Source organism: Coenobita brevimanus, chromosome 60 (assembly GCF_032717465.1).
Source record: "Coenobita brevimanus isolate Jiangsu-jjx chromosome 60, ASM3271746v2, whole genome shotgun sequence".
In the NCBI taxonomy this organism is placed as follows: Eukaryota; Metazoa; Arthropoda; class Malacostraca; order Decapoda; family Coenobitidae; genus Coenobita; species Coenobita brevimanus.
In genome coordinates, this window is record NC_137013.1 from 4226117 (window position 1) to 4298205 (window position 72089).

Below are 72089 nucleotides of genomic sequence, written 5' to 3' on the forward strand. Positions count from 1 at the left end.
AACCAAACGAAAAAGTCTTTAGAACCAAACAGACACATCCCAACACGGCAGTCTGTCATGCTGACTTAGCTGCCCGCAAGGACTACATAATTATTTATTATCTTATTCTGGCACTATTTATTAAATTATATAATTTATTTAATTTACGTGTTTCTTATCTCCTTTCCTGTTTTTTTACGAATTGTGCTTATCTTATTAATTGTAGGTTACATTATTATTACACTATTAGAACCTACGACTTATGCAGTCACATCCTGTCTTTAATGATCTATGCTTCTCTTTAAAAACTCAAGTGCATTTGTACGCCACAACAGCAAAATATTTCTTTAAGAAGTTTTGGGATACCCACTTAAAACAATGGTAGAAACAAAATGCAGAAGACCGAGCTCAAGTACTGATTCGTAATTTTCTTTCATGAAGTATATTGTCCACCGTCATGTGAGAAACTTTGCTTCGGTATTTGTTTTTTCGTCTTTTGGTTGTTAGTTGGCTTGTCATTTCTTTATCATGCATTAGATGTGAAAAAAAGAAAGAAGATCGGATACAGTCTGAAAGCTTGAAAAGATGTAGGTGCACAATGAACATGAAATTACCTGGTTTCTGGATTCTTTTTGTCTTTCTCTCTCTCTCTCTCTCTCTCTCTCTCTCTCTCTCTCTCTCTCTCTCTCTCTCTCTCTCTCTCTCTCTCTCTCTCTCTCTCTCTCTCTCTCTCTCTGTATAAACTGAACTGTATCATATAACAGAACTCACCTTTTCATGTGGTTCATTTGTAAAGTAACACATGCAAAATCTAAGTGAAATATATTGTTTTTCAGGGGTTGCTCAGAGACCCCAATGTTTTACACAATGTGTATATTAAACTGTAAAATACACTGCTTGCCTCAAATCCATTTCATCATTTTCTAATGTCTGCAGAGCCGTCCTTAGACATGTGGAAATGGAAAAGTGAAAGTTCTGCTGGGTTGTATGTGAATGTGTGTGTGTGTGTGTGTGTGTGTGTGTGTGTGTGTGTGTGTGTGTGTGTGTGTGTGTGTGTGTGTGTGTGTGTGTGTGTGTGTGTGTGTGTGTGTGTTTTACATGATTTCATCGGACCATAGTTGGAGACCTTCTGTTTCAGGGTCTGCAACGCATGTTGTATAACCCTGTAAGTCCAAAGTTGGCGTAAATTGCAAAAAATCTCAAAGATTTAAACACTGGGGCACTTGGATTGATCTTGATCTACCAGTGCAGCGAATGCAGCTTCAAGCGGATGTTCCAGAATGTGATGGAGGGATGCAAAGTAAATGAAATCTCGCCCAGTGTCCTGTACAGTGTGAATATACGCACCACCACGAATTCCTGTGTTGACATCTGTTGTATCAAAACGCAAAGCATTGACTCAGTCTCGCGTACCCCAGTCATTCAACGTTTCATTAATGATCTTTGATGCTCTAGGCGCTTTAGAATTTGTCAGATTTGATATGCAAGAAGTTTTCACTCTCTGTCCCCAGAATCAGGAACCGACTAGAGGTCAACTTTTTCCCTGTCAGTCAAAATCCATCAATAGTATTTCATACTGGTGCAGGACTACGTGGGATCTGTATGGTAAATAAAGCCTTGATCTCTTCAGCACGTGCTTCCCTGCACTGAAGTCGACCTTTACGAATCTTGCTTGGATTAAGACACAGCTCATCCACTTCCTGCCTCATCTGAGGAGTAAAAGGAATAAAAATATGACATGTTAACCTGTAACTTGTTTGTGTACGATCTAGAAGTACTGAAACATCAGAACTTATTTCAGTTTTACCCCAGTGCTTTTCTTTCGTTGATGCTTTTGCTGGCTTGTGCTCAAGACATGGCTTTGGCTTTTCACTTTCACTAGAAAAAAGATAATGGGGATTGTAAAGTTGCAGTACCAGATCTGAGCGTTATTTCTTATTCTTCTCTTTCACGCATTTCTGCCTCAGTGTCTGTTTGCTTCTGCTTCCAGGCTGCATTTTGACAGCCTTTTTACCCAAGGCTCCTGTCATCCCATTACGACCTGTCTCTCTTTGAACAAGCAAGAACTCTTTGTCTTCAGGAATATTGATAAGTGAAAGTGCATCCCTATGAGCATTGTCAAATAGTTCATGGAAGCTCGCCTTGATGTAAGTTTGGTTTTCGCAACTTTATCTCACTCATCCTTGAGATGTTTTTTCGAAGACCTTGTCATTATGCAGAGACGAAGGAATTTCCAGACATCTGGTTCGTGCTGAGTCGGGAAATTTTCATCGTATATGTCCTTCGCTGTCATGAATGTGATGAAGACGCACTCAGTCAGGGTCTTTTTATTTATTTTTAATTTTTTTCCAATGAAGATTATAGATGTGGTTGAGCACCTCTCCTCTAGATTGTGCCTGGGAAGGGAGGGGCTGGGTAATCCAACGAGCCAAATCTACCTCTTAGAAGGAGATCTAGTGGTTACTGATGTACACTCTGAGCCTCAAATCCTGAAAGGAAACTCAAAGACAATTATAAACTGTTCTCCTTCAATACTGAAAAAGTCAAAACAAACAGGAAAGACTGAGATATGAAAAAGCATAGATACAGTTGGTCAGTGCATCATTATAAGAAGGGCGCTACACGTTCAGGGCTAAATTTGCACGATATTAAAGCAACCTCCAAAAATTATTTAATTATCATGAAAATTTGTATGCAGTAGTTTTTCCTTAAGTATTACAAAACTGTAGGTTCTGCAATTATCATAGTAAATGATCTTGAAACCAGTGCCTCTGACAGAAGACAAAGGCGAGCCATCTACAGCAAGGGAACCATTCATCTCGAAGAAGCTGGGATCCTGGCCATAGAAGAGAGCAGACAACGGAGGCACAACCAAAAAAGTGTTATTCCAACAAACCAGGACTTGACATGCTGACTGTATTGAAAAATTTGAGGATCCAGAATTGGTATGCACAGTCACACATGTCGGCACAAAAGACAATGAAAAACACACCGTACTTGTGGGCATAGTAGGCGTCGTTCTCCGTTGCATAAGGACAGCATCAACTATGTGTGTGTGTGTGTGTGTGTGTGTGTGTGTGTGAGTGTGACTTTCCTGAGCCTTCATGCTACTGCTGAGACATACTACACTGAGTAGGTGGGTAGGCATGTCCGCTGGCAGGTGAGTGGATAGGTGAAAATATGTGCGTTGAGGAACTGATCTGTGGAGTAAATAGGTCCATGTTTGGGAATGGGCGATGTGGGAAAATTGGTCCAAGCTGCAACAATGGTCCAGTGTGGGAAAAAAGTGTGTGTAGGGGGAGTATGGAAGAAGAATAGGTCCATGAGGAAATAGTTTAGTTGTAGAAGATATGCAGGTTAAATACATGGGGGGAAGAAGGTCCATGGGGGAAATTAGGACCATAGGAAAGATTGGTCCATGAAGGAAACAGGTCCACTGGGGATTTGGTCAGTGATGAGGAAACTGGTTCATGGTGGAAAAAATAATATGTGGGTCGGGGATTGCGGGTATAATCGGGGACAGGACTAAGTGAAAGTTCAGTTCAGATCAGTTCCTTTCAGATTTTTTCATGTAATTCCAGGCTCATGGCGTTCGTTCACGTAATATTTAGATGATTTTATGTCATGACTGTCATTATTGATGGTGATAGGTATGAGAAGAGACAATTTTAATTCCTGAGGTTATGGGTAATTGTAGTTCCCTAGCGGCTGAGAACTGGACCTATTTTGAAGCTCAGAATTGGTCAGTGGTGTAAAAACGAAAGCAGTCGAGAAGACTATGGGCCATGATATCTAATTGCCTCTGTCCTAGCCAAATTATTCAGACTATGCATACGTACTTCTTTATTCCCAAATTCATGGAAAGAAGCCAATATCCACCCAGTTCCGAAGAAAGGAAGTTCGTCTGACCCCTCCAATTACAGACCAATAGCTGTCACATCTTCTCTTGGTAAGGTATTTGAAACTTTAATTAATAAGCACATTGTTAAACATCTTGAATCCAACAACTTAATTAGTGATAGAAAATACGGTTTTCGCCACGAAAGATCCATCATTGACATACTCAATCTCTTAACTCATACCATCCATCAATCAATTGACCTACATGGAGAAACTCATGCAGTAGCTCTTGATATCTCTAAAGCTTTTGACAGAGTATGGCACCGTTCCCTGCTGTCCAAACTCCCTTGCTATGGACTAACGTCTTTTGTTCCTTTGATTCCTTCTTATCTTAATGACAGGAAAATAAGAGTAAAAGTAGATGATGTATATTCGAATTTCCACTCAATTAACGCCGGCGTGCCGCAGGGATTAGTTCTGGCGCCAACCCTATTTCTGGTTCATATTAATGATCTCTTATCTGTCACTCACAATCCCGTTCACTCATATGCAGATGACTCAACACTACATAGTTCATTCACACTCAGACATCCATTTACAAAGTCTAATATCTCTACCTCTCAACTCAGTACAGCCATCTCCATAAATCAAGATCTAGCTACAGTCAGTGAATGGGGACAAAACAACCTTGTCTCTTTTAATGCTAGTAAAACTAAATATATACAGTTTACTAATAGACAGAAATTGCCAGATTCGTACATTACCTTCAGTGCTACTAATATTCCCATCTCCAAAAGTATTGAAATTCTTGGTGTCTCACTTAACAGTGCCCTCAGCTGGACCTCTCATGTCAGATCACTTGCTAAAACCGCCTCAAAGAAACTTGGATTATTGTACAGAGTCCGTAACTTCTTCGCCGATGAGCAGTTAGATATAATTTATAAGAATCATGTGTGCTCTCAGCTTGAATATTGCTCACCCTTGTGGAATGGTTGTGGAGAGGTTGCATTAAGACAATTAGACAAAATTCAGAATAAAGCTGTTAGAATCATTAACAACCCTGCCATTACATATAAACTACCTCCCCTGCAAGTAAGAAGGAATGTTGCCTCCCTTGCATTATTTTACAGATATTTTTTTGGCAAATGCTCAGACGAAGTTGCGTCCATGGTGCCACCTCTCCATGCCTTCCCTCGTGCTACACGGGCATCTGGTAGCGCTCATGACTGGAATGTCACTCAACCATATTGCAGAACTTCTGCCTATCAGAATTCTTTCATTCCCCGAACTGCATCTCTCTGGAACTCGCTTCCCCTGAGTTGTTTTCCTCCAAATTTCAACCCACAACTGTTCAAGTCTGTTACAGATATTTTATGAATAGAGGACACCAGTAATCTGGTGTATGGATTATTTTTCTTTCCCCATTTGTTTTTCCTTCCTCCGTTCTGTTATTTAAAAAAAAAAAAAATTGTATGGGGTGGATTTAAAGAAAGCAAAGCAGGAAGGCTCCCCCTTCCCCCCGACAAACCCTCCAGCTGAAGCTGGCAGGAAAAATTGAAGACTACCATGCAACATAAAAAAAAAGAAAAAAAAAATAGCTGACATGGATGTTTCACAGGAATGATTGAAAGTATAGATAGATAGGCAGACAGACAGATAGACAGATAGATATGGATAAGAGAATAGATACATAGATATACACATATTCTACACTATCTTATCTGCCAGGGAAAGTCATGTTTTCCGGCAACAATACCGCGATGCTGTTGAAGTCTTCATTGTAAGATAGTGAGAAATGAGTTAGCTAAATTTAAATATTTATATTATTCGGCTATGAATGCACCTAACCGGGCATTCGAAGCCAGAAATTATCCCAGCGACATTTAAATATTTTTAATGTATTGTAGTCAACCATGTTTCTAGGCAATTTGTTCCATATGTTGGCTTCTTTGCTGAAGGAATAATGTTTTGCTTCATTTGACTGGAAATGTTGCCCATAATTTTATAACCATTACATCTACAGGGTGTCCCATAGGTCTGACATCATTGGGATTAATGCAGTACTAGATCTGTGTGTTGTAAACAGTGGGGGTCATCATCAACAGATTCTATAAAATTTCCTATGATGCTGGACTTATGGGACACCCTGTAGCGTAAAACGACCGGCCTAATAAGAAACATTAATCAGTTACTGTACTGGCATTTCCTTTCACAATTTATATTCTTAAATCTGATCTGGAAATCTGATTTTTGACAAGTTAATCAGCGTAAATTCTTCTAAACATTCCTCATGCCGTTTGTTTCGTAATCTGGGAATCAATTTTTATACTCTTCGTTGTACTTTCTCTGATTTCTCAATGTCTTTTTTTGTAATATGACCAAAGCTGTATACAGTACTCTACTGTGGATGCGGACGTACTAGGGAACTACAAGGTAATGACAATATTCTTCGATTTGAATTCGAATGCTCTGCTTATAAGTCCAAATATTTTGTTGGCTTTCTGTAATGCTTCCATGCACTGTCGACTTGGTTTTAAGTAATTTTTTTAAATATTAATTCCCAAATCTTTTTCATTATTTACGTTCAAGAGCTGGGTATTATTCGTAGTAAAGTTTTTTTTTTTTTTCATGTTTACTCCCAATATTTGGGACTCAGTGTTTGACAGTGTTAATATTCGTTTGCCAAGTTTGAGCCAAAATGAACAGTTTATCAGGGTCCCTTTGAATCATAAGCCTTTGTTCAGGGGAATGATCTGTTATTGATCGTATCATCAATGAATTGGGGTATTTTACAAAACAAACCTTCATCTATGTCGTCGATATATATTAGAGACAGTATAGGACCCAAATGGAACCTTGTGGCACTTCACTAGTAACATTCTCCTCGTCAGATTGTTTCCCAATAATTAAAACTCTTCGTTTACGTTCCATTAACTAGTTTTCAGTCCACCTTAAAAAACTGCCACTGATACCGTAGCAGTAGATAATCCTACAGAATACCGTTTCAAGCCAAGATGTATGGGAACTGACCTTGTACATTTAGAAACCAGTGTCACGTCCGGTTGAAAGACTGAAGTACAAATTAATAAGAGGTTCCGATGCCTCGCCACGATTATGGTCAATAAATGCACACTCTCTATAATCTCTTCTCATTTCCTCTCCGTCTCCCCTATCAGATTTTCAAGAAAAATTTTTGTCATGTACCCGTCAGTGCTCGTTTCCGTCTTCCTACTCTGCCTCATCACCCACATCAGTTAACACCTTCTTCTATCTTCTGTTTGCCCAGACCATCTTTACATGGTACAGTAGCTTCCATTGTTATGAGCCACAAACTACCATCATCCCAACCTTCCACCACTGTCCCTCCTCTATCCTCTTCGTATTCACACACACACACACACACACACACACACACACACACACACACGTGTGTGTGTGTGTGTGTATATATATATATATATATATATATATATATTGTTACAAAGCCTATGATTTCATCATCCTTTGTGTAATTCTAACGTACAGTATGCTGCATGTTTGATCACGAGCGTGTTCTACCTCTCCCCCCTTCTACCCTTATCGTAGAGTAAGTCGTTTTTTCTGTTGTTCAGAGCAGGATTGTCAACTCTTTGTCCCCTATGGCTTCATTTGCGCGTCCTTCTTACAAGTTGTATCAAGCTCTGCCGGCCCCTATATAATGAGCTCAGTCTCTACGTTAATTGCCACTTAGATCTACTCCTCATTTTGTTCACATCTCTGTCATCCCCTGTACAGTTGTTATTATTGTGAGTGCTCAGGAAGTCTCCAACCATCTAGCAGCTGTGTAATTTGAGTACAACTGTTATTGCATTTTTTCTTGTACTGTGTAGCGTAAGGTGTTAATTTTTAGGCCTGGTAAGGTTTTGTGATTTATGTGTTTTGGGTGTCAGCCCTTTTTAATAATATATTGTATCTGTAATGATATATCTTGCATTCACTGAGTATTATCTGGTATTTTCATTTTATCAGGGCTGACTTAGATAAATTTACTCTTGCTAATTTCGTGTTAATAGAGGCTATAGCAGTTAACCATATATTTAACCTGTTTTTTGCCATTACATTATCCTTATGAGTCCTGAATGTTTTGTTGTTAGTTTGAGCATTAAACTTTAACTTGTAATTTTACCTAACTCTTGTTTTGAACCTGGAACTTTACGGGACAGTAGTGATTTTTAGTATTCTCACTTAAAGTGTACATTATCTTTCTCTGTTCCGTAATATAAATTTGGCGACCTCTTATCAGGATATTCAGGATATTATCATAAGAATATTGCTTGATATTTTGTGATTGTGATTTATTCATGATGTCTACTATTACTACGCTTGATGAAGCCAAAGATTTTTTGTCAAATGTGCAAACAGTGTGTGATGTAGAAAACAGAACAAAGAATGAACTTAAGCTTGTTGCTCAACAATTGGGAATTGCTGTTCGCTCTCATCATTCTAAAGATCAAATTGTTGACATGATTAATGAAAGCTTGTTTAATGTAACTCCTCCAAATGAGCAAACGCAGATTGAATTAGCTAAGTTACAGCTAGCCCTGCAGGAGGCTCGTGCTAAGGAGGCTGAATTTCAGGGAAAAGCTAAGGAGGCTGAGTTTCAGGCCCGTGCTAAGGAGGCTGAGTTTCAGGCACAAGTTGAACTTGCTAGAATTCAGGCAGACCATGAGTATCGCATGAAACAAGGTGGAACTGGATCATCTAGCTCTGATGATTTTGATGTGGCTAAAAATGTTAAACTTGTTCCTCCTTTTAATGAATCTGATTTAACAAAGTATTTTCAGTTGTTTGAGAGGGTAGCTACAGGTTTTAATTGGCCCAAAAAGTATTGGCCAGTACTCCTTCAAACTGTTCTCACCGGTAAAGCTCAAGTAACTTATGCATCTTTGCCTCAGGATCAATCTGATAATTATGATGTCGTTAAGAGCTTGATTCTTAAGGCCTATCAGCTTGTTCCTGAAGCCTATAGAGTAAAATTTAGGACAACTTATAAGCAAGATAAGCAATCCCATGTTGAGTATGCAAAAATCAAAGAAGATCTGTTAGAGCAGTGGTTAAATTCTAAGAATGTGGGTTCTGATTTTGACAAATTTAAGCAGATGATTTTGCTGGAGGACTTCAAAAGGTGTATTAATAAAGATGTAAGCCTATATCTTGATGAGAAAAGAATAGATAATTTGTCTGATGCTGCAGTTTTAGCTGATGAATATGTTCTCACTCACAAGATTCTAAAGAAAAAGGGAAAGCTGAGAGTAAGTACGTTGCCTCTACTCAGAGTACAGGTAACAGGAAAGAGTATAAATATGATGTTTCTCAGGAAGTAAATACCAGCTTCACCTCTAGATTTCAGAAAAGTAAATGTACTTATTGTAGTAAGCTTGGTCATACTTCCGGAGAAATATTTCAGGACACAGCGTGATGTGAACAAAAAGGAGTCTTTAAATATTCAGTCAATTGGTCTACTGTCCACCCTTGAGAGTTCCCAGAATTCTTTAACTGAGTTAACTAAACCTGCTTTGAGGGGTAACTTAAATTCTCATGATTGAGCTCCTCTTTTGAGCAGTAACGTGGGTGACACTCTCAAGAGTTTATGTGCTAATTTCCTGTCTGATGGTTTTGTCAGTCCTCTGGACAGTAATGACAGGAAATCAGTTAAAATATATCGTGATACAGGTGCTTGCCAATCCCTTATGCTGACCAGTGTTCTAGGCTCTAATGTTAATTCCTCTGATGAAACTGTAATCTTACAAGGTGTAGGGAATAATTACTTCTCTGTCCCTCTGTGCAGAGTGAATTTAGAGTCTGGTTTTGTTAATGGTTCCGTTATGGTTGGGTTGGTTGAGACACTCCCAATGTCAGGTGTAACTTTCTTACTTGGAAATGATATTGTGGAAGTCAAGTGTGTCCAGCTCCTCAGTTGTCTTGTGAGCCAGTTGCTGTGGCCCAGGATTGTGATGTCCCTGATGTGTTCCCTGCATGTGCTGTCACTAGGGCTAAGTCTAAAGTTACTGGTGACTTAGAGGATAATGATGATGATGATGTTATCCTAGCTGACACTTTTCTTGCTAATTTGGACCACTCACCAGATGAGGCAGTACCCCGTAATGTTGATAATTTGTCTCTTCAAGAGTTGGTTGAGTTGCAGGTTGCTGACCCTGAGTTGAAAGGTCTAGCTAACTCTGCTTGCAGTGAGGAAGAGTCAGCTGGTGCTTCTACTTGTTATTATATAAAGTCAGGAGTACTTATGAGGAAGTGGAGACCCCCAACAGCATCAGCCGACTGTGAGTGGGAGGTTGTACATCAAGTTGTCATCCCTCGTGTTTGTAGGCAGGATATCATTAGAGTGGCTCATGATTCCAGTTTGGCAGGACACCTTGGAGTGAGGAAGACTGTGGCACGCATTTTGAAACACTTCTACTGGCCAGGTATCTTCAGGGATGTTTCCTGGTATTGTAAGTCTTGTCACACCTGTCAAGTTGTGGAGAAGTGTAATCAGACCGAAAAGGTTGCACCTCTAGTTCCCATTCCTCCGTTTGAGGCGCCATTCACCCGTGCGTTGGTGGATATTGTGGGCCCTCTTGCTGAGACTTCTTCAGGATTTTCTTATGTGTTGACCCTGATTGATATGGCTACTCGTTATCCTGAAGCCATTCCACTTAGAAATATCTCAGCAAAGAACGTGGTTAAGGAAATGCTAGGGTTCTTCACAAAGTTTGGTCTGCCCAAGGAGGTACAGTCAGACCGGGGAAGTAATTTCATGTCAAATGTTTTCAAGCAGTCTCTGAAAGAGTTGGGCATCACCCAGATCACATCTTCAGCTTACCATCCCCAGACTCAAGGAGCCTTGGAGAGATATCATCAAACACTCAAATCGATGCTCAAGAAATATTGTTTGGAACATCAGAAAGACTGGGATAAAGGTCTTCCATTCGTTGTGTTTGCCGCAAGAGAATCTGCAAATGAATCACTGGGCTTCTCACCTTTTGAACTACTGTTTGGCCATGAAGTAAGAGGACCCCTTAAGCTACTCAAGGAATGCTGGCTGTCGGAGGAAGATGACGTCAACCTGCTGGAGTATGTGATGAAGTTCAAAGAACGGCTGTCCACTGCTTTACAGCTGGCGAGAGAGAATTTAGGAGCTGCTCAGGAGAAGATGAAGACTTGGTATGATAAGAAGTCCAGGTTACGCCACTTTCAGCCAGGAGATCAGGTTTTGATTCTGCTACCGGTCCATGGGCAACCTCTTCAAGCCAAGTTTAGTGGTCCTTATTTCGTGGAGAAGAAACTCAGTGATGTCAACTATGTCATCGCCACACCAGATCGTAGAAAGAACAAGCAACTTTGTCACATCAACATGCTAAAGTTATATCACAGGCGGGACGAAAATAATCCAGTCTGCACTGTAGCTGTTCCACCTGAGTCTGCAAGTGAAGTTCTCCCATGCAGCATGAGCCTGAGTGATAGTTTGGGGAAGAATCCTGATATCATGAATGATCTCCAGACTAAGCTTTCTCATCTACCACCCGAGGAAAGGCAGGAGTTTTCGGCATTACTGCAGGAGTACCCGCAAGTGTTCCGTGCCACTCCAGGAAGAACCACTGTGTTGATGCATGATGTCGATGTTGGAGACACAAAGCCAATTAAATTGCCTCCTTACCGTGTGAACCCAGTGAAAGTTCCTCTCATCCAGAAGGAGCTTGGCTACCTGTTGGACCACAAGATGATTGAGCCCTGTTAGAGCGAGTGGAGTTCTCCTGTCACTCTGGTCCCTAAGCCAGGTGGGTCACAGCAGCTTTGCATTGACTACAGACGTGTTAATCAGATAACCAAAACAGACACTTACCCTCTCCCTCGTGTGGAAGATTGCATAGACAAGATCGGAAAGGCTAGGTACATAAGTTTGATTTGTTAAAGGGATACTGGCAAGTACCTATGACTGAACGTGCTAGGGAGATCTCATGTTTTGTAATATTAGGAAAGACTTTTGCATGTTCTGTAATGCCATATGGTATGAAGAATGCACCAGCCACATTTCAGAAGCTCATGAATGTTGTAACAAAGGGTTTGGCAGGGTGTGTTGTTTATATTGATGATGTATTAATCTTCAGTGACAACTGGAAAGATCACCTATGCCATGTCAGTAAATTTCTTGAGCGTTTGGTTCAGGCTAATCTTGTAGCTAATTTATCAAAGTGTGAGTTTGGTCAAGCTAAAGTTCAGTACCTTGGGTACGTAATTGGTGATGGACATGTTGCACCACCAGGAGCTAAGGTTCAGGTTATAAGTGATCTTCCCAGACCTAAAGGTAGGAAAGAGCTACAAAGATATTTGGGAATGGTAGGTTATTACAGGAGATTTGTTCTTAACTTTTCAATTCTTGTATCACCACTTACAGACCTACTGAAAAAGGGAGTTAAATTTGTCTGGACCGATAACTGTGAATCCTCTTTCAACAAACTTAAAGCTATCCTATTAAGTCAGCCAGTGCTCACTACTCCAAATTTTGCTAAGCCTTTTAAGATGGCTGTTGACGCAAGTGATACAGGAGCTGGGGCTGTTTTGCTGCAAGAGGATGATCAGGGTATTGAACACCCTGTATCTTATTACAGTAAGAAGTTCACTCCACCTCAAAAGAACTACTCAACTATTGAGAAAGAGCTTTTGGCCTTGATTTTGGGTTTACAGCATTTTTCACTTTATTTGTGTTCTGGTTTTGACCCCATAGTCATTTATACCGATCATAACCCATTGAAATTCCTTAGTAAGTTTAAAGATAAAAATCAGAGATTGACAAGATGGAGTCTACTTCTTCAGGAGTATTCATTAGACATACAACATGTCAAGGGAAAAGAAAATGTTATTGCAGATTGCTTATCTAGACTTTAGACAGATTGTTTTAGAGTAATAAGAAATTTCCTTTGCAAATTTCTTTTTCTTTGTGGGGAGGTGTTACATAGCCTATGATTTCATCATCCTTTGTGTAATTCTAACGTACAGTATGCTGCATGTTTGATCACGAGCGTGTTCTACCTCACTCCCCCCTTCTACCCTTATCGTAGAGTAAGTCGTTTTTTCTGTTGTTCAGAGCAGATTGTCAACTCTTTGTCCCCTATGGCTTCATTTGCGCGTCCTTCTTACAAGTTGTATCAAGCTCTGCCGGCCCCAATATAATGAGCTCAGTCTCTATGTTAATTGCTACTTAGATCTACTCCTCATTTTGTTCACATCTCTGTCCTCCCCTGTACAGTTGTTATTATTGTGAGTGCTCAGGAAGTCTCCAACCATCTAGCAGCTGTGTAATTTGGGTACAACTGTTATTGCATTTTTTCTTGTGCTGTGTAGCGTAAGGTGTTAGTTCTTAGGCCTGGTAATGTTTTGTAATTTATGTGTTTTGGGTGTCAGCCCTTATTAATAATATTTTGTATCTGTAATTATATATCTTGCATTCACTGAGTATTATCTGGTATTTTCATTTTATCAGGGCTGACTTAGATAAATTTACTCTTGCTAATTTCGTGTTAATAGAGGCTATTGCAGTTAACCATATATTTAAACTGTTTTTTGCCATTACATTATCCTTATGAGTCCTGAATGTTTTGTTGTTAGTTTGAGCATTAAACTTTAACTTGTAATTTTACCTAACTCTTTTGTTTTGAACCTGGAACTTTACGGGACAGTAGTGATTTTTAGTATTCTCACTTAAAGTGTACATTATCTTTCTCTGTTCCGTAACAATATATATATATATATATATATATATATATATATATATATATATATATATATGGAAGGAAGAAGGAACCAAAGGCCTCGAGCCCGCAATAACAGTTCCTTCCAAGAGAAAAACAAAAAACAAGAGAAAGCCAAATACAAGATCCGGTCATTTCGAGATGCCTGGACACACTTTGAAAGACTGGATATCATAGCAAGCAGGAAATACAGACAGAGGGAGACATGTAGAGAGGTGTATGGAATGTAGGAGGACTACTGGGCCTTAAGAGCAGGCTGTGAAGCCTATGCCCAGAAGTCGGACACACAAAAAAAAAAAAAAAAAAAAAAAGTTCCGGAGTTGATATGTTCCATAAAATAATGAAGGACTGGGAGTAACGATTAACTCTTGCATTAGAGAGTTGGACAGAAAAGGGAAGAGAGTTTGCTACAAGACGGGTGCTACGCGCCTGTAATTGGGGTGGAGGGATGCAAGCAGACAGTTCAGAGGAGCAGTGACAATTGAAGTAGCGATAGAAAGGACATAAAGATGCAACAGTACGGCGAAGAGACAGGGGTTGAAGGGAGCCAGTACGAGGAGGAGAGTTAATGAGACGAAAAGCCTTTGACTCCACCCTATTGAGAAGAGCTGTATGAAGCCTCCCCACACATGAGAATTGTACTCTACACAGGGGTGGATAAAACCCGTGTATAGAGTCAACAATTGTGCAGGGGTAAAGAAGGAATGGAGTCGGCTTAGCACACCAAATCTCATGGAAGCAGATTTTACATGAGATGTAATATGATCTTTCCAAGATAAGTCCCGAGTCAATGAAATCCCAAGCATGTTCAAGGATGATGCAGGTCTAAGCTGCATATTATTAAACATTAGTGGGTACTCCCGTGGAAGATTTTGTCGGGTTGATAGGTGTAAGAACTAAGTTTTTGATGCATTAAAAACAACAAGATTATTTTTACCCCAGTCAGAGATACAAGCCAAATCAGACATTAGGTGTGCCATAGCCTCATCCTTTGCATGTTGAAGTAACTGCTGAGATGGACGTTGCGGGAACCGAATGAAAAGGTGAAGGGTGGAGTCATCAGTGTACGAGTAAATAGGGTTATATGTACAGCTTTGAAGGTCATTGATGAATAAAAGGAAGAGAGTTTGTGAAAGGACAGAGCCCTGAGGAACACCACTACTGGTAGATCTATGAGAAGAACGATGGCCGTCTACAAGAGAGGCTATAGAACGACCAGAAAGGAAGCTATAGATGAGGGCACAGATGGAAGGATAGAAACCATAAGAGGGCAGTTTGGAAAGTAAAGATTTATGTCAGACTCGATCGAAAGCCTTTGAGATGTCAGGTGCAATGGCAAAGCTTTCGCCAAAGTCCCGAAAGGAGGATGACCAGGAGTCTGAAAGGTAGGTGAGAAGATCGCCTGTGGAGCGTCCCTGACGGAACCCACGCTGACGATCAGAAAGAAGGTTGTGATGGAAAGATGCTTTAAAATTATTTTGTTGGGAATAGGGTCGAAAATTTTTGAGATACAGGATGTTAAAGCAACTGGACGATAGTTAGAGGGTTGGGAGTGGTCACCCATCTTTGGGACTGGCTGAATGAGAGCAAACTTCCAGCAAGAAGGAAAGGTTCAAGTTGATAGACTAAGGAGAAAGAGTTTACCCAGGCAGAGTGTAAGCACTGAAGCACAGTTCATGACGACGACAGGAAGGACTCCATCAGGCCAATATGCCTCTATTAGCACTGAGGCCTGTAATGGCAGAAAATACATCAGCTGAAGAAGTTTTAATGTCAGTCACGAGGAAGTCAGAAGGGGGAAGTGATGGAGGAACAGCACAGGAATCGTCTAAGGTGGAATTGGAGGAGAAAGTCTGAGCGAAGAGATCTGCTTTATCAGTAGAACAAATAGCTAGAGAACCATCAGAGTAGAAAAGAGGAGGGAAGGATGATGAGGTAAAGTTGTTAGAAAGGTTTCTGGCAAGGTGCCAGAGGGAGCGGGAAGAATTCGAGTTGGAGAGTTGAGAGCATATAGTACGGATGAAATTATTTTTAGCAGAGCGAAGAACAGACTTAGCACTATTCCAGGCAGAAACATAAAAAAGATATGACTCAGTGGTGAGTTGGCTCCGGTACCTTTTATAGGCCCTCTGCTTGTTGCGGACAGCATTAGAACAAGCGTGAATAAACCAAGACTTTCTTGCATTAGTCAAAGGATATGAGAAAGAAATGTATGTTTCCATGTCCGAGAGAATAAACTCCGTAATACGCAAGGCACACTCTTATGGCTCCCGGCCATGGAAGCAATAATCATTCAAGGGAAAATCAAAGAAGTACTGCCTGAGGGCCTCCCAGTCCGCAGCTCCAAAGTGCCACAGACGACGTTTCTTTGGAGGGTCCACAGGCCGTACCGGAACAATAGGACAGGTTAAGGTAATAAGATTGTGATCGGAGGAGCCCAACGGAGAGAAAAGATTAACAGTGTAAGCAGAAGGATTAGTTGTAAGGAAGAGATCAAGTATGTTGGAGCTCTTTCCAAGGCGGTCAGGGATACGAGTAGGTTGCTGTACAAGCTGCTCTACGTCATTTAGGATAGAAAAGATGTAGGCTTGTTCATCAGGTGGATCAGTGAAAGGAGAGGAGAGCCAAAGGTGGTGGTGAACATTGAAATATCCTAGAATGGAGATTTCAGAGAAAGGAGAAATGGATAGAATGTGTTCCATCGTAGAAGTAAGACAGTCGAAGAATTTTTGATAGTCAGTAGAATTAGAGGATAAGTAAACAGCGGAGATATATTTAGTTAGAGAATGACAGGATAGCCGAAGCCAGAGTGTAGAGAATTCAGAAGAATCGAGTTCTGGAACACGAGAGCAAGATACGTGTGTGTGTGTGTGTGTGTGTGTGTGTGTGTGTGTGTGTATATATATATATATATATATATATATATATATATATATATATATATATATATCCATCCATCCATCATCTAATCCTACGTTGCCCCATGAGGAGCGTAGGAGCCCGGGGCTAGGAAAGTTGGTCCTGGCATTTAAGATGAGAGTGAAATATATATATATATATATATATATATATATATATATATATATATATATATATATATGTATATATATATATATATATATATATATATATATATATATATATATATATATATATATATATATATATATATATATATATATATATATATATATATACACTGTATATACTGTATATAAAATTCGTAATAAAAACATGCAATTCACCCAACGAGTACAGTATATGAACATCCCCTACGTGTGAATACCCCAACGTGAACAAAAGTTCGCCATTAATGCAGTCACCAGCCCTACTGTGAAGTAATTCCCAAACAAGTCATACCACATGACGTGTTGGTCAGTAGCCTATTGGGTGTGGCCATATTTGCAGCATGGCATGGCGTAATTATATGACACACTGCACACCAGATATAATTAGGAATTCTCACATATTTTGCGCTGCCGTAGCGATGCAGCATTTGTACGTAGGACTAGTGTTTCTCACGTCAAGTTGCGACGTGAACTCTACCAGGAGAGCCAGGCGTCAACTGAGCGTGTTTCATTTTGCCGTTGGACGAGTCTGATAATTCCTGAATGATAACAACCCATTGTACAGGCTACTTTACGGTGAACGGTGTCATCTTTCAATACCTTTATGATATGGTGACAATTAAAGTAGGACAAATGTGGCATTGCGACAGTCCCACTGAAACTTATGGAGATAACATCAGTAAATCAAACCCAAAAATTTTATTTATTTACACCAGAAATAAAAAGTTATTAAACCCAACAATAGTTCTGTTAGTTTTAGAAAATGAAGAGCATACAAACGACGAAACAGAAGGCTAAGAATCGTGTTCTTGTAATCAGTATTTACAGCAGAAAAATCATATTCAATTTCGTTTTTCTTCCTCCATACATGTAAATCAAGATAGCAGAATTAGCAACATAATTATCAGAGAGAGATGTTTTGTTTGCGTTCAATAAATTTAAGTCAGCAAAACACCAAGTCCAGATAGAATATCTCCAACGGTTTTACAGGAAGTGCAAAATGAAATATCAAAACTTCTTGATCAAATATTCAGCAGATCATTAAGGAGTGACATTAATCCAAATGACTGGAAACCTACAAATAAAACGAAAACACACACACACACACACACACACACACACACACACACACACACACACACACACACACACACACACACAGCCAGGAAGTTATCGTCCAGTCAGCTTAACATCAGTTGCCTGGAAGTTCTTGGAAACAATAATTAGAGAAAAATTCGTCAAGTATTTAAAATTAAACAATCTCATCAAAGACTCATAAACACAAAAATCATGGCGTAGATTCAACGTCATCATATTTCTGCGTTATCATTGTTCCTATCTATCTATCTATTGCCAGACGCCTCAATCCCGTTCGGGGTGGCCACAAACAAATCGCCTCCACGTCGCCCTGTCCCCCGCCATTTCACTGCCCTGCTCTCAACTCACACACCCCTCTCTCATATACCTCTCCACCCCATCCCTGCATCTCATCCTCGGCCTCCCTCTCCCTCTTCCCCCCTCCACCTCACTCACATACACTCTCCTCGTCAGTCTTTCACCCTCCATCCTCTCCACATGGCCAAACCACCTCAGTGTATTCCTCCTAATGCTTCCTATCACATCCACATCCACACCACAACGCTCCTTTATATCCTCATTCGTCAGCCTGTCTCTCCATGTGACTCCACAGGCTTCTCTTAAATAACTCATTTCCACTGCTCTCACTCTTGACTTGTGTCCTTCCAACAACGTCCAAGCTTCACTTCCATATGTTAGAGTTGGTATCACAATACTGTCATGTAGTAACTTTTTCACTTCCATGCTCACTTCCCTGTTTCTTATCACTGCTTTCAAGGAACCAGCAACCTTTCTTCCCTGCTGTACCCTTTCAAGCACTTCACCCTCCAAACCTCCATGCTTACTCATCACACTACCCAAGTACTTAAACGTACTCACATTTTCCAATTCCTCACCATCCAACCTCGCTGTACATTCACTGACTTCACCTCTCTCAAAGACCATCACTTTACTCTTCCCTACATTCACCTTTAGATTCCGTTTCTTACACACTCTCCCAAACTCATCCACCAAGCCTTGCAGCTCTCCTTCGTCTTCACTCAACAACACAGTATCATCTGCAAACAACAGTACAGGAGTTTCCAAACACTACCCTCTCTCACCAGGGCCACTCCAACATCCACTACCCTACCTTGTACCTCTTTTATTACCCTATCCATGTACAGATTGAACAACCATGGAGACATGACACATCCCTGTTTCAACCCAACCTTCAAAGAGAAAAATTCACTCAGTTCACCATCCACACGCACTGCAGCCTTAGCACCATCATACATACTCTTCACAGCATTCAACAACTTCCCATCTACTCCATATATTCTTAATACTCTCCACAATCCTTGTCTATCCACCCTGTCATATGCTTACTCCAAATCCATGAAAGCCACATACAACTTCTTTCCCTTCTCTAGAAACTTTTCCACTAAAGATCTAAGAATGAATATCTGATCTACACAACCTCTTCCCTTCCCAAAGCCTCCCTGTTCTTCTCCAACTAATTCCTCTGTTCTTTCTCTAACTCTGTCAATAAGCATCCTACCATACACTTTTCCTATTATATTAAGAAGACAGATGCCTCTATGATTACCACACACTTCTTTTTCCCCTTTTCCTTTATACAAGGGAATAACTATACCTGACTTCCAATCCTCCGGGACTCTACCTTCCTCCCAGGTCAATCTGCACGTTTTCCACATCCATTCTACTACTATCTCTCCCCTATACTTCAGCATTTCACCACACACTCCATCAATTCCTGGGGCTTTCCCCAATTTAACTTTCTTATTGCTTCTGCAACTTCTATCCTACTTCTCCCAGCCATTCCTCAGTCACTTATACTCGCGCTACTTTCATCCTCTATGTTCAACAATTCCTTAAAGTGTTCTCTCCATCTGCTCACTTTTTCTCCCTTCTCCACTAGTAATCTACCATTTTTGTCTTTCACTCCCCTGCTAACTTCACTTCCATCCTGTCTTACTCTTTTCACCTCTTTCCAGAACATTTTCATACAGTCCCTCCACTTTACACTCAAGTTCCTTCCAAATTCCTCATCTCCTCTCTTCTTACTCTCTCTTACTAATCTTTTCACCTCTCTCTTCCTTTCTACATATAACTCTCTCTTCCGCCTTTCAACTTCTTCCACGCCCCTATTTCTCATCCATTCATTGTATGCTTTCTTCTTTTGTGCCACAGCCTGTCTCACCTCTTCATTCCACCACGCTGTTCCTTGCACACCCCTCCGTCTTCTCTTTATCCCACACACCACATGACATGTTGCACATATTTCTTCTGTAAATATCCTGCACACACCTTCCACGTCCCCCATCTGCTCCAATTCATATTTGCCCAATCGTTCCTCCACTTCTCTCTTATACTTTGCCTTTTTCTCATCCTCTTGTAACCTTTCCACTCTCCTTACAAATACTCCTTCTTCCACTGCAGTCAACTCCATCTACTCAGTGACGTGTCCAAGGTATGTTCAGACAGACATTTATGCTCTCCTAAGTTCAACAGGTTAACTGTATAAGATTAAAGGGGCAAATAATGTCACAATTAAACTGAAGAAGGGCCCAGAGAAAACGCCTTCAAATCAGTTTCACGAGTAAAAAATCCTATGATCACATAGAGACATCCAACAGGTGATTCTACACACACACACACACACACACACACACACACATAATACCCAGTCACATTCAAGAAACATAACCGTACTCCATCAGTCTCACGTACTGTACCCATATACATATACTAGGAAGACCACACATTTACGAACAGGTACACACACACACACACACACACACACACACACACACACACACACACACACACACACACACACACACACACAATACTCACGCAGTCACATTCAAGAAACATAAACGTACTCCATCAGTCTCACGTACTGTACCCATATACATGTACTGGCAATACCACATACTTACGAACAGGTAGACACTACCTGTTCGCACACACACACACACACACACACACACACACACACACACACACACACACACACACACACACACACACACACACACACACACACACACACACACACACACACACACACACACACACACACTATTTTGTACACCATATAGCCTCCAGCCGTGTCACAATTTCTTGCTTATAGTGTTCTCTCAATCCTCTTTTGGAAGCTGCATCAGATGAATACAATAACAAGAAATGTTTCAACTTTCAGATTTAATTTTAGTGTTAGAATTTCTGTGTAAATATTTCCTATTTTACACACAGGCTTCTTCCTTTATCTAATTGTTCTGAAATGGTTCACTGAAATGGACTGCAGGCGAATCTGAGAATATATAAAGTCAGCACAAAAACGGGAATGGATACAATTGAGTACGTCTTTTTTCTTTTTTCTTTTATATATATTTACGTGGTTATAAGGATATCGCATGGCTTTAATAAACGTGAAAATTCTTTAGAAATCCTTCGTCAATAGGACTTCAGCCTGGTAGGGTCAAATTCCTAAAATTCTTAAAGTTTATTCATCTCTGTAAATTTATGATGGTGTTCCAGTTACGAAATTAAATTCGCATGATATCCGCCAGTGTTGTCACCATGCCCCATTTAATCCAGGTCAGAGGTAAGGGATATCACACAGGAGGGAGAGGAAGAGGGGGAGAAGAAGGAGGAGGAAGTGAGGAAATAGTTGGTATCACAAAGGAGGAGGAGGAAGAGGAGGAGGAGAAGGAAGTGAGGAAACAGTTGGTATTTGTGAGGATGTGGATATATATAAGGCCGAAGTCAAGAAACCTGTCAGTTACTTCTAGGTTAACCTGCAAGCAACAATGAACGCCAAGGTAAAGCATGAGTACAGTGCTTGATATATGGATGACACTCACTTTGTCACCCTCACTACTAGATTACTTAGGTCTTAAAAATGCACTAGGAAGGAGTGGATGATGAAGCTAAACTTAAATAGTAGTAGTAGTGGTAGTAGCTGTGGTAGTAGTAGTAAATGCAACTCAAAGCTCATCTGAGCGTGAGCCCGATGGATTGCAGGTTGAAGTTGCCCTCATTCTGCAGCTTACCATCCTTCTCTTGGGGGAAGGTCGGGGTCGTATAATTGGACAGTGGGGCAGCTCGGTTATGTCGGCGCCCCTGCATATTCCTCTCCGACTCAGAATTAAACAATATACTGTATTCATAATTCAAAATGCATGTCAGTTGTCACAGTCTTACTGGGGAAAATCACACTGTATTATTTTCATTATTTACAGAAAAAGTAGAATCGACGTACGATTAAGTCCAACATAAGCAGTGAACATTTTACGAAAATGTTAGCTTAAAGAAAACTTACTTAAGTAGCATCCTTTCCTTCCTCACCCAGATCATCATCTTAGTGGGCCTGGCAGCTGTCGTCACTGCTGACAGCCGTGAGTTACGTGGCTACGGCGACTCTCAGGTACATCCTATTTATTGTCGTCTAATCAAATTTCATCATTTGACGCTTTTTGCAAGATATTTGAAATGTTATTTTCTAGTGGTACAATCGATTTTGTAATTTGTATTACTGGTATTATATACTTCTGAACAATTGTTTATCTGCATCGGTATGATGACAACTTGCTTTATTCTGGGTCTTCGGGGTAACTTTTTCAGTTCGACACAGGCGTTCGTAAGAAACTACACTGCTGAACCGAGATCATCTTAGTTGACAATCATTGCCTGTAGAAATATAACCTTGCTGCTGTTTCTCCCAGCAGTCTTTCGAATCCTTTGAGTCCGGCGATGCCAAGTACAACTTCAACTGGGCAGTGAAAGACGACGACTCCGGCAACGACTTCGGTCACCAGGAGGGCCGTGATGGTGACAACACCCAGGGGTCGTACTACGTGCACCTGCCCGACGGTCGCCTGCAGCAGGTGGCTTACCAAGTGGTCGGTGATGATGGCTACATCGCTGACGTCCAGTACGAGGGCGAGGCTCGTTACCCAGACTCATACGAGTCAGCCTCTTTTGAGTCACGTGAGTCCCCACGCTACGCTCCTCCCCGTCCTGCTTATTACGAGTCCAACGAGTCCAAGTAAATGGTGTTATGAACCAAGAGATAGAACGAACCAAATGAAAGCGTCTCCAGAATTAAAAAGACACAGTTCACCATTGCCATCTACCACCCTGACTTAGCTGTCCGCAAGGATTTTATTTATAATTATTTTTTGTCTGATAGTGGGAGATATTTATTAAACAACTTAATTTAATTTGTATGTTTTGCATTACCACATATTATATATTGTTACCTTATCTTCATTACACGGAGGAGACCAAATTAGAGTAAATGATCCAGTTTATTTCAACGTTTCTTTCACCAGTGCTTCTTAGGGAAGTATTTTTTTTTTTAATAATTTTCTCCGTGTAATGAATAATTAGTGTTAAAATATTCACTGCTTTCTAGACACCTTGTAATCATCTTCTTTCCTGTTCAGATACTGTATTGGTATTACAGAGTTAGAGTACATAACTGTGTAATTATTTTGCGTGCGTGGCGTTTTGCTTTAACAAATCAGTGATTTGTTCACTGACATAGCAAAGTGTTCTATTGAGAGGTATTGGGTCGTGCTCAGCAAGGGTCAGAAGTTCCTCTACTATTGCACTGTCTCCGCAACACGTAAGCTGTGTCCCTCACTTTCCTTCTTGACGCATTGTGTCAAGGAAAATAATCTATGCGCAGTGAAACATACCAAGCCTCTCTAAACTTTCAAAAATTAGCTGTCAGATGAAAGTGAGCAGTAGACAAGATGATATGGCAAACTTCTCTTTAGCTGTACTTGTAACAAAGATTGATGACAATTTACAGAAAATGTCTAAGTTTCAGTTTTCATTTGTGATATTTAGTTCAGAATTAGGGTTTCCATTGAAGTTCAGAGAATGATTTCAAGATAATATATTGTACGGGTGTGGTCTTTTGTTTTTTATTATTCAAGAGCAAGTTTTTTCTTACAGTGCTTTTAAATTAAAGGTAAATTGTTAGGGGTTTAAAGATTAAGGACTTTGATGAGTAAAATATATGATCATGGTTTCATGTGTCTTTAGTATTTTCTTATGTGTTCAGACGAAGGTTGATCCCGTTAAAAAAGGCATTAATCTATAGAGTTTACGTGCAGCCAATACTCCCCGTTGAATGTGTTATGATGAAGTATTATGTGTGATTACTATACTAATAGCTGAAGAATGCCACATTAATTACTGCTGTCACTTCAGGTGAATTCAAGATGAAGTCGGCTCTCCTGTGATTTTAGTAATTTTCAGCCTGTGTATGTGGGGAGGGGGTGAAGTGTGTGTGTGTGTGTGTGTGTGTGTGTGTGTGTGTGTGTGTGTGTGTGTGTGTGTGTGTGTGTGTGTAATCATCTGATGGGCTGCTTGAAGGGCTCTGTAATGAGCTAGAAGACGAATCCTTTCCGATAGTTCTGAATACGCTCCTTTTCACTTTTAACAGACCTGAGTTTCTTTCCTGCAGAGGGGTATTTAAGGCAGAAAATAACTGTGGATTTTAGATTTGAGGGGTATAATATCTACCCCCCTCCTCCTCCTTCTCATTAATGCCCCTTTGTCAATAGAAACATTAACTTACTTTGTGTATTTGCTTTGCGGCCAGTGCTACAGATCCCAGTGTACAGTGAAGAAAGGTGGATCATACATGGGAGAAACTGCATGGTTGATGTACTGTACCATGTGCTTAGGTCCTCTTCCCCCTTTGCTAGACTGACTGTAATGTGACGTGGTTAACTGCAAGTCAAGCTTTTATATTCTGAACTCGCATAATCGACGTGGGGTCCTCTATTGTATCAAAAGAAAATAAAAAATGATGGTCACCGATTCACTATCTTATGATCTGAAGAAGGCGGGAGTTTGGGTTTTATGAACAAATTAGTAGAAACTCGGAAGCAGCACACCCAATGTGACTTGAGATTTCTGTTATAGCTTCTCTCCTTTGTTGGTTCACAGGGGAAGTCTGATACCGTACCCCTCCCCCCTCATGTATCTAAATCTGGGTGTAGTTTTGATAGCCTGTTCTCTGTCCCAGCAATGCAATGTGCCACGCTGCTTCACAAATCATTTCGGTATTAGTACCCACTTTCCATAGTGAATTCTTGCTTAGTTAACTAGTCTATATACCATCGTAGATGCATTTATATTGAGTTTTCCATGTACGCTGTGTTGCACTTAACATTAACCCATTCAGTACAATAACGTAATGGTTTAGTTTTTTCTAAGGATATGCAGATGATGTAACTCAATTTAAGAATGACCTCTCATCTTCAAGAAGCTAAAGAAAGCAATAGCTCACTCCGTCAGCTTGAAAAATCTCTCCTATGACGAATAAACTAATCTACAGACAGTCTGAATTAGACAATTTATTTGCCATCGGTTTCAGGAGGTATACTGGTAAGGCAAGTGGTAACGAGCTGGTGCACTTATATTTTAATCATATGTTGGTGTGCGTCCATTCCTTCTCCAATGACAGCATTCGTTGGAAGGGTAAGGGAGGGGGCGTCACCGTCTGAAGGAACAACTTTATTCACATGGTCGGGATCAGGCCAAGATACACGTAATTTAAAACTGCACAGCGCCACTTAAAAAAGACATCAGACAACCCTCATAAGGAAAAGAAACATTGTTAAACAGTGAGCATGATCACGCACCGTCTATTTTTGTTTTTAATCTATCTATTGCCAGACGCCTTCCGTAAGAGTTGCCACGAACAAATAGCCTCCATGTCGCCCTGTCCCCCGCCATTTCACTGCACATCCCCCAGCTCACACTCCCCTCTCTCATCTACCTCTCCATTCCATTCCTCCGTCTCATTCTCGGCCTCCCCCTCCCTCTCCCCCCTCCACCTCACTCACATACACTCTCTATATTACAGTATTTTCTCGCTCTCCATCCTCTACACATGGCCAAACCACCTCATTATACTTCTCCTAACGCTTTCTATCACATCCATATCCATACCACAACGCTCCTTCACTTCCTCATTTGTCAGCCTGTCTCTCCACGTAACTCCACATTTTCCTTTCAAATAACTCATTTCCATTGGTCTCACTCATGACTTGTGTCCTACCAACAAGGTCCAAGCTTCGCTTCGATAAGTTAGAGTTGGTATCACAATAGTATCATGCAGCGACTTTTACTTTCATGCTCATTTCCCTGTTCCTTATCACCGCTTTCAACGAACTTGCATCGTTTCTTCCCCGTTGTTCACTTTCAAACACTTCATCCTCCAAACTTCCGTCCTTACTCATCACACTAACGTAGTATTTAAATGCACTCACATTTTCCATTTCCTCATCATCCAGCCATACTGTAGCCCACAAAAAGAATCTGTTGTTGTTAGTCCTGACTCACAGACGGGTCAGCGTGAAACATCCGGTTGCTCACTCCCACCTAGGTAGATAGGTAGGTAGGTCGGTAGGTAACTAGGTGGTTAAGAAGGTCAGCAGGTAGGTAAGTAGGTAGGTGGGTAAATAGGTTGTTTATTCATACAGAGCTTCCTACTCACTCCTATTCTCTCTAGAACCCTTCCTAGCTTGTACTGCACCTATTCATTCCGCCGCACGCATTCTCAATATCTAAAATTGCCAAATATGCCCTTCTTCAATCTTTAGCCATCTTATCACCTTCCTCGCAACAAACACATTATCCTCCCCTCTCCTATCCATTCTAAAACCATTCCGCTCTCCACCCAACACTGTTCCTCTCTAGAATCTCTCTCAACCTCTCACACAAGATTTCGTAAAATACCTTAGTTACATTATCCGTCAGCGCTATTGGCCAGCAGTTTATAAGCTCCCTCCTCCTCTTATGTCCTCACATATTGAATAGCTTTATTGTGCTTTCATTCCATTTGCTCGGCACTCTTTCCTCGTCCAGAATTCCCTTGAACAGCACATGCACACCCTTTCTCACTCCCTCACCCTCCCCCCTCTATAGAATTCATAAGTATCTCGGTCCCAACCTGTCGTTTTACCTTTTTCCACTGCTTCACATAATTTATTTCTCCTCTGCTTACTTCCCCATCACTGTTCTCACTTATCCGCCTTTCTGTCTCGAATGTTACCTCACTCCTATCTTCCACTTCATCCATAAGCCTTATTTCCTTCCAGGACTCTTACTGCATTCGCATTTTTTCCTGGTTTCTCTTACCACATTTCCTCCTCCAACTAGTTCATCCACTTTCACTTGTTCTTCCCTGTCCTCTCCCTTTATGAAATCGTACAATTCTCTACTCCCCACGTCTCCTTTAACTCGCAATTCCTCCATTATTTTCCTCTCGGCTCCAGCTCCGGCTTCCCTCATCAGTCTCTTTTCCTCCTTTTGCTAGTTCTAGTATTCCTCCCTGGCTTCATCATTTGCTGCCATTTCTTCCACACTGCAATCTTTATTCTTCCTTAACCTTCTACACTTCCTATTGCATTTTTTCCCTTGTTTTCTTGCACTCTCGATATTCTCATTCCACCACCTCTTCCTTGTTCACATTGTCTCACCGCTCTTCATACCAACTGTCCTTCTTTCAACCAATTGTGTTATCTTCTCACTCAACATATCATTCAATTCATTTACTCCTCCACACATTCATCCACCATCCCACTCCCTCTAAGTCATCCCTAAAGGCACTCCACACTTCTCCTCTTAATATAAATTGAATGTTCCTCTTAACTTCCATTCCTGTCTGCATTTTTCTCTTTCTCTCTTGCGTTCCTCTTTAGCACAGGCATACTCCATCCCTGTCACACTATGATCACGCAACAAGTCTATCCTCCTCTCCTCATCAGTCCACATAGATTGCATACGTTTCATGGCAGTTTCATTCACCAAAACATACACAACCGTCGATTTAATGCCCTCCCACTCCATGTCACGCATCTCACTGCAGTTAATGTTTTAAAACCACGGAAGGGACAGTCATTAACCATGTTATTTATAAATTAGATAAACGAACGAGCAGTGTCAGAGGTAAAGGAGTGTGAACATGTCCTCTCAGCTTCTATGAAATGCGGTAGACCTTTCGTCAGTAACATTCAGTCCAGTTAACTTAATGTGATCAACAGGAACAGTGTTTGGATTAGCCATTTAAAAAAACAAAACTGACAACACATAGCTTGTACGCACCAGTCAAAAAAGTATCGTTACTTTTTCGGGCGTTCCATTTTGAAACGCTAGACAAAGTGACTGATATGACTGCCAGAGTTTCGGCAACAGTTGGTACGCCTGTGTTCCATATCAGCAGCAGCTGGGGACGGGAGGGGGAGCGAGAAGAGGATGACCAATGCAAGGTATATTAGATCCCTCACAACATAGCAAGGATTACATCAAGTTGTAGGTGCCTGCCGTGAATGGATGTTTAGAATTAAGGACTATATAGAAGACACGGGCGAGTGAATACATACCCTGATGCATTTAATGGGACTGTTTTGAAACACCACAAATGAGACATGTCAACAGGGACACCAGTGGAGATAGTCTAGATTTTTTTAAACAGTATTACACTTAACATTGTCAACAACAGTAACATTAATAATGATACTAATAGCAGTGCTAGTACAACAACAACAACAACAACAACATCATCAATAATAATAATAATAATAATAATAATCCATCCATTCATCCATCATCCAATCCTACATTGCCCCAGGAGGAGCGTAGGAGCCCTGGATTAGGCAGTTGGTCCCGACATTTAAGATGAGAGTGACCAGCCTCACTCATCCCTGAGTGGCATTATATGAGCAATCAACCCCAACCATTCCTTGGATATAAACCTACACCGGCTCGATCCGATTGGAGCGCAATAATTACCCACTAAACCACCAGGCGCCAAAATTTGGTTATATGGTTACCACCCAGCATAGTAAATGGTTTCCTGGTGTACAGGAAACCATTTGGCTTGTCACTCAGTGTAGAGTCACCCACAGGCAGAAGGAAGAGGAAAGAATGAAGGAAAGAAAGACAGAAGAGGGAGTGTAATGTCACCCGCAGGCAGAAGGACAAGGAAAGAATGAAGGAAAGAAAGACAGAAGAGGGAGTGTAATGTCACCCGCAGGCAGAAGGACAAGGAAAGAATGAAGGAAAGACAGAAGAGGATGGAAGGAATGAAGGATGGAGGAGAGGAAAAGGCAGACACCCGACAACAGCACTACATCGAGTGAGTGGATGGTGAGCACCCCCACCTACCACAAAAGAATAATAATAATAATAATAATAATAATAATAATAATAATATCATCATCATCAAATAACTAAATAAAAAAAATCATGTAACGAATTTTGCCAACCAAGTGTTCCAGACGCATTCTAGTGAGTGAGAAACGGGAGAATGACGATATGTATGGACCTATGTATTTTATATCCAACCCTTTCTAGCACTCACTATAAACGCCTCCTGTCCCATTCACATCATTCAGTCTTTGTGACATACATCCAACCCGTTCCTTTACAATTACAAGATTACTTCTGAATCACCTAATGTACTATATGAAGCCCCGCTGGAGTCACATTCCGTCAGAACGGATAAACTCATTCATGCCTACAGGGTGAGAATGTACAGTAGGGGTACCAACCGTACATACTCAGGTCAAGTAACAACGACTGAAAAGCCTCGGATATATCGACTTCCATGCCTATCCATACGTTTTTTTTTTTGGACGACTGTTTATTCCCGAACGGTAGGTCCTGTCTCACAAATCTGTCATATTTAACTAAACTATATGAAGCAGTTGATAGTTATCCGACATATAACATCATGTCATTTTAGGGAGGCATATGATATGGTTCCCAGTGAGAGTTTGCTCATGACATATATATTGTTCAGTAGGCAAAGGAAGGGATGCCTCAGTACGAATGTAATCCCAGTTAAAAGGAATTAAACTGATCGGTAACACAGATAATTTAAAGTCGGCTTTGTGTTAGAAACAAGTGATGTGTATTAAGTTCATGGCCATTTGTTGCTTATTACATATACAATGATAAAAATTAAATAGCAAATATCAGTAATAGTAAAATCTTTGATGCCAGTAACAAGCAGAACCATCTAACACTCAGAAATATGAGTCTTCCGACAGTTCATGTTAGCAGATGCTTAGTGGAGTAGGGGAAAAATTAAAACAGAAAAATGTAATGTTTGGAACTGAGCCTTTTACATGATAATAAGCAATAACTTTCGTAAGAAAAAGAGAGAGTTGTCATTTCACCCATATAAGTCCCGTGGACAACAAGTGATTCTACGTTTATAGCTGGCAACACACACACACACACATACACACACGTAGAGAGAGAGAGAGAGAGGATTTTAATTATACAATAAATTCTAATTTATTTCTTAGTTCCCTTAAGTTACACTGCTGAAGCTGCTTCATATGTGTAGTAGATTAATACCTAAAAATCACAGAGGCTCACTATATATATATATATATATATATATATATATATATATATATATATATATATATATATACGATATCCTTTGTCCACTTTTTGTTATGCTGGACCCTACTTTTCATTAATGATTCCCGTTCGATCAGCTTAAGCAACGTTGGGTATGGTTAGTACTTGGAGGTGACCGCCTGAACTCAAATATTTTTACTCTTTGGCAGCGAAACAGTCATTTTGCATTTATTCCGCCTGATGACAGGTTATTTTACTTTCAGCAATATATATATATATATATATATATATATATATATATATATATATATAGCCACATATGTTTTGAAAAGTCAAAAAAGAAGAAAAAGTATTCCTACTCTGAATTTCGATTTTATTCAGTTTTTTTAAACTCCTCGGATTCAAAGGAATAAGGGAAAATATATGACAACACCTACGGTCAAGAGCATGGTTAACCCACAAATACATAACCACCTCCAATTTTCCACTCAAACTCCCTCCCGACGATTATACTCAGCCCAGACTGTATGAGCTTGAGAATGTTAAAAGAAATATCATCAACCTTTTCATACTCAGGACAACACTGGTGTCGTATTTCATCTAAAGCCAAACGAGTGTATTTAAATGAGAGTAATTCACAGAGGATAGTGATAAATGGAGTTGTTCAAATTCCATTTTGCTATATGAAAGTCCAGTGACGGAGCAGACACGCTCTAATAGCAGAAATCGCCCAGTATGCGGTTTTAATATCACTAGGTCAAATTCCTAGGATGCTCAGCTTTGATTCAGCTCTGTAAATTTACCATTCCAGTATCAGGATTAAGTTCTTATGATTTTCGTTAGTGTTGTCGCCATGCCCTATATAATCTGGGTCAAAGGTAAAGGATATTACGTGTCAGGAATGAGGGTGGAGAACCAAGAGGGAGGGAGGAAATGCTTGGTGCAGGTGAGGGAGGATGAGGATATATATACAAGGCTGCAAGTGAGAGACCCGTCACTTACTTCTTGATCAACCTGCAGACAACAATGAACACCAGGGTAAAGCCTGGATAAAGTCTTGTTATATGGAGAGACACTTCTTCATAGTATTCGGGTTTACCAGTGAAATTCGTAGGGCATACAAGAGCGAATAATCAAACTAAACTTATCCTACAGTTTATTGCCCCATCAGGAGATTCTGGGCACAGGGTTAGACTAGTCATTCCAGACACTAAAGGCGACGATGACCAGTTGTAACCCCTGAGCAGCAATACGTGAATAATAAACCCCAACCATCTTGCGAATCAACACCTTTATGGGCCATATCCACTTGAAGCGGTGGCTTCTACATGTTGGTCATGCGGTTATTAAACAACATAATAACTGGTGTCCTTGACTACAGGAAACCACTTTACTTGTTAGATCTGTACAGAGCCGCCTGTAGGTAGAACTATATCTACTGAGTGGATGGTGAGCGCCTCCACCCTCCACTGTCAATGGAAATGACAAATACTGAGAAAAATTAAATATTAAGTAAATCAAAATTGCCGTAGCTTTGGTGTGCACGTGCTATAAAAGTATTAGGAGATACAGTATATTCGGAGACTGGCTATGAGGAGACAATCGATACTAAGAAATTGACAAGAAGAGTGTATGTGGGCGATGTGGAGAGAGGGAGAGGGAGACTGATGATGAGATGGAGAGGGATATGGGTTGGAGAGAGAGCAGCCAGACGGCAGAGGACAGGGTAACAGGTTAATGGAGGCAATTCTTTTGTGGTCACCGCTTACAGGATTGAGGCGTCTGGTGAAAGATAAAGAGAAAAATGCCAAAGAAAGTTTCCTCAACAGCTTCATCTAATCTAAGTTACTGATATACAGTCGTTACATCAACTTATTTATTGTAATTCAGCAGGATAAAGAATATGTTCAAATGAAAATTAATTATTTCTTTTTCTTCCTTTGTAGATCGTCATCCTCCTCGGTCTGGCAGCTATTATCACTGCTGACAGCCGCGAGTTTCGTGGCTATGGTGACTCCCAGGTAGGCTGTAAATAAAAAAATTAATTTCCATTGGACTGTTTGGTGAAAACTATGACTTCCTCTTTGCTATGCGAATCATGATAGATTTCGTAAGTTGTATTACTTACGTGACTGTGGGCATTTGTAGAAATCCATCCTTCAGTTTCAGAGCATTTATTTTATCCTAGTTACCCCCAGATATCTGACTCAGCTAAAACTGGAGCTCCGGACGTAAAAGGGCTGCTGGTTATCTCATTTGAAGAGAATATTTTTGGTGGTTTACTTCTGTTAATCAGCAATTATTGTGTGTTGAATAGTAACTTTGCTGCTGTTTCTCCCAGCAGTCTTTTGAGTCCTATGAGTCCGGCGATCCCAAGTACAACTTCAACTGGGCAGTGAAGGACGACGACTCCGGCAACGACTTCGGTCACCAGGAGGCCGGTGATGGTGACAACACCCAGGGGTCGTACTACGTGCACCTGCCCGACGGTCGCCTGCAGCAGGTCTCTTTCCAAGTGGTCGGTGACGATGGCTACATCGCTGACGTCCAGTACGAGGGTGAGGCACGTTACCCAGACTCCTTCGAGTCCCGTGAGTCTCCTCGCTACACTCCCCCCCGCCCTGCTTATTACGACTCCAACGAGTCCAAGTAAATGGTGTTATGAAATTCATGACTCAGAATGAACCAAACTAAAACGTCTCCAGAATCAAACAGATGCATCCCATCATGTCCGACCACCACCTTGACTTAGCTGCCCTCAAGGAATCCTTATTTATTTGCTTAGTAATGGCCATTATTTAATAAATTATTTAAGCTAATGTATGCTACATGTTTCATACACCCTGTCATACCTATTTGTATATCCTTGTTTTCCTCGTTTTATGTTTATAGGATATACTGTTGTCAGTGTAGGAACAACTTCTTTATTAAAAAAAAAAAAAAACTGATTGATTTTCACTAAAGCAACAAAGTGTTTGGTGGTTACAAAAATGTACTTTTAATAACAGTTATGGACAGTATTCAGAATGAGACGCACATCGTCTCGATTTAGGATTTTTTTTTTTTTTCTTAATCTCCTCTAATCGATGACGAACTTTGTGATGTATTTTTGCTGTCTTCAGAGGATTTCATTTACCATCTGATATCACTTTCCGAACAGCAGGTATAAGATGGAGCATTCAATAACTTCCTCTTGACTAGGAGGTTCTCTTACACCGTTGAAAATAAACTACGAAAACTCGTCACAGGAATGTAGCAGTAATGGTATATTTTTCATTAAAATTCGAGAGACGATACCTATTTCTGGTACAACTGGAGTGTTATAAGTATATTCCTTGTCCTGCAGCTTATTTAGGGCTTTAGCAATGGGAATGGGGCTTTGCGACACCCACCTCCCATTTTCTTTAAAGACAAAGTTCGGACTAAGTGTACAGTTCCGAACAATCAAGGACAATATGAAATAAATATGGTTACACAGTACTGAATGACGACCTAATTAGTTCTTTGTAGGCCAGCAAGAGATTGACTACTCTAGGTGGTAAATTTATAACCAAAGGGGTGTTTTCTGATCTAATGGGTTGAGGCTATCCTCCCGATTGAGAGCCATAAGGGATCATATCAAAAGGATGGCTAGAGGTTACTGCTCACATAATACCAACTAGTCTCTCTTGCATATGCGTGAACTCAGTAGCCTAGTCTCGAGCCGCGACGCCCGAGATAAAGGCTCTGAATATACAGCTTTGTCTACTCATACACTAATTAATCCACCCGTCATTTTGTCATGCTCTCCTCAAAGCGACGTACAACAGTCTCTACAGTATTGAATTTATGGTGTATTTCTCACAAAGCTTCAAATTATTATCATTATTTTTTTTTATCACAATTTCTTCCAAAATCTTTTTCTTCCTCTCTCGACTCACTAGTCTTCCGTATAATTCATTCCCTCATCATATATCCCTATTCATGAAATCTTTTGCTCCAGTTGCCGGTTAGCTGACCTGATTCTGCTTCTTCTTTACCCCTCCCCACACACACACACACACACACACACACACACACACACACACACACACACACACACACACACACACACACAAACTCTTGCACCATGCAAAGGTAGATAGATACAATTATAAATGCAGACAGAAGTTTACCGGCTATACAGCAATAAGTGAAATGAAATGCACAAAAAAGATTTAGTAATAATACTGTATAAGTAAATTACAGGACAGACTCATAGCCTCATAAATAACAGCATGAAGGGTGAAAACGCAAGCAAGAGAAGCGATTCTCATTTTTTTTCTTTTTTCCAAAAATAAGGTTCCCAGGTTCTTCATCATCATCATCAGCCGTTTGAGTGTCCACTGCAGGACCGGCCTATCCCGACTGAAGTGGGGACGATACAGCCTATGTATGTCTACCAAGCTTTTTTCCATTTTTTGCAAGAAAGAAGGAGCCAAAGGCCAGAAGCCCGCAAAGCGTTCCTTCCAAGAAAAAAAAAAAACAATACAAAAGAGAGTCAAATTCAAGATTCGTTCATTTCGAGATGCCTGGACACGCTACGTTTGAAAGACTGGAGATCATAGGAAGTAGGAAGTACAGACAGAGGGAGACAGTTCCAGAGTTGACCTATTGCATAAATGAAGGACTGGGAGTAACGGTTAACTCTTACATTAGAGATTTGGACAGAAAAGGGATGAGAGTTTGTTGCTAGGCGGGTGCTACGCGCCCGTCGTACAGGTGGAGGGATGCAAGCAGACAGTTCAGAGGAGCAGCGACCATTGAAGTAACGATAGAAAAGAGATAAAGATGCAACAGTGCGGCGAAGAGACAGAGGTTGAAGGGAGCCAGTAAGAGAAGGAGAGTTGATCAGACGAAAAGCCTTTGACTCCACCCTATTGAGAACAGCTGTATGTGGGGTGCCTCCCCACACATGAGAGTTGTCCTCTAAACAGGGGCGAATAAAACCCGTGTATAAAGTCAACAACTTTGCAGGGGTAAAGGAGGTACGGAGTCGGCTTTGCCCACCTAATCTCATGGAAGCAGATTTTACAAGAGATGCAATATGATCTTTCCAAGATAAGTCCCGAGTGAATGAAACCCCAAGCATATTCAATGATGATGCAGGATTGAGCTGGATATTATTAAACAATAGTGGATACTCCTGTGGAAAATTTTGTCAGGTTGATAGGTGTAAAAACTGAGTTTTTGATGCATTAAAAACAAGATTATTTTTACCCCAGTCAGAGATACGGGCCAAGACAAAGTTTGCCATAGCCTCAGCCCTTGTTTGTTGAAGTAACTGCTGAGATGGACGTTGCGGGAACCGAATGGAAAGGTGAAGGGTGGAATCATCAACGTACGAATGGATAGGGTTAGATGAACAGCTTAGAAGGTCATTGATTAACAAAAGGAAGAGAGTCAGTGATAGGACAGAGCCCTGAGGAACACCACTGTTGATAGATCTAGGAGAAGAACGATGACCGTCTACAACAGCGGCTATAGAACGACCAGAAAGGAAGTTCCCAGACTTCCTGTGTGATGTATTTTACTGGAAGTGTGCTAGGCGTACCGCCCTCCGCCTGTTGGCTCATAGTCGCGAAACCCATAGGTCTCTACCCCGGGGTTCCCTTCTTTATTAAACTTTGACAATGCCCAGTTCCGTCCTATATTGAGGAAAGCTGAGCGCAAAAGGGTTAATTTAAACTTGCAAGTAAGGTTATATGTAGTGGCAGAGTATGGTAATGACCAGAACGTGAGATTTCGTAGTTAAAAGAACCAAGTGTTGGTAGTGATCAGGATGTAGAAAAAACGTGGATGCTCGATAGTCAAAGTATTAGGAGAACAAATGAATGTAGGTATCTTGAGATGATCGTGGATGAAAAGGGATGTCAGAGGACAAAATATGATGGGATATATAGAGTAAATCAATGAATGGGGAGACTGGGAAATGTGGCAAGGTATAGAGCGAATAAGCATAAAGTAGTGCGTGGTGTATGGAAGGGAATGGCAGTGCCTGGACTTTTGCATGAACTAGTAACAATGGCATGGACAATGAATGACTTGAGCGAAGTTGGAAGTGATACAGAGTAAGGTGGGAAGGACAGCGTTCGGTGCGAATAGGTATGTGGCTGTGAAAGCAGTGAGAGGAGAAAATGGATGTAGTGCCTTTGCTAAGAGTGTGGCGAAAGGGGTGCTGAGGTACAGAGTTAGGCAAGAAAGAATGGGTGACTACAGATGGATGCAGGTGTATGAACAAACAAGACATAACAGTAAATGGAAGAATAGGTGTTATAAGAGAATAGGAAATTACAGACTGCAAAAACTGATGAGTGGAGAGAGTATGGAGAGGTAATGGGAAGCGGAAGAAAACCAATTACCGGGTGCAAGACATAAGGAGTGACGAGTGGTTTTAGAGAATGGGATCAGAGAGTACTCTTGACTGGCGTATGTGTTGAGGTATTTTATGAGGAGAGTGTGGGGAGTGAATTGTTGTTCAAGGCAAGAACGAGGTCGAGTGTATCGGTGGAGGAATGAAGACAGACGATTATACGATTATGTAGGATGTGTAAGAGTGGTAAGGATGAAACAATTGAACACTGGTTGCTAGAATGTGGCAAGTATGAGTGGAAGAGGGCAGAGATGTTGGATGTGGTGAGACGTGAAATAGGTGAGGAAATCTGGAGGGAAATAGTGGAAGTGCGAGAATGGGACCTAATAGAACCAGCACTGTTCTTGCTATTGTATGTCTGAGGAGGATGGACGGGTGGAATGTGGTAACAGTTGACTGTACAAAAAAGTTTTTGGAAAAAGGTCAGCATATGAGGTCTCACACTGTATAGGGGAGGGGTGAGTGAGAAAGGTGTGTAAAGTATCCATATTTCTCCTGGCCACTCACACACCTCCCTTTCCTCCTTTCTATGGCTTTTGACAGTATGCCCTAAGAGAGAGCCAATTTAAAGGCCACACCTCGTTGAGCTCACGGTGACTCACAATGAGAACAGGACGAAGACCAAGACCAATTTATATATATATATATATATGAACTAGGGATTATTTTTTCTTAAGCATGCAAACCGAGTTTGCTTTACGAGGCCTAATATTACCTTTATTTCTAAACGTCCGAATAGATGATGGAATGCCGTGCAGATGACGGAATGAAATGTCTCCTAAAAATATGCTAGAGTCCTTGAATGAGTAGAAATATACCAATGGAATGGTAAAATGCCCTAATTGTTCTTATGTACAACAGTAAAGGTGACCGAATTGGGGACAGAAAAATAATGAGTGTGCTGAGAATTGTAATTTAGGTATATGGAAGAATAATATAAGACGATACGAAAGATATCGAAATGTATGATAACGATGAATAGGGTGGTTTTAGGTGTTGTAGGGGATGTGTTGATCAAATATTTGTTGTAAGTTAAATGGTGTAGTGGCTGAGCATGTGCAATGGAATGGAAGATATTTATAACATTTATGGACCTTATAGAAATGGATGATATAATGAACTAGGAGAGATAATGGAAAGTTTTACGTACTAGAATCATGGTGAGTGGCTTAGAATCATTCTGGTGTAAAACAAGGATATGTTATGTCCTTATCGCAGTGTAAACTGATCATGTTATGAATTAGGTTAACAGAATTATAGAAAGGAAGAAGGGGGTGATATTCGTTTTAATCTTACTTTCGCTAAAATTGCCATCACTCCGTCTTTAATACTGATTTGTAACAATAGATTAGCATTAGAATAAGATACTAATCACTAAGAAGTGCCACGGACAGGATGTAGAGCCATAGCACTGACTTTTTCTGCCACTGCACTATGTGGAATAAACCTCAACAGGACGAAATCTGGGCCAGGATAAGATGAAAGAACTATAGTAACGTTTCATGAGACAGCACGACCCAAGGAAGGCTGTCACGATTTTAGCTGTTGTAGTCGAGAGGCCTCTTTTCATGCAATAAAAGGCTATGTTGAGGAAAAAAGTTAAAACAAGAAAACAAATTAAGAAAAAGTCTGGGTAGGATATGGTGGCTGAGCAATGGACTGTTGTTGTTGCTGTGTCAACAGGCTCATTTGGAAGTGAACTTGGTGGACTGCAGGGGAATGTGGTCCTTCACTATCCTCCTTTCGAGGAAAAGGGAAGGAGCTGAGGGACGTTTGTATAACCGGGCAACGCTACAGTCTGGTTATATTGATGTCACCGCGTAAAGACGTCCCTATCCATCACCTGAGCAATGGACAATATATTATTCTATTCTGTATCCCGTAACATATTAAGTCGAACCTTTATCAAGTTATGTGCACAAATATTGCATCTCTCATCTTCAGCTTCCTCCCATATCTTTGCCATTACTATCTGTCAGCATATTTGTGGAGAAGAGCCTTAATCCCGAATGGGTTGTCCATATACAAAGCGCCCCCATGCCACTGTCCTTCCCCTTCAGGCTGCCCTGTTTTCAGCTCACACCTCCCTCACTCATAAACCTCTCCATTCTATTCTTCCATCCCATCCTGTTTGTTTACGTCTAATTAGAAGAACTGAAAAACATTATTTTCATATCATTGTAGAGCCTACAATTAGTCAATACTCACATTGCAAGTATCAATGACGCTGGTGTATTTTACCAGTGACGACTTAAATCAAGAGGCGTATGTACAGCACTGAATGCTTATTCTTTTGTTTTGGTAATGTCAATATATTTTAGGTGAAGATTTTACGAAAATCGGATTAAATATGATGCAGTTATCATTACGATAAGGTGTTTCTTCAATTATCAACCTCAAAATAGATGTTAATAATTACTGCACATCAGGCAGTGTGTTAATCATCCTCATGAAGTGAATTCGTCTTAATTTTTAATTCTTAAATATGTGATGTTCTTTATTGTACTGCCTGTGATCTTTTTTTTTTTCTCTCAGTACCCTCTCTGTTACTTAGAAACCAAGACTAAAAAAATATTACTCGACGATGTCGCTCCGAACGACGTGTCAGTCCAACACGCTATTTTAAGTGATGATAGCGAGGACTACGCGCACGTATTACCCTGACAGGAAACAGGTGTCCTGATATTAGAATTGGCACCTGGCAGTAGCACGTGGCGACATAAATATAATACATAAAGATTTATTACATAATGATAACCTCGTAGGAAGCTAGGCGGCAGCGTGCCCTCTTCACTGGCCACCCAACCTTCGTATCCACCAGTTCTACCCCTCATTGTGTGCTTCTGGCTTAATTCATTATTGGTTTAAGATCGTGACGTCCTGCTGCATAGAAGAAGCTTTTCGGCTCCTGAGAAAATGATAACGAAGCAGAGACTCTGCTTGGTTCTGGTGATGGTGATGCTGGTGTTGCTGGGTGAGTAGCAACATGACAGTTTTTATTCGTTCATGGAAACATTAAAATTTATTCCAAGTAAAAAAAACAAAACGTTAATGGAAACGTAACAGATGTCTTTGCCATACATAAATGCAAGATAGTTATAGTAATTTTAGATCCCGAAAAAATTACTACAAAGAAAATAAGGAAACATGAAAAGTGAAAGTGTCAAACACACACACACACACACACACACACACACACACACACACACACACACACCACAGGAGAGAAGGAAAAGAGGAGACATGATTATGCTATGTAAATGCATCTCAGGGGAAGAGAAAATAGACATGAATGAATATATAACCTATGGGGAAGCATCAACAAGAGGACATTGCAAAAAACTACATAAAAAGACATGCGATAAAGACGTAAGGAAATTCAGTTTCCCAAATAGGGCAACTGATCAGTGGAATGCACTACCGAATGAAGTACTGTGTGCCAAAACTATTCACAAATTTCAGGATATGTGTGATAAAAATGGATTAATATACGGGACAGTACGAGCTTGACTCATTCCTGTAAAGATACAATTAGGTACGAACAATTAGGTAAGAATATGAAACAAAACATAACACCAGCTCTCCCACCTCAAGTGTGGGTGTAATGTGTAAGATATGTGAAGAACTAAAGTACACCTGGCGCTTGGAAGGTCTTAATACTGAATAGAGGTCTGAGTAGTTAGGCTGCAAGAAGACTACATAAAGGTACATTAATGTCCATATTTGCGTAGGGAGGTGAGACTGCTGTGGCATTAAAAAAAAAAAAAGATGAGGGTAGCCGATAAGGAATGCAACATGGAGAAACTCATGCAGTAGCCTTTGATATTTCTAAGTCTTTCAACAGAGTATGGCATCGTTCCCTGTTGTCCAAACTCCCTTGCTATGGACTAAAGTCTTTTGCTTCTTTCATTTCCTCATATCTCAGTAACAGAAAAATAGAAGTAGATGATGTATTTTCCAATTTTCACTCAATTAACGCCGGCGTGCCGCAGGGATCAGTTCTGGCGCCAACCCTGTTCCTAGTTCACATTAATGATCTATCAGTCACCCACAATCCCATTCACTCATATGCAGATGACTCAACTCTTCATAGTTCATTCACACTCAGACACCAATTTATTAAGTCTGATATCTTTAACTCTCAACTCAGTACAGCCATCTCCATGAATCAAGACTTATCTTTGATCGGTGAATGGGGACAAAACAACCTTGTCTCATATAATGCTAGTAAAACTAAATATATACAATTTACTAATAGACAGGTATTGCCAGATTCGTATATTACCATCAGTGCTACCAATATTCCCATCTCCAAAAGTATTGAAATTCTCAGTGTCTCAATGAACACTGTCCTCAGCTTGACCTCTCATGTTAGATCACTTGCTAAAACCGCCTCAAAGAAACTTGGATTATTGTACAGAGTCCGTAACTTCTTCACTGACGAGCAGTTAGCCATAATTTATAAGAGTCATGTGCGCTCTCAGTTTGAATAGTCCTCACTCCTGTGGAATGGATGTGGAGAGGTTGCATTAAAACAACTAGACAAGATTCAGAACTAAGTTGTTAGAATTATTAATAACCCTGCTATTACTAATAGACTACCTCCCCTACAAGTAAGAAGGAATGTTGCCTCCCTTGCATTATTTTACACATATTTTTATAGCAAATGCTCAGACGAAGTTGCGTCCATTGTGCCACCTTTCCATGCCTTCCCTCGGGCATCTGGTAGCGCTCATGACTGGAATGTCACTCAGCCATATTGCAGAACTTCTGCCTATCAGAATTCTTTCATTCTCCGAACTGCATCTCTCTGGAACTCGCTTCCCCGGAGTTGCTTCCCTCCAAACTTCAACCTACAGCTGTTCAAGTCTAACTGTTACAGATATTTTATGAACGGAGGACACCAGTAATCTGGTGTATGGATTAGTTTTATAAATTTGTTTTTCCTTCCTCTGTTCCGTTATTAAAAAAAAAAAAAAGTGGAATTTTAAAGTTAGGTGGGATAAGAAATTTAGGGATTCATGAACAATACGAGGTAAGAAAGTCTACAAAGCAAAGGTTCCAAGAGAGTTTCCTAGGAATGGATATGAACAGAGTGGCAAAATTTATGCAGTGTGAAAAAGTTTCATAAGTGGTTTCAGTGTGGAAGGCCAAAAAGATGAATAGAGGTGGTAAGTTAAAGCGTGGATAACCAACTTACAGAAAGTGAGGAAGCGTTGATGAATGGTTGAGGTGGATGGATGACGTGTTGATGCAGGTACACACGACAGAGGCTGTACCCCATTTCTAACTCTGCGGGTGACGTAGTGGTCCCTTTCCCAGCGGCACTCTGAAGCACTTTGTTGTGTGTGGGTCGTTTAGTCTGTGAGGTGAGTACGTGCATTCTGAAGGCTTGTATTACGAATGACTGGATGTGTGGCCAGTTTCATCAATTTGTTTATAATTCTCTTATGTATGTGCTTTCCTCTGCCCCTCATTGTATTAGCTGGACACAGGATTAGGACAGCGATGATGATGATGATGATGACGATGATGATGATGATGACGGTGAGGATGATGATGATGACGATGATGATGATGATGACGATGAGGATGATGATGTCCTAAATCATTTTTGAACAATTCTTCTGAGGGTATTATTGTCCTGACAGAATGGTTTTGAAAGCTTTCACAACTATCTCTAAAATGATTTCAGTCGTTCGTTTGATGCTATTTTCTTTCCAGTTTCAGATGCTCTCTCTCTCTCTCTCTCTCTCTCTCTCTCTCTCTCCATTTGTTACTGTCTTCCTTCACAAAGATGCTATGTTTCTCCCACCTTCACCAATATTTAGTTCTCCGCGTCTGAGTGTTCTTATTTCTGTGTCGTAGATGACGTCAGCACAACGGTGGTGGAGAAGCAGTGCAAGAACAGAAACCAGACAGCCACCACGGAAGCTTATGTATCGGTAACGGCAGAGAACGTCACAGGTAACATGGAATATGATTTTTTTTTGTGTGTTTTTACAATTTCAGAAAGTAATGATAGAGAGAGAGAGAGAGAGAGAGAGAGAGAGAGAGAGAGAGAGACATTGCAGTCCCAATATGCACTCTAGTTATATTTCCCTCAAATGAGGTAAATATGGTAGTATGGTTAATAACATTTTCAGTACAAAAAGAAAAAAAAAAGAAGTAGACGCCGAACGCCTGTAAATAAAAAACAAATCTTTAAAGGGAAAGAATGAACAAAAGCCAGTATCATGATCGGTCTCTGTCTCTCTGTCTCTCTCTCTCTCTCTCTCTCTCTCTCTCTCTCCCCAGCTGTCACTGATAACTCTTATCTTTCCGTCCCTCCCACTCCTCACCACCCATATATCTCTCCCCCAGGCCACCCCCTTTCCTTTCGCCCCTCTAGTCCAGCGACATCTTTATTGGTTATTGCTGTCTCCTAATATTCTCTCTCTCTCTCTCTCTCTCTCTCTCTCTCTCTCTCTCTCTCTCTCTCTCTCTCTCTCATGAACTTATTACACTTGAGAGGTTAGACACAGCCTAGTTTAACTCATACACTGTAACATTTTCCCTCTAAGTCGAAGAAAACTGCTTAGAAGTAACAAAAATTTAAACAAGTACGGCGCAGGACTGAATGGGCTAACCCTCTCTGTTCTCCGTCCCCCCTGTGTTATCATCCATCATTTTATATTATTTTTTATGGCATCCCTTGTAAAATAACCTGTTGCTTTGTCTTAATATAATTTCGGGGACCTTTGAGAGCAAATTTATTGATCTGGAATAACAACAACACTGATATCCAACGCTGCAAAAACATATAAAGAATAATCTATGTAACTTGTAAGTAAGAATGTGGGAGTGAATAAGTGGGTGTTACAAACAGTGTGAGAGTGACTGTGAATGACTGAGACTGTGAAAGTGACTGAGAAAGCAAAACTGAGTGAATGCGAGAGACTGACATGGTGACAGAAACAGTGGGGTAAGGAGTGAGAGCCTGAGTGACTAATACACTGAGAGAAAGATGTGTGACTGAGTAAGGGCATGAGGGACTGATCTGAGCGTGAAGAGTGTGACTAAGTATGGCAGGAAGTGAAAGTGAAGGAGTTTGTGACTGAGTATAAGAGCGAGAGGATGTTATAATGTGAGGGTGAAGGAAAGTGGGTATGAAAGTCAGAGTGAGTGAAAGAAAGTGTGTGAAAGTGAGAGTGTTTGGATGTGCGAGAATGTGACGGAAAGGAGCTGGGTGAGTGAGAAGAGTTTAGAAACTTGAATAAGTGATTCTGCGCAAAAGTTGGGAGTGTAGAAGAATGTGAAAAAGCAATACAGTGAGAAAGCAAGAACAAACAGCATTAAGAGTGTGCATACCTCCGCCAACTCCTGTAACAGACAACTCAGATTACCACCAAATTTTAATCAACTATTCCTTGACCCATGACCCTAATGTCCACAAAATTTCATTCAAATCCAGCAACAACTTTTTGAGATACCTTGTGGACAAACAAACCAACAAATAGGGGCAAATACATAACCTCCTCCAACTCCACTGGCGAAGGTAATGAGAAGTGTACAGTAGTGTTTATAAAAGTTGGGATGATAATGAAAGGAGTGTGGAAATTAGCAAATGAGTGATTACGGTGGGCAAGGGCTAATGAATATCGGATCTAACTAAGAGCACGAGTTAAGGCAAGTGAGAACGTGAGAGTGAGGGAGAGTAGTAAGAAAGAGGAGTAATGGAAGTGATCGTGAAACAAGTTGCAGACGTCCACACTTGAAACTGTGGATTGTGTTCGAGCAAGCATGTTAGTATTGCTGATATTTTAGCTTTCCAACAGTGTGAGTATATCCGCTGCACGTAGCTTCACTATATTTCGAGACAACCAGGTATTCATGCTCTCTGGTTATTTTCAGCAATATGATGGAAAACTTTGATGTAAACATTTTGATCAAATCTTATACTTCTCCATAAGGTTTCAAACGATGTGCGGAGATCTGCTGTAGCTTTAATAACTTGAGAGAACTTTGTTTTAGTACTCAGTTTGACGCTTATGGGGCTTTTTTTTTTTTTTTTTTTTAAGCGTATAATGACATATTTTGAGAAAAGTCACCTATTACTTTTTCGTAAGTTTTCCACTGATGTGCGTAAGTCCGCAGTAACTTTAATAATTAAATAGTAATTTAATAATTTATTAGTTTTTTGTTTTTTTGTTTTTTTGTCTTTTAAACAATACGGTGATGAAATTTGAGAAAATCCACTTAAGTAGCACCTATTACATTTTCATTAGCTTGCCAATTATGTCCCAGAGCCGTTGTCGCTTTGATTGTTTCTGAAATATCACACTTTTTGTCCTCATTTTTTTAAAGGAATATGGCGGCCAACATAGAAGAATCACACACTCGTAAGTAACACATGTTAATTATCCATAGCTTCCTATCAGCCTAGATCTAATATACCTGCAATAATTTTCAAAATAGCACAGTATTAGTGTTCAAATGAGCTCTTCTTTGCGGATTTTGGTAAGTCACTTATTTGAAACACCTATTTCTTCTTCATGATTAGATTCCAACGATGTAGGATACGTAGACGTAACTTCCATATTGCCGGTATAACACAGATTTACTCCTTTTGCCACTCGATTACGTATTAAAAATATTCTTGCTGGCTTCGCACACTCGCACACTGAATGTTACTGTAAATGGGTGAGTGATGTAATGTAAATGACAAGGAGAGCGGGTGAGTGAGTTAGAAATGAGAGTGGGAGTGAGTGAGCATGTAGGAGTGTGTGCATGGGTGCGAGTATAAACAAACATGGAAGTGAGTGGTGTCAGCTTGTAACACAAGGACGGCTCATCCTAGGTGAGACTTTTCTGAAGCTGACTCTCGAGTGGGAAGGCTGCAGTTTCGCACAATACGTGGTTTATATTGTTATCAGTGCTGATTCTTAAGTCGTCCCAGCCTCACTCAGCTTCATTTGCCACGCATGCATTGCAAATCCTTTCCCAAAATATGAATCGAAAGCAACCTTAGTTGATCGCATCCGGCATAAAGTATCATCTATCATCAGGTTCAGTAAAGCCAGCTGCTAATTACAAACCTCAGTTGATTGCATCCAGCATAAAATATTATCTCTCATCAGTATTAATTAAATCAGCTGCTAATTACAAACTTTTTTTTTTACAAAAGCATAAATGTTTTTTTTTTTTTATTCACATGAAATTCTCGGGATCATATCGCGACCCACGTGTTGCCACCCACAATTTGAGAATCCGTGTTCTAGAACATGGCAGATTCCCATTCCAAACGTGAGTGCCATGGCTACTAAACAGTCCTTTCGTCGTGATACATGATTCTCTGGTGTATACTACAAGGCTACGAATGGATCCTCGTATCTTGCTTTATACAGAAACCAGTGGCAGATTTCATGTTGTCAAAGAAAACCATTTGGGTTCAGAGTCTGGACCTCCTGCAAACGAAATCAATACAATAAGTGTTCGCAGGAAACCCTCAGATTGTTACACGATTGGCCTTTCAGTCACTGGAGATTTGGCCAGTGCTTGCGATAGTTGGAATGTGATGCGATGAACAGGAAGCGGAAGCTAAAATGTTTTGGGGTACAGCTTAGGTCCGGTTAAGTTCAGGTTATAATTGATAGGACGAACTCTTGTTTATGTAAGTGGTCAATATTTTTATCTTTGTATATCTTTTGATCTTTCATATGGCTATTTTTGCGCTGCCTGGCCGAGTTCCGTTAGAGTTTTTAACTGCTCGGAATCGAGCTGTGGAAGCCTAGTTCAAAGTTGTGCAAATTAGCTGTTTGTAACAAACAGATGAGGTTCCAAAGGCTGTATTTCGTACTGCCTTAAGAACATATAATTTTCTGATGGCTATAGATACAAAATTTTGTACATGTGGGTTGAACATCGTGTGTGTCGAAGATAATGCCCATTAAGGTAAACGGAAGGACTTTTTTGGACTCTCTTCCGTTTGTTTTTACCGACACTCTTACAGAGAACGATAGAGGATAAAAACTGTAAGAAAGCAGACATAAGTGAATGACTTATTCTATACTCATAAATGCGAAGGAAAGTCAGGCTACGAACAGAATCATGGACAAGCTACTGTAATCCCTTCAATGACAATACGGTGGTAACTGTGAGGCGGCAGACAGTGTTACAGCAGGCAGTGGGGAACCATAGGAAAAAAGGTCCTTTAGCCCGTTAACTGCGCATGGCGGTTTTTTGGAGGTGTCCGTGGTGCGCAGACATAGGGGTAAAAATAAAATTTCCCGAAGGCCAAATTTTGTCTTAGGAATTGAGAGAACACATGCCAAAGTATATGGTAACGAAATATTAGCTCAATATTTACCTTGGTAGAGCCATGGATGAACATCGAAGTGTCTGATTCCCTATTGGAATGTATGGTTTTAGTTTTTTTTTTCGGTTTCGGTTTCGGTTTTGAAGGCTCAAACATGCTTGCATGGGTCGGCCTTGGTCACCATGGCACTATATTCGAAATTCACCTGCGCTGCCAGGGCTGTATTGAGCAGTCGCACTCGGAACAGCCCAGGCTGTATAGTAGGAAGTCCCAGTGTCAGCTAACTTGATAAGAAGAGACGCTTATTAGTTACTGTTCTTGCACTTAATACTTTCATTCAAACGACACCCATTATGTTTTATTCTTGCCACTACTAGAAAATTTTATTCAACTAGTTTGTATCTGTGGTGATCATTACGGCTACAGTGGCACCTTAAATTTGAAAACGATCGTCTCGAGTAGATAAAATTTGCTAAAAACAAACTAATAGCGCTAAAGGGTAAAGTACATTATGTTTTCTTTCCTTTACGCATCTCTTTTGTATTAAGGAGTTAGTATATAGGTGTTTTTTGCTTACTTTCCTTTAACGATGTCAGTGCCAGAGGGTTTTTCGGCAGGTTAAGTAAGTTGACTGGAGCCAGCAAAAGATCTGTGTCTGTTAGAGTAATGGGTTATTACTGTCATACTTCATGCGGTATAACTTTTGTATATATCCAGCTGTAACAGTATGAATGATGCGCTGTATTTCTCGCTCTTCCTTAAGTTTCCTTACTATTTCTAACCTTTATGCATATTACTGCGTTATCCTACAGCTAGCATTATAGTAGCATTATAGTACGTTTCACACATTTGCTTGGTACAATACTTGCAATTTCAAAGTGTCATAGACCTTCCGTAATGCCTCATGCTTTGAGTAGTTCGACTGTCACTCCGACATATCTGTACACAGTCCTCATTTCCCCCACATAAGTTGCGACCCACTCCTTCCAAATGATATCTGGGTATAATTTGTAAACAATGGTTTGGGGAAGAAAGTGGTTCAAAATAATTCCCTATTTTAAAATACGGGTTACCATACATCAGTATACATCATTTCCTTATATAAAAACTTGTGTGTTTCAAAAGTTGCCCTTCCGGCTCTCTTCTGGGTACCATACCTTTTACAGTTAGACACAGACAACAGCCCGAATGTGGAAGCACAGACCGTTGTCTTTCAAGATTCTGGTCCCTGCTTCCTTCCTACCGGCGCGACGTAAATCACAGAATATCCTAAAAACTGCACCACCTCCTGTGCAATTTATAAATACAGCAAATCTATCAGTAAGCTTATTTATTTTTAAGATTCTACGTTCTTCTTCCTCCCTCTTTCCCCTTCCCAGCAGCAACCCGCACCTTACACACAAGTGAACGCATTGTATCTGTAAGCGGGCGACTTGTGATTATGCAAATGTACAGAAGGCCAATAAGAATGGCCACCTAAATGATCTGCAATTCACTGGGTCCCCTCCCCCTCCCTTCCCACGCATCACAACTATTAGGCATTTGAGTACCTTTAGATCAGAAGTTTCCACACAGCCATTTACAACCCTTTCCCCCCACCCCAGCGAGAGAGAGAGAGAGAGAGAGAGAGAGAGAGAGAGAGAGAGAGTACTGTAGGACTACATAGGAAGTACAGCTAACAGAAGGGGGGTTGGCCCATGACGAGGCTGTCTGTTAAAAAAAAAAGGCCTAATTGTAAGTCCCAACCAACGTGTCATTACACCGCATCCGGTTTTCACTTGTATTGTTGTCACTTCAGTAACTCCTTAATTATTAGTACCTGACTAGAATAAAAAGTGATAAAACCTTCTAAGGAGAAGTTCTAGTCCTGCAAGAAGCCGTGTTACCCACCACCAATACTGACACCCATTCAGGAGGACTATCTTCCACTAGACCCACCTTCAGGACTTAAAACACCCCAGCTAGTGAACATTAGTTTCAAAGTGGTGATTTGAAAAGAATGTAACAAAAAAAACTGCTGGTTCCCAAGGAATGGGCTGTTTAGCCTATCGCCAAAGCAGGACCCATTTTTAAAAAATATGTCGGTGTGGCAGTTTCATCTCTAGTAACGTCGTGAGTTTTTTTTTTTTTTTTTTTTTTGGTGTGTGTGTGTGTGTGTGTGTGTGTGTGTGTGTGTGTGTGTGTGTGTGTGTGTGTGTGTGTTAAAAGAAGCGTATGAAGTAGAATTAGCATAATGAAATCTTTCTAGTACCTCTCCCTTGAGGATTTATTTTACTAATTACATTTTTACCTCTTGTACCTTACTGTGGTAAATTACGTCGATGTTCAGGTACCATAATTGAAAATATTAAATTAGGATATGCATAATAAATAAATCGATAAGAAAATGGTGCTACGAAGTCTCCTATGTTACCTTGAATACGATTCCCGGGTGTGCTATGCGGTATCGTGGCTGTAGGTTTAGTGATAGGATTATTTTTAGTAGACATTCTTTAGTAGACATTCTTTGGGGGGAAGCGGTGGTTCAATCGGTAGAGAAGTGGCCTGCAGTCCTACCGGACACAGGTTCAAATCCCCACTGGGGCAGGGAACGGTTTAAGGATTTGAATTTCTTGAAATCGGACTACTGATCTACCAGAAGACCCGCCGACATGTAAAAATACCCCCGCTAATACCAATACACTAGTCCTGTATGAGACAGCCCTAGCATGTATTCAATATAGACGGTGGGTGTTAGCGCCGAAGTGGTGACATGTAGAGGTGTATGGTATGTAGGAGGATTACTGGGCCTTGAGAGCAGGCTGTGAAGCCTATGCCCAGAGTCGGACACATTAAAAAAAAAGTAAAAAAAAAGTTACGATTTATTGCAGTCCCAAGAACTCTGCGGAACGAACTCGCTAAGGGTCAAGTAGGAATAAACTCAATATGGCCAGTAAACAGAAGTTGTCAAATACAGGACGAATTACCGGTTGTTGACACTGCAGAGCAAAGATAATAGGCAGCGTCACATTAGCGTGTTTATGTGAAAGAGCATAGGAAAGGAGGAAAGGCAATGATATTTCTAATAAACATCCATGGCTAAGAAAATTGAGAAATAGGGAGAGCATGTCCCCCAACTTATCATGAGGAATAATTACGTGCCATCATGAACTAGGGGGAAAAATAGGGGATGAAACTGATGGCGATAAGTGGACAATTGTTGACATGATGGGAGTGAGGGTGAGATGTAGGAGCGTTCGAAAGGTTGCTGGCTGTAACAAGGGTGGTGGATCTGGCAATTTAGTGTCAGAGTCTGCGATGTTTGGCAAATCCCGTGCGTGTGTGTAATAGAAGTCCTTAATTGAGGCTGAGGTAGGTGTGATTGTGGGAGTGAGAGCATTAATTTTGTAGAGGTGCCTGACATTTTTTCCTATATTTACTTCAGAAAGAATTAATGATGACAGTCATGAAAAACGGTTCAAAGTAGCTTGCTTTTAACTACTTTTGAGTTATTCAAGGCAGAGAGGCGATTGCCACTTTCTGCTCTCTATCCTTACATTACTTGATAAGGGGTGGGCGTAAAGTGAGATTTTTTTTTTTTTTTTCCGTGACAGCATAACCAGGTTACCTATTAAATGTTGAAAATAGTAAGCTTAGGAAAGCGCTTGGAGGTGGGTGGTCAGTGGTAACAGGACGCTATGTGGAATAAACACAGGGAATTTTCTTAGTGAGGTCTCGTGAGGGAACAGTCTTAATGTACCGTGGGAAACTGAGTTTATCCATTATGTTAAGACGTCTAGCCCAGTAATTGACTTGTTTTGTCGTAAGTGGCATCTCAGTTGAATTGTGACTGCACTGGCTGTGTCCGCAGACTGAGTTACCCTGGGGGAAATATGAAGTAGATATTTGTGTCAGAAGTCAAAGCCGAGTCCATATATCTCCTATGACTTCTTTCACAACGTATGAGTGCAGTGACTACATAACGCTGAGGTTATTTTTTATGCTCTTATACAAGTTTCATTCAGAACTGTAAAAAAAATATTAGTTACACATATGCAAGTTTTTGTTATTAACTAACTTTTCCTGACGTTGTGGACAGATGTGGATGTGTGCCAATCGGGGACTCACCCCTGCGCTGTCGACGCCGTCTGCAACACCACCAGGAGCGGTTACCAGTGTATCTGCAAGGAGGGTTTTGAGGGCGACGGCTACACCTGCACCAGTCAGTTACTTTACTTGCACACCACACTCACGCTCAGCCAACCTGCTTTCATGTACTTAGCCGTATTCTTGTTGATTTGGGGAATGTTTGGAGATTCTTTTGCATGTAATTATTTTTGCTAATGACACGATAACCATCCTCTTCTATTTTACTGATGGAAATTTGTCAGTCTTAAAAAATACATATATAACACACAAAAGAATACTCAAAATCATGCAAAATAAATAAGGAAGATGTGCTACAGAGTCTCTGATGCCAACTAGAATACGGAATGTTATAAGCATGTATTATTTGTTGGTAGGTAGAATAGCACGGAGGATGAGTGTCCTTGGTGCTCTGAAAGTTTTGATACGTGACAGAAGTTTGAGTGTGGTGGCAGCGATAGAGCAGCCAGAAGGAGTTTTAGTGTCCGCATTAACATATCGATGTGGGTGTGTGATCTCAGTACTTCATGAAAATAAAAAAAATCAAAAGTAGAGTAGTGGAAAGGGGACTACAAAGGAATATGTCTGGAGGGCGAAGAAGGAAGAGAATGAGGATATCTGAGGATGCTAGGGTTGAAGAGACTGTATTTAGATGGATTGGTCTTCTAGTGAGAGAGAGAGAGAGAGAGAGAGAGAGAGAGAGAGAGAGAGAGAGAGAGAGAGAGAGAGAGAAAAAAAAAAAAAATGAGCGTAAATAGGGTAATGAATGGGGTATACGAGTTTCTGAACCAGTTTGAAGGTGGAAGGAGGCGTGGTTGGCGCAGGAGGAGGTAAATATAATGGTAACTAACAGCATGAGAAAGTGAAGCTCGAAGGTTGATAAGGCTAGGGACCTGACTGTCGATCAAGCTGGTTTGAATAATTATGTACGGAGCGTATGGTGAGGGTTGGACACACCTGTTTTTACCCCGTGGCATGATATTCGTCAGACTGACTCAAACTTGCAGTATAAGTAATGTGAGATTGTAAGTAAGATTATATGACTGGAAAGCCACTCCTATGAGGGGGAGTCATGATTCCGGCGACTTGAATGGCAAATGAATGAGGGTTCATTTGGCCCATATTACTGGGCATACATTTGTTTAGTTCTCCTTACACCAGATTATTTCTTACTTTCTGGACCCAACCTCTCCCCATCCTTGGGTGGGAGAGCTACTTCTCCTGCTACTCTTTCTGTGAACTTTTAATACCAGTGTGGTGAATCTTCAGCAACCGACAGTAATGTCCATGATGTGTAGCCAAATATATTCATTAATGTGGCTTTTCGTTCACCACACTAATCTTCAACGTTTACGGAGAAAGCAGCAGGAGATGTGACAGGACTTTTGATGCATGGATTCTACTCAACATTTGCTCTTACGTCTGGCTTGAGAGAACTTGTACGTGTAGGAAAGGTTTCACAGCAAATGAATGCCTGTTATTCGTTGATAAGCTGTAGTTTAAACCTTCGCTAAATTGCAAGAGAAACAGTTGGCGAGGACACTTTTACTAATGAAATCTAGAAAAGATTTGAGTTGTCAACAATAGTCTTGGTTCGGAATAAAACTTTGGCTACGACATCTCTCCATCCAAGGGTACGGCTGGGGGTGGAAGTGGCAGAATCCATAGCTCACCACTGGGAGCGATTCGGTGGCCCAATTGGTCTAGTGCTGGCCGCACATTTGGAGGATGCCCTGAGTTCCGGGTTCGAGCACCACCTACTGCCACTGAGTCCGTGGGGGATGGACGTTCACAAGTTAACACATTCTCCACAAAAAAACAAAGCTTACACCATACAACCGTCTCATTTTACTGTCTTCTATTTCACCGTCTATGTTTTGTAACTCTCCTCTCCTCCTCATCCTCCTATGACTTTGCCCTTCACGTACTACTATACACTGACCATACCATTTTCTTCCTTCCTCCACCATTCCACAAACTCCCACTCCCTCCTGCTTTCTTTCTCTCTCCTTTCGTCCATCCTCCATTCCTCACTTTCTGCGGGAACCGGTGGTGCACGAGTTGTGCTCATTTAACCTCAGCTTGGGCCAGATTTTCGTCCTTCCTTCAGCTATCTGCATATAATTCAGCAGCAGAATAAGACAATACTGCTGCTCTACGTTCTCCCCAAAGCACTTCTTTGTGACTAGCATCATATTCTAATGCCAATTTATTGCTGAAACTCGTTATCCAGGATGGCGAGAGGTCAATTTTAGATCCAGTTAAAGTAACAGTTGTATAATATATTCACACACACAAGAAAAGCACGAGTTCGATTCTCAAGACATCACACTCTTGGATGCAGTTTGCTTCTTAATTGGCCGTGTTCACCCAGCAGTACGATTGAGGAACTGAATAATATTGATCGCAGTAGGTTGTGTTCAAGGGGAAGGTTGTGACAGCAAAAGTTTTCAGCGTAAATACACCTCGTGTAGTCGATAAGAATTAAGCTAAACCTACTTCTTCTCCTCCTCCTCTTCCCCCTTCTTCTTCTCTCTCACCATCCCCTTTAACAGCAAAATAAAGTTCCTTAACTCCCACTCTTTATCCAGTCACTCTGAGGACTTTTTTCTTTTTTTTCCTTGCCCACCACCAGATGTTATTATCTAGTTTCAGGGGACCTCTTGCTGAGAAGGATTATGTGAAGATTATATCTAACACCTCTAGCTCAGAATATTTCCCTTAACTGAATTAAAGCATCTGACTCTGGCAAAAAAAAAAAAAAGAAAAAAAAAGAAAGAAAAGGAAACAAAGGTTACTGAACAAACAAGCTTAAATTATGAGTAATATTAGGTGTTTTCCCTTGAAGCGTCGCATCACTTTTCTTCCCCATACATGACATTCTTTAACCCTTACATTCTGATGAGGCAATTAGTTGAATCCTTGTTACTTTCAGAAGAACTGAGGCTTGGGTACAGATATTGGTAACTCTTTCGGTCTAAGAGGTCCTTCCTTTCTTAAACATAATCATCCGATAGTGGTGACAATATAATGATAAGTGCATTCAGTATTGCCATGCAGTACAAAGTCCCCTACCGAATAATAATCATACATATGTAGTTTACCTTGGGAGTAGATGGCTGGTTGTTCCGTGTGACAGACCGTCATGGTATAGGAAATAATTGTGTGAAGCTTTATCAAAATCTGTCCATGAATGACGAAGTTACAGAGCGGACACGAATATAGGCATGGTTGTTAAGTATGACAGCATTTGACCTTGTTTGACCCCAAATTGGCCTTGACCTTAGGAGTAGATGGCTTGTTTTTGCGCGCAAAACACCCTCGTGGTATGGGAAACAAGCGTGTGAAGTTATATCAAACTCTGTCCATTCATATGGAAGTTACAGAGCGGAAACGAAATTGCAGACGGACTGACGTACTGACGGAACAGCACAAACCTATAGTCCCCCCGGTTTCATCGGTAAAGGACAATAATGTCATCTATTTCAAGGTGTTTACACACAGACCCAGCAGTCTGAGGCTACTGAGAACAAACCCTCCCTTGGACACTCATGATTTCCAGTAGTAGATGGCAGACTACCACCGACCTAGAAAGCATACTAACTGACATTGAAAAGGAGTTAATTTGTATATATATATATATATATATATATATATATATATATATATATATATATATATATATATATATATATATATATATATATATATGTCCAGCTCTGGGCATAGGCTCAACAGTCTGCTCTCAAGACCCAGTAGTCCTCCTACATACCATACACCTCTCTACATGTCACCACTTCGGCGCTAACACCCATCTTCCATACTGAATACATGCTAGGGCTGTCTCATACAGGACTGGTGTACTGGTATTAGCGGGGGTAATTTTACGACATGGCGGGTCTGCTGGTAGATCGGTAAAGTCTGATTTCATGACATTCAAATCCTTAAACTGTTCCCTGCCCCAGCGGGGATTTGAACCTGTGTCCGGTAGGACTGCAGGCCACTTCCTACCAACTGAGCCATCGCCTACCCCGTTTGGTAATTATACTGAAATATTTCACTCTAGGACGCCATCTCCCCAGGTGCAAGAAATCAAAATCACACACACACACACACACACACGCACGCACGCGCGGGCATTTTCTTCATGCATAATTCCTTACAATTTTGTTATCCTGATTCTGGTTTTATCTCGAGAATTGGGTAGAAATATAATGTAATGTTAAGTACGTTTTCGCATGTCGTGCTGAAAAGTTAAATATAATAGTCGCGCACTGAAAAGAATGTAGCGAAAAGGATCTCCTGGTTGCGGCAGAATAATGAGACAAATACAGAGAGCGAAGGCAGTGGGACCAAGTTATTGTAGAAATGCCTGTGGAGCGACTTAACCCTTATCCTAATAGAACGTCTTTTTGGTAGACACTTATAACCTCCAAAATGCTAGTAACGAAGGAGGTAATATAAGTTTACTCGCTCCGGTTCGAAAACGTCTTATTTGACATGAATAAAATCGTCCGAAGGTGACAAGAACATACTAAAAAAGAGGCAATGGAAGTAGATAATTAAAGGAATGGTTGGTTATGCAAGGCTGATGTGGTGAGGAATATTACAGTTCTTTTGAGGTCGTTCTGTCATGCAGAATTCTGAGAGTGATTTGGGTGGAAGAACTGGTACACCAAGAATGAGGCAGTGCATCAGGGAAGGCTCAGTCCTACAGCAGGAGCAGAAATGTCAGGTCTCCCGGTCACTGTTAGCCCTTACAGGATACAGAGTTATGAAATAGATAAACATTATTTACATGCCCTTTCTAATTAATTTAAAAATCAAATGTGGGGTATGTTATGCAAGAGACGCCTTTCTTCTTACTAATTAACAATCCGTCATTTACAGAGATCTGCACTGGTAGGAGTTTTGGTGTGGGGTCACAGTGCTTCATCCTAAGCACAGGCTACGACCGAAAGGACTTTCTTGATGCTGTGGATGCATGTAGGGACCTTGGTGGTGTTCTGGCAGAGCCCAAACAAATGGGCAAGCTTATCGTCAAAATCAGAGAAATGAGTAAGTGTTCTACAGAAAATCCCCTCTCAACTTATGTTTATATCCCAATCGACAAACAAAGGATAATACTTATAAATACCACGTTTCGAGAACAATGGTTTGCCATGTTAACGTGTCACTTTTGTCTTGCTAGCACCTGAGAAGGTGATGCTGGGTTGGACCGACAGGCAGACAGAGGGAGAATGGGTGGGAATGACCGGCCAACCCTTCAGGCACTCTGACTACTGGATTGAAGGAGAACCCAACAGCTGGCAAGGCAGAGAAGAGGACTGCATGGAGATAAAGTTTGATGGCTTAAATGATTCTGAATGTCATGAACAAGTCAATTATTTATGCGAGATATGAAAGCAGACACTTTCCTCAGGGTTCCTTTCACGGTGTGATAAAACAAAGGATATTAGCTAACAAGAAGCTGGTCTGCATGACTAAAAAAAAAAAAAAAAAAAAAAAAAGTAAATTTGATCATTTTGATGTGATAGTGGTTTTGTTATGATTTGTCTGCAACCTTGATCAATATGATGGAGTTATAATGGGTTTAATAACGTTTCTTAGTACCATAATGACAAATGTAGTTAATGACACATTACGAACATCAATATAATTGAGTCCATTTGCCCTTTCCTGGGTTTTACCAGTGAGCTATGGTATCCTGGTGTTATTAGTCTTTAGTCCAGACACCCACTTATATCCCGGTGGCCTTTGTGAACTTCTGGTTGGGTCAAAGATGCAGGACCAGTTGGAATCATCCTAAGCCTGTTTTGCCAGCATATGATATACTACTTAGCTTATATTTAAACTTCCCAGAAGTAGATATTGTTAGCTTATCCACTTCCATGTTGAGGAACTGGATTTCTCTGATTGTTACCGTGAACCTGTGAAGTCCCCTGTCTTTCGGTGTGACCTTGACTTTACTTGAACTGATGTTTGGTAATGGTAACTGCTTACCATACTACTGCCAGTTAAACTAGGCGTCAAGTAGGCCGACTTTGTCTTTTACTTGGGTTGGTCTTTACATGCATTAGTCTTTGCTTATGACAGTTGCTTATCGTAATGTACCGTACATTATTGTTTCCAAGATACTTTGCCATCTTGGCCAACAATATATAACTATAATTGAACATGATGCTTGCTTTCCAAGTATATGTGTATTACAGAGGAAATGTTCAACATAACAAATGTACTAAATATAAACATATAAACATGGTGAAACTTTCAAAATAGCGAACAAAGAATGAACCATTAACTATTCTGATAGACTCTTGTAAGTCGTAACCTGAAGAGACTGAGAAATATTGTCTGCATTAAATATTTACCAGTCTTGTACTATATATATTTTAGCACTAAATTATGTTTTTTTTTTTTTAATCTAAATATCTTAAGTTCTTTTATTGTGCAAATCATCGCTTTGAAGGTAAAGACTGACCATTTTCTAATAATAAGATGCTGCAGAATACTCGAATGTCTGTGTCCTAGAAAATGTCAGAAATAGAAAAGACGAAGGAAGAAGACAAAAACAACAAAAAGCTGAGCGTGATCTGTAACAACTGCTCCTGCCTCTTCATTTCGTTAGTATTACTATTTTTCTAAGCATATTATTGCTTTCTCTATACGATTTATTCATATAAACGGAGTCCCTCACTAGAAATGGAGATGCTGAAAAATATAACACCACCTGTTGGAAACGTCTCCCCAAATTTGAATAAAATTACCTGGAAATAGCAAGACTGGAATAATAAATGTGCAATGTGAATCAAGAGGTATGCTTCAGGTTTCAATTTTTGTTCAAGTAGCAGTTCAGTTTCAGGTTCAGGTTCTAGTTCCAGTGTAAGTTCCAGCTGCAGCTCAGGTTCCAGTTCCAGTTCAAGTTCAGGCACCAGTTCCACTCCCATTTACAGGTCCAATTTCAGTTCAAGTTGAGGTCCCAGTTCCTGTTCAAGTTCAAGTTCCAGTTTCAGTTCCAGTTCAAGTTCCAGTTCCGTGGACTGTTTACCGTCAACGCCAGTCTTGAAAATGACTGAAAAAGGAAGTTCACATTCTCCACAATGTTTGAAATAATAATGACCATGGAAATAATTTTATCAGCTTTGATATTCCACAGATATCTAGCTCAAACGTTAAGAATGTAGAGGGACACATTAAAAACAATCATGCGACTTCACATCATCGTCATCATCATCATCGGTTCCAGGTCCTCTTGATATACACGAATAAATTGGTACAGTATGTTGTTTGTGAATATTATCAGTATAAAGAACTGAATAAGTCTTCCTCCATCAGCCCCCATACAACATTGTCTATGCTGAAAATAATAACCTTTTGTGGTTTCGAAAACTCTAGTAGCCCATTCCGGCCGATTTTCCTCAGATGAGAGAGAGAGAGAGAGAGAGAGAGAGACTCATATCTTTTCCTATCAATCTTTCATTCACCTCAAATCTTATTTCAGAGGACATACGAAACTTATAGCATCTCTTCCGTGGCAGGTATTATCTCCTTCCATAAAATGCATTTTTTTTATCGTCTTTATTTGCATCAGAATTTCACAGAAAGATATTGGGGTGGCAGTTTTTAATCTGGAGGTGATTATCCCCAGGTAATTTTGTCTTTTCCGGCGGGCAATATCGGCGAACTTTCCTAAATGATTTATCTTTCCTCTTTTTTTTTTTTTCCCCCTTAGATAATGATAAATATACGTAATTCCGCCTAGGGTGATAAGCGCATCAGAAACCATCACAAACACAGCATCCCGTTACGTGCTGCCATCTATTGAGCGCCAGGGCAACTAACCTATTAAGCTTAGTGATACAGCAACTTGTTTGTTTTTTAGGTAGTTGTTTTCCGGGGAGGGGCACTAACCCTCCGCCAACTCTTTTAGTCGCCTTTTACGACAAGCAGGCATACCGGGGGAGTATTCTTGAAAAAAAACCCTACCCCCAGGGGGTTGCTGGTTCTTTGAAAACAGTGATAAGAAACATGGAAGTGAGCATGGATGTGAAAAAGTTACTACATGACAGTATTGTGATACCAACTCTAACGTATGGAAGTGAAGCTTGGACGTTGTTGGAAGGACACAAGTCAAGAGTGAGAGCAGTGGAAATGAGTTATTTAAGAGGAGCCTATGGAGTCACATGGAGAGACAGGCTGACAAATGAGGATATAAAAGAGCGTTGTGGTGTGGTTGTGGATGTGATAGGAAGTGTTATGAGGAACACACTGAGGTGGTTTGGCCATGTGGAGAGGATGGAGGGTGAGAGACTGACGAAGAGAGTGTATGTGAGTGAGGTGGAGGGGGGAAGAGGGAGGGGGAGACCGAGGATGAGATGGAGGGATGGGGTGGAGAGGTATATGAGAGAGGGGTGTGTGAGTTGGGAGCAGGGCAGTGTAATGGTGGGGGACAGGACGACGTGGAGGCGATTTGTTTGTGGCCACCTCAAACGGGATTGAGGCGTCTGGCAATAGATAGATAGATAGATACAGCAACCACTATGGGATGCTGGGAGGAAAACAGTTGCCCATTTGTCGTGATTTTATTTTCATACTTGTCTTAGTTCTTGTGTTCTTACATGATAAAAGTATCATCAGTACGTAGCATCAATGTTATTAGACAAAAGAATAAAATGCTGCCGAAATATAAGCTCACTGGCATTGTACGAGTGTATCTTACCGCTGTACCCCAAGGGTGTTGTGATAAACACCAAGGTAAAGAGGATATGAGGTAGGTTCACACTGGGGGGCGGGGAGCAAAAACGCGTCTCGGTCTGCACATGACGGCACAGATAATCCAGACTTACGATCTCAGCCTGGTAGTCAGGCCAGTCACTCACCTACCTGCCCTGTGATATGAGCTCCCCGGCCTCCGTTTTCTATAGCAGGACCCATATACATATAGTACTGCCGGGCGTGTTCGGTGACGATTGCAAATGGGTATGTTCGGTGAACATGCCGACAGTTTGTATTGTCCAAATATTGACAGAGATCACTGGTTGAGAGCATAGCAACACCAAACATGTACCAAATTATCCGGAAATCGACAGTTTACATTGGTATATCATTACATTCTCTCTCTCTCTCTCTCTCTCTCTCTCTCTCTCTCTCTCTCTATATATATATATATATATATATATATATATATATATATATATATCTTACACTCTCTTTCTCTCTCTCTCTCTCTCTCTATCTCTTACTCTCTCTTTCTCTCTCTCTCTCTTATTATCCTTGACGTCACAGCCTCTGCGTGAGCCGGGGGCGGTGGACCTACCTCTCATATTCTTCCTACCTTGATACATACGGGATCATTTTATACATAGGGTGTCCCGGAAGGAAAGGGCATAACTTCAAAGAATGATAGATGAAGGAATTGTAAGCAATAAATGTTAATTGAACATTCGTCCAAAGCTCAACCGTAACGGGGCCACAATTACTGATGACCTTATGGATGAAAATGGTCTCATAATTTGCCCATAAGGTCATCAGTAACTGTAGTTCCGTAACGGCTGAGGTTTGGACACATGCTTAAATAACATTTTTTGCTTAGAATTCCCCCATCTGTCAATTCCCGAAAGAATACCATTTCCTTCCGGAACACGTTATATACATATAAACATGTGCATTATATATATATATATATATATATATATATATATATATATATATATATATATATATATATATATATATATACATATATATATATATATATATATATATATATTCTTGTGTGTGTGTGTGTGTGTGTGTGTGTGTGTGTGTATTGTAGTTGCGGTATATTCTATGCATTTGTGCATTTGTAAATGTGTGCAGTGGGAAGGTGAAGCCCTGGAAAGAGGAAATTATTGAGGCATAAAGCTTTTGGACCAGATAATGAAGGTAATGGTTAGAGTTCTAGAAGGTATGATTAGAGAAAAAGTGAGTATTAATGAGATGCAGTTTGGGTTTATGCCAGGCAAAGGGATCACGCCATATGCATTGTTCGACAGCTTCATGAAAAATATAAAGGAAAAGAAAAAGGATCTGTACTTTGTTTTTCTTGATTTGGAGAAGGCCTTGACAGAGTTCTTAGAGAGATGGCGAAGTGGGCAACCAGAAAACTTTGGATCGAGGAATGGCTGGTTCGGTGTTATTGGTATGTGTACGTGGGTCCTCGCACCCAGATAAGGGTGAATGGAGATTTGAGTGATGAGTTTTCCGTGAATGTTGGTGTGCATCAGGGGTCAGTCTTAAGCTCCTTACTGTTTATCGTGGTACCTGAAGCCCTCTCACGTGGCTTTAGAAACGGACTCCAGTGGGAGACATTGTGCTGATTTGGTGTTGATTGCAGAGAATGAAGGGGAGTCAGAGGAAAGACTTATTAAGTGGTGAGATGGTATGGGGCACCAGGGCTTAAGAGAAAATGCAGATAACACAAAAACGATGGTATCTAGGGCTGGTGGTGGTACCCTCAAAGAAGAGGGAGAGTGGCCATGTGCGATCTGCCACAAGAGTCATGTGCTGTGTTTGTGATAAGTGAGTGCATTAGAGATTTAGTGGTGTTAGAAGTAGACTGCGAGATAATGCTGATTTCATGTGTGTGGTGCACTGGGGAGAGCCTGTGGAGATTGTCAGTCATGAAAGGATTGATCTTGCTGGTAAGTCTCTTGAATGTGTGGAAGAGTTTTGTTATTTGGGGGACAAGTTATGTGCTGGAGGTGGGGCTGGAGCTAGCTCTGTGGCTAGTGTGAGGAGTGGCTAGAAGTTAGGGAGCTGTTGCCTCTCCTGACATTGATAGGGCTCTCCCTCTGTGCTTTGGGATCCTTGTATGCGTCATGTGTTAGGAATGTAATGCTGCATGGTAGTGAGACCTGGGCAGTAAAGGAAGAGGATAGTCGCAGGCGCAAACGTACAAAAATGACAATGATTAGGTGGATGTGCAGAGCATCCCTGCATGCGAGGCATCGGAGGGTTAGGTTTATAATGGAGGAGTTGAGAGGTAGGATGGGACCGGAGTGTATTGGTGTTGTGATGAGGAGAGGTAGATTGAGATAGTTTGGGCAGGTGGAGAGGATGAGGGATGATAACTGGGTGCAGAAAGTGAGAAGTGTTAACGTTAAGGGTAGGGTTGCGAGAGGTAGACCGAAAAAGACCTGGGATGAAGTCACTGAACGTTACATCAGGGATAAGAGACTGAATAGGAAAGCTGCCAGAGATCGAACAGCATGGAGAGCCGCCATTTGGTAACCAAGGCCGACGCATGCAAGCATTAAAAACGAAACGAAACTATGCTATCCTCGGATTTTCTACGTCTCTCATTTTCACATACCAACAAATGTCTATTTATCTATCTATTGCCAGACGCCTCAATCCCGTACGGGATGGCCACAAACAAATCGCCTCCACGTCGCCCTGTCCCCCGCCATTTCAGTGCCCTGCTCCCAACTCACACCTCCCTCTCTCATATACCTCTCCACCCCATCCCTCCATCTCATCCTCGGCCTCCCCCTCCCTCTACCCCCCTCCACCTCACTCACATACACTCTCCTTGTCAGTCTCTCACCCTCCATCCTCTCCACATGGCCAAATCACCTCAGTGTGTTCCTCATAACGCTTCCTATCACATCCACATCCACACCACAACGCTCCTTTATATCCTCATTTGTCAGCCTGTCTCTCCATGTGACTCCACAGGCTCCTCTTAAATAACTCATTTCCACTGCTCTCACTCTTGACTTGTATCCCTCCAACAACGTCCAAGCTTCACTTCCATACGTTAGAGTTGGTATCACAATACTGTCATGTAATAACTTTTTCACTTCCATGAGTTTCTTATCACTGCTTTCAACGAACCAGCAACCTTTCTTCCTTGTTGTACCCTTTCAAACACTTCACCCTCCTAACTTCCATCCTTACTCATCACACTACCCAAGTACTTAAACGTACTCACATTTTCCAATTCCTCACCATCCAACCTCGCTGTACATTCACTGACTTCACCTCTCTCAAAGACCGTCACTTTACTCTTTCCTACATTCACCTTTAGATTCCGTTTCTTACACACTCTCCCAAACTCATCCACCAAGCCTTGCAGCTCCCCTTCGTCTTCACTTAACAACACAGTATCATCTGCAAACAACAGTACAGGGAGTTTCCAAACACTACCCTCTCTCACCAGGGCCACTCCAGCATCCACTGCCCTACCTTGTACCTCTTTTATTACCCCATCCATGTACAGATTGAACAATCATGGAGACATGACACATCCCTATTTCAAACCAACCTTCAAAGAGAAAAATTCACTCAGTTCACCATCCACACGCACTGCAGCCTTAGCACCATCATACATACTCTTCACAGCATTCAACAAGTTCCCATCTACTCCATATATTCTTAATACTTTCCACAATCCTTGTCTATCCACCTTGTCATATGCTTTCTCCAAATCCATGAAAGCCGCATACAACTTCTTTCCCTTCTCTAGAAATTTTTCCAGTAATGATCTAAGAATGATTATCTGATCTACACAACCTCTTCCCTTCCTAAAGCCTCCCTGTTCTTCTCCAACTAATTCCTCTGTTCTTTCCCTAACACTGTCAATAAGTATCCTACCATACACTTTTCCTATTACACTAAGAAGACAAATGCCCCTATGAATTCCACACACTTCTTTTTCCCCTTTTCCTTTGTACAGAATAATTAAAACTGACTTTCAATCCTCCGGGACTCTACCTTCCTCCCAGGCCAATCTGCACATCTTCCACATCCATTCTACCACTATCTCTCCCCCATACTTCAGCATTTCACCATACACTCCATCAATTCCTGGGGCTTTCCCCAGTTTGACTTTCTTCATTGCTTCCACAACTTCTATCCTACTGATTTCTTCCTGTCTTCTCACCTCCCTCCTTCTCCCAGCCATTCCCCAGCCACTTATACTTGCATTACTTCCATCTTTTATGTTCAATTCCTTAAAGTGTTCTCTCCATCTGCTCACTTTTTCTCCTTTCTCCACTTGTAATCTACCATTTTTATCGTTCACTCCCCTGCCAACTTCACTGCCACCCTGTCTTACTCTCTTCACCTCTTTCCAGAACATTTTATATGGTGTGCTTTTGAATTTTAGCAGGATGGTTGAGGTGTAAGCTGCTGACCCATTTTTCTACAATTTTCAGCCTATTATGGTGAGTTTCTCAAAATGCAAATATATACGATTTCTTTGGTGAGTCTTTTTTATGTGATGCAAACTGTATTGATTATGTAGGCTACTGTTAATGGCAATAAACATTACTTACTGTTTATTGAAAGTGAACTCTCTTTTGAACAGCGTGAGTGTGTGTGTGTGTGTGTGTGTGTGTGTGTGTGTGTGTGTGTGTGTGTGTGTGTGTGTGTGTGTGTGTGTGTGTGTGTGTGTGTGTGTGTGTGTGCTTCAAGGACATGTAAACGTGTTTTTTTTTTCTTCAGGAAACATAATCGTTCTGGTGTATTGAAAGCCCTTTATTGTTATTACAGCTTTCTTTCAGGAACAAATCGTTCCTTGAGTTAAAACATGCTGACAAACTCCAGTTCCCAAATAACGATTTGCACAGGATCAGTGCTTAAAATTTTTTGATAAATTATTTGAATACATAATAATTATTTTTAATAAGGTCAGCCTGTTTGTCTGCTATAGAAGTTAAGAAGGAACGATGTAAAGGGCTTCTAAGCGGTCTAATGAGAAAGTTAATGTTGTGATTTAAGTAGCTGAAGTGGCTCCCCTGATGGCCAAAAGCTGAACTAACCTTAACATGGTGGAGCCTGGTAGTCAACTAGTTATTACCACCGATTTTTCAACTTCCTTCAAAAACAGTAACATCTCTCAACTTAAAAATCACTGTATGAAGTCAACATAGTAATGCTTGATGGTCAGGTGGATAGGATGGTAGGCAAATGGGTTGAGTGGGTGGGCAAGGCTGGGTGGGTGTGGCGGGGCATCATGTGTGGGTGAGAGGGTGGACAGGATGAATGGGTGTTAGTGGGCAGCGTAGGGTGGGTTGGTGGGCAAAATTGGGCAGAATGTACCTTTATGTACGCCTCATATGTGATCAAAACTAATGACATTAATTAATATTACTGGTGAATATAATTCCAATAAAATGCAAGTTTCAAATACAACACAGTTACTTTTCCTCATATGCAACATATATGCAATCTTGTGGTCGCTACTCTCCTCTGTTGCATCACCCTGTGAGAAGGAAACTGGCGAATCCATCTGAGTTTATAATTCGCACAAATATCTGATTTCTTCATCACAGTTGAAATCGTTAACTATCCTCCGTTTGATTTCCATGCAGTGTTCAATGCCACCGTAATTATTGGGCTCGTTCCAGTCCCACACGGTGTTATGCTGGAACTGAACACCGAGCGCACCAACCCACTCGCTTTCATTCTTCCTGTCGTTCCAGCCCAGCAACACTCTTTCATGAGCTAGAAAGAGAGAAAACATTAGTAGTGATAATATTTATTTTTTCAGTTGTAGTAATTCTTTTTCACTATCGTCTTTCCTATCTTGACTTCCTCTGTAGTGCATGGGGTTGGCAGGATGCAGTCCTAAACTGGAAATAGGCAAGGTACAAAAATTTATTTAGAGTATGGCGATAGAAAAGGGTCTCAGAATAATTTACCTCCCGGTCAGGCGTTGGGAGTTCTCTGAAGCTTCGTATACGCAAAGCAATTCTTAGTAATCTCTGCACAAACACACACTCATATCGTACCACCTACATTGCCACCTTCATAATCACTTTTATAAACACCTTACACTAATCTAAACCTGGCCAGTATTTCCACGCGTCCATAACATCTAGGCACACTGTCCTCCATCCTCTAGATCTCGTGGTCCATACCAGTCAAGTACATACGTTTTCCCGTTCTTCATATCTCAGATACCTGTTGTATATGCAGATGTAATAATATATATTAACCAGAATGATAAATTTCTATTGGCAACACTCTTGGCCGACGTATTCCTGAGAGGTGGAGGGTCAACGAAGACAAGGAATGGGCCAGTTACTGCAAAATAGCACATTGCGACTAACAGAAGAGGTACATATCAGTTCATGGAAAGAAGCCAATATCGACCTAATTCCGAAGAAAGGAAGTTCCTCTGATCCCTCTGATTACAGACCAATAGCTGTCACATCTTCTCTTGGTAAGGTATTTGAAACTTTAATAAGCACATTGTTAAACATCTTGAATCCACCAATTAGTGATAGACAATATGGTTTTCGCCACGAAAGATCCACCATTGACATACTCAATCTCCTAACTCATACCATCCATCAATCAATTGACCTACATGAAGAAACTCATGCAGTAGCTGTGGATATTTATAAAGCTTTCGACAGAGTATGGCACCGTTCCTTGCTGTCCAAACTCCCTTGCTTTGGACTAACGTCTTTTGTTCCTTTGATTTCCCCATATCTCAGTGACAGGATAATTGGAGTAAAAGTGGATGATGTATATTCCAATTTCCACTCGGTTAACGCCGGCGTGCCGCAGGGATCAGTTCTGGCTCCAACCCTGTTCCTGGTTCATATTAATGATCTCTTATCTGTTACCCACAATCCAATCCACTCATATGCAGATGACTCAACACTACATAGTTCATTCACACTCAGACACCAATTTACAAAGTCTAATATCTCTACCTCTCAACTCAGTACAGCCATCTCCAAAAATTGAAACCTATCTACGATCATTGAATGGGGACAAAACAACCTTGTCTCATTTAATGCTAGTAAAACTAAATATATACAATTTACTAATAGACAGATATAGCCAGATTCGTATTTTACCTTCAGTGCTACTAATATTCCCATCTCCAAAAGTATTGAAATTCTCGGCACCTCACTTAACAATGCCCTCAGTTTGACCTCTCATGTTAGATCACTTGCTACAACCGCCTCAAAGAAACTCGGATTATTGTACAGAGTCCGTAACTTCGTCACTGACGGGCAGTTATCTATACTTTATAAGAGTCATGTGTGCTCTCAGCTTGAATATTGCTCACCCTTGTGGAATGGATGTGGAGAGGTTGCATCAAAACAACTAGACGAAATTCAGAACAAAGCTGTTATAAACCTGCCATTACAAATAAACTACCTCCTCTACAAGTAAGAAGGAATGTTGCCTCCCTTGCAATATTTTACAGATATTTTTATGGCAAATGCTCAGACGAAGTTGCGTCCTTGGAGCCACCTCTCCATGCCTTTCCTCGTGCTACACGGGCATCTGGTAGCGCTCATGACTGGAATATCACTCAGCCATATTGCAGAACTTCTGCCTATCAGCATTCTTTCATTCCCCGAAGTGCACATCCCTGGAACTCGCTTCCCTAGAGTTGTTTCCCTCCACACATCAACCCACAGCTGTTCAAGTCTAATTATTACAGATATTTTATGAAGAGAGGACACCAGTAATCTGGTGTATGGATTATTTTTTTTTTATTCATTTGTTTTTTCTTCCTCTGTTCTGTTATGAAAAAAAAATTATAAGCCATTATAAATTTTCAGATAATTAACGAAAATATACTTCTGAGGAACAGTGTTACAAACTATGTATTATTTATTCAATTAGTAACTGTAAAACCCTTGCAAGCCACGCTGCACAATATCTACTACTTTATTTTAACACATTCCAAACACCTCTCTATTGATAAATTACTTAATAAACTCACCATCGTCATCATCATAATCATTATCATCATATTTGCAATAATTTATTTTCAACTAATGCATGAGCGAAGGGGAGATCTAGGAATGGAATAGGAAGGTATAAAGGTAGGAGAACTGTCACCAAAGTACCAAGTACATTCATTTGTCCATAACAAAAGTACCAAGTACATTCATTTGTTCATCATTTAAGAGCCTGATATTCTTGACTTCATCTTAAACGTTGACTAATCAATAAATTTTTTATAATTTAGGTCGCCCACACTTGTGAGACTCAGTCCTTCTGCCATCTGCCAAGTTAAGAAAGGGTGGAATCATACCCTGTGCATCAGTATTCATATCTGACGCACGCATCCCTATCATTTTTTTTTCTTTTTCTTCTTTTTTCTTCCTAAGCTTTCGTACTTAGTTTTCTCCCAAGTTAATTGTCTTCTTGGCTTCTCACGCCTACTCCTACCTTAAGAGCTCCCTTTCATATAACCCTTTTCACCAGTATACCTACATCCAGACTGTTTGTGGTCATACCACAGAAGTGGCCGAATTGGTAGAGATGTGGTCTGCTGTCCTAATAGACGCGAAATCGATTCCCGGTTTAGGCAGGGAACAGTTTCAGAATTTGAATTTCGTTAAAAGGGACCTTACTGATCTACCGTACGACCCACCGATATGTTATAACAACATCCCAGCCAATACCAACACACCAGTCCTGTATGAGAGTCCATGTTTATAATGACGGTGATTGTTAACGCAGAAGTGGTGGCATGTGGAGATGTGTGGTATGTACGATGACTACAGGGCCTTTGGGAAGTGGCTGGTAAGCCAATGCCCAGAGTCGGAAGCATATGAATAAATAAATAAATAAACGGAATTAAGCACACACTATTCGCCTTCTCTCCGGAGACTTCTTTACTTTGCATATTACATAAGATATACATTTTATGTCGTAGCCAGCACAGACAACTTGCACACATTACGGTTGTCAAGGGTGTCACTCTTTTCCCAGCTCATGCAATATCAGTCCAACACCCATATATTATCGTTTTACAGTCTAGTGCCAGGAACCTTTGACACACACACACACACACACACACACACACACACACACACACTAAATATATATATATATATATATATATATATATATATATATATATATATATATATATATATATATATATATATATAAAATGTGTGTTTGTGTGTGTGTGTGTGTGTGTGTGTGTAAAATAAAGGAAAAAATGTAACCATGCTTCAGAGCAAATGATGTGATATTAAGTTAAAACTCTGTGGTAATGGACATAAACACTACTACACCACATGGCTGTGAACACCTCCACGTGATAAGGAATGTCAGTGAATGTCCATATATTATATTCCACAGTCATAAACTTTATTCATAAACGTCACATACGCCTTCAGTATCCTGTTTCTTGTGTTTTCTCTAATCTTTTCTCTTTACTACCTGCAAATCCCCCACCACCACTATCCCTCCTCTCCTTCAATAACAGAACAATGTTACCATGTGCTGATGACTTAGAAAGAGCTTCATAATACTCCAAAACCCAACAAGCAGGACTGACTATAGCACCGATTTAGTCAAAACAGAAACAAACCCACTATCATACTCGTCATTCCTGACAGACATTTTTTTTTTTTATGCGAGGAAGAAGGAACCAAAGGCCATGAGCTCGCAATAACAGTTCCCTCCAAGAGAAAAACAAAATACAATAGAGAGCCAAATTCAAGATCCGATCATTTTGAGATGCCTGGACACACTGCGTTTGAAAGACTGGAGATCATAGCCAGCAGGAAACACAGACAGAGGGAGACAGTTCCAGAGTTGACCTGTTGCATAAATGAAAGACTAGAAGTAAGGGTTAACTCTTGCATTAGAGAGTTGGACAGAAAAGGGATGAGAGTTTGCTGCCAGACGGGTGCTACGCGCCCGTCGTAGAGGTGGAGGAATGCAAGCAGACAGTTCAGAGGAGCAGTGACCATTAAAGTAGCGATAGAAAAGAGATAAAGATGCAACAGTGCGGCGAAGACACAGAGGTTGAAGGGAGTCAGTAAGAGGAGGAGAGTTAATGAGACGAAAAGCCTTTGACTCCACCCTATTGAGAAGAGCTGTAAGTGGGGAGCCTCCCCACACATGAGGGTTGTACTCCACACAGGGGCGGATAAAACCCCTGTATAGAGTCAACAATTGTGCAGGGGTAAAGAAAGAGCGGAGTCGGCTTAGCACACCCAATCTCTTGGAAGCAGATTATAAAAGAGATGTAATATGATCTTTCCAAGATAAGTCCCGAGTAAATGAAACCCCAAGCATGTTCAAGGATGATGCAGGATTAAGCTGAATATTATTAAACATTAATGGGTATACCTGTGGAAGGTTTTGTCGGGTTGATAGGTGTAAGAACTGAGTCTAAGATGCATTAAAAACAACCATATTATTTTTACCCCAGTCAGAGATACGAGCCAAGTCAGACATTAGGTGTGCCATAACCTCATCCCTTGTTTGTTGAAGTAACTGTTGAGATGGGCGTTGCGGGAACCGAATGGAAAGGTGAAGGGTGGAACCATCAGCGTATGAGTGGATACGATTAGATGTGCAGCTTAGAAGGTCATTGATGAATAAAAGGAAGAGAGTTGGTGATAGGACAGAGCCCTGAGGAACACCACTGTTGATAGATCTATGAGAAGAACGATGGCCGTCTACAACAGCAGCTATAGAACGACCAGAAAGGAAGCTAGCGATGAAGGCACAGATAAAAGGATAGAAACCGTAGGAGGGCAGTTTGGAAATTAAAGATTTATGCCAGACTCGATCGAAAGCCTTTGAGATGTCAAGTGCAATGGCAAAGCTTTTGCCAAAGTCCCGAAAGGAGGATGACCAGGAGTCTGAAAGGTAGGTGAGAAGATCGCCAGTGGAGCGTCCCTGACGGAACCTGTACTGACGATCAGAAAGAAGGTTGTGATAGGAAAGATGCCTTAAAATTTTTCTATTGAGAATTGAATCAAAAACTTTTGAAATACAGGATGTTAAAGCAATTGGACGATAGTTGGAGGGTTGGGAGTGGTCACCCTCCTTGGGACTGGCTGAATGAGAGCAAACTTCCAGCAAGAAGGAAAGGTACAAGTTGACAGACAAAGGCGAAAGAGTTTGCCTGGGCAGGGTGTAAGCACAGAAGCACAGTTCTTGAGAACAACAGGAGGGACCCCATCAGGCCCATATGCCTCTGTTAGTACTGAGGCCAGTGATGGCAGAAAATACATCAGCTGAAGAAATTTTAATGTCAACCATGAGGAAGTCAGAGGGGGGAAGTGATGGAGGAACAGCACTGGAAACGTCTAAGGTGGAATTGGAGGAGAAAGTCTGTGCGAAGAGATCTGCTTTATCAGTAGAAGAAATAGCTACAAAACCATCAGAGTAGAAAAGAGGAGGGAAGGATGATGAGGTAAAGTTGTTAGAAAGGTTTTTGGCAAGGTGCCAGAAGGAGAGGGAAGAATTCAAGTTGGAGAGTTGAGAGCATTTAGTACGGATGAAATTATTCTTAGCAGAGCGAAGAACAGACTTAGCACGATTCCGGGCAGAAACGTAAAGATGATGTGATTCAGGGGTGGGTTGGCTCTGGTACCTTTTGTAGGTCCTCTCCTTGTTGCGGACAGCATTAGAACAAGTGTGATTAAACCAAGGCTTTCTTGCGTTAGTCAAAGGATATGAGAAAGGAATGTATGCTTAATTACCCGAGAGAATAACCTCCATAATGCGCAAGGCAAACTCAGATGTTTCACGGCCATGGAAGCAATAATCATTCCAGGGAAAATCAAAGAAGTACTGCCTGAGGGCCTCCCAGTCCGCGGCTCCAAAATGCCACAGACGACGTTTCCCTGGAGGGTCCACAGGCCGTACCAGAGTGAAAGGACAGGTTAAGGTGATAAGGTTGTGATCGGAGGAGCCCAACGGAGAGAAAAGATTAACAGAGAAAGCAGAAGGATTAGTTGTGAGGAAGAGGTCAAGTGTGTTGGAGCTCTTTCCAAGGCGGTCGGGGACACGGGTATGGTGCTGTACAAGCTGCTCTAGGTCATTAAGGATAGAAAAGATGTAGGCTTGTTCACCAGGTGGATCAGTGAAAGGAGAGGAGAGCCAAAGGTGGTGGTGAACATTGAAATCTCCTAGAATGGAGATTTCAGAGAAAGGAGAAATGGATAGAATTTGTTCCATCGTAGAAGTAAGATAGTCGACGAAGTTTTGATAGTCAGTAGAATTAGGGGATAAGTAAACAGCACAGATATATTTAGTCAGAGAATGACAGGAAAGCCGAAGCCAGAGTGTGGAGAATTCAGAAGAATCGAGTTCAGGAACACGAGAGCAAGATAAGT

The 72089-nt window shown here is 40.8% G+C and overlaps 3 protein-coding genes across 3 annotated transcripts; all 3 read left to right on the forward strand.

Moving 5' to 3' along the window:
* The first annotated feature begins 21570 nt into the window (after positions 1-21570).
* LOC145403183 (uncharacterized) lies at positions 21571-22812 on the forward strand. Its single transcript, XM_080274999.1, has 3 exons — positions 21571-21582; positions 22113-22187; positions 22486-22812. Exons 1-3 carry the CDS (start codon positions 21571-21573, stop codon positions 22810-22812), a joined length of 414 nt encoding a protein of 137 aa, XP_080131125.1.
* Positions 22813-31189: 8377 nt separating this feature from the next.
* LOC145403184 (pro-resilin-like) lies at positions 31190-32816 on the forward strand. Its single transcript, XM_080275000.1, has 3 exons — positions 31190-31201; positions 32110-32184; positions 32505-32816. The coding sequence occupies exons 1-3, from the start codon at positions 31190-31192 to the stop codon at positions 32814-32816; spliced, it is 399 nt and encodes a 132-aa protein (XP_080131126.1).
* Positions 32817-39388: 6572 nt separating this feature from the next.
* LOC145403185 (pulmonary surfactant-associated protein D-like) lies at positions 39389-57354 on the forward strand. The gene is made up of 5 exons (XM_080275001.1): positions 39389-39528; positions 42423-42521; positions 50930-51052; positions 55867-56034; positions 56168-57354. The coding sequence occupies exons 1-5, from the start codon at positions 39471-39473 to the stop codon at positions 56377-56379; spliced, it is 660 nt and encodes a 219-aa protein (XP_080131127.1). The 5' UTR covers positions 39389-39470; the 3' UTR covers positions 56380-57354.
* The last annotated feature ends 14735 nt before the right edge of the window (positions 57355-72089 follow it).

What these genes read in the sequence shown, in the direction of transcription:
- LOC145403183 (XM_080274999.1), top strand. An exon ending in GTGGCTACGGCGACTCTCAG is followed by an intron (nt 22,188 to 22,485) that starts GTACATCCTATT and finishes TGTTTCTCCCAG; the next exon opens with CAGTCTTTCGAATCCTTTGA.
- LOC145403184 (XM_080275000.1), top strand. An exon ending in GTGGCTATGGTGACTCCCAG is followed by an intron (nt 32,185 to 32,504) that starts GTAGGCTGTAAA and finishes TGTTTCTCCCAG; the next exon opens with CAGTCTTTTGAGTCCTATGA.
- LOC145403185 (XM_080275001.1), top strand. Translation starts at nt 39,471, where the DNA reads ATGATAACGAAGCAGAGACTCTGCTTGGTTCTGGTGATGGTGATGCTG. An exon ending in AACGGCAGAGAACGTCACAG is followed by an intron (nt 42,522 to 50,929) that starts GTAACATGGAAT and finishes CGTTGTGGACAG; the next exon opens with ATGTGGATGTGTGCCAATCG. An exon ending in CGTCAAAATCAGAGAAATGA is followed by an intron (nt 56,035 to 56,167) that starts GTAAGTGTTCTA and finishes TTGTCTTGCTAG; the next exon opens with CACCTGAGAAGGTGATGCTG.